General features: G+C 37.9%; 1 protein-coding gene across 1 annotated transcript; it reads left to right on the top strand.

Moving 5' to 3' along the window:
* The first annotated feature begins 19,583 nt into the window (after window positions 1–19,583).
* Window positions 19,584–66,661, top strand: LOC147911173 (phosphorylase b kinase regulatory subunit beta-like). The gene is made up of 16 exons (XM_087428455.1): window positions 19,584–19,716; window positions 25,309–25,394; window positions 25,874–25,976; window positions 27,132–27,214; window positions 27,412–27,502; window positions 32,571–32,632; window positions 32,717–32,879; window positions 34,003–34,084; window positions 36,016–36,073; window positions 38,198–38,288; window positions 41,143–41,345; window positions 52,737–52,871; window positions 59,901–60,030; window positions 62,731–62,838; window positions 64,864–64,972; window positions 65,886–66,661. The coding sequence occupies exons 1-14, from the start codon at window positions 19,612–19,614 to the stop codon at window positions 62,818–62,820; spliced, it is 1,482 nt and encodes a 493-aa protein (XP_087284581.1). The 5' UTR covers window positions 19,584–19,611; the 3' UTR covers window positions 62,821–62,838; window positions 64,864–64,972; window positions 65,886–66,661.
* Window positions 66,662–72,089: the final 5,428 nt, after the last annotated feature.

Below are 72,089 nucleotides of genomic sequence, written 5' to 3'. Positions count from 1 at the left end.
TTTGGCATCAGAGCTGCACAAATCTAACTGTAGTTTCTGGGTTTATTTTTTCAAAAAATTTAATCACAGTTTTGAGTGTTTTTATTTTAAAATAATTTTAAACTTGTAGAAAATTTGCAAGAATAGTACAATGAACTTTTTTTCTCTGAACCATTTGAAAGCAAGTTACTGACATAATGCCCATTACGCTCCAATACTTAATGTGTAATTGCAAAAGCAAGGACATGCTCCCACCTAAATACCATATAATCATCAAAATCAGGAAATTAACATTGCTACATTACTTCTAGATGGTTGCCTACCCCCTCATGTTTTGGCAGTTGTCCCAATAATATGCTTTATAGCAAAAAGATCCAGTCAAGGACCACATGTTGCATTTAATTGTCATTTCTTTTTAATCTCCTTCAATCTTGAATCTCAGTCATCCTTGACTTTCATGACCTTTACAGGCCAATTATTTGGTAGAATACTCCTCAATTTGGGTAGGTCTGATGTTTCCTTAGATTCAGATTATGTTACGTGGCAGGAATATCGCAGAAACACAGAAGCAATGGTGTGTTCTTTTTATTGCATCCTATCAGGTGGTCTGTGATTTTAATTTGTTCCATCATTGGTGATACTCAGTTTGAATCCTTGATTGAGGTGGTCTCTATAAGGTTTGTCCATTCAAAAGTTACTCGATTCTCTTTATAATTAATAAGTATTTGGGAAGCATTTCTATGCAGAGGGTAGATTAGACTTCAGGGCTAGCTTAATGCCATAATTATCTTTTTCTTTTTGCAATTTCTTTGGTTCTTTTAATATGTAAATATCTTATTCTTTGTCAAACTTTTACCCATTAATTTTAGTATCCATTGATATATTTTGGCTGAATTAATGGTATTATTATGATAATGGTTGCTAAATATTTGATTTTTCTGATTTAAGCATTCCTTCTATATTTACTAGTTTCCAGTATAGTATAAGATTCTCTTCTCCCTATTTATTTATTTATTTTTATTTATATGGATTCACAAACTCCTATTTTATAAAATGGGCTGTAATTTGTTATTATTTATTTTGATGCTCACACTGTTCTTGATTTGGTCAGTGGAAGTTCCTTTATATTGGCTTCTGTGTCAGTTTGACGTGTCCTTTTCATTCACTGAGTACTTTATTACTTTCTGGCTCAAAAAGATGTTCCAGACTCATCTTGTACTTTCCCAACTCCAGCCCCAGAATCAGACATTTCTCTAATGGGTGCTGCTTCTTTTAATGGAGAATGGTTTTAGAAACCAAGATTTGATTGCTAGATGTGCTCATTGTTATTGGAGTATCACTGTTCCTGGGATCTTTCAGTAGTCAGAGTAGAGAAAATATTTAAGTACAAACCAATATTTTGTTTCTCAATTCAGCATACCCCAAATCTAATTTTAGCTTTGTTAGAAGGATAATTCTCTTAATCATGTAGAGAATATTGGAATAACACACAAAATGCTTCCATGAAATGTCCAACTATTATTTTCATTTTTTTTTTTTTTTTGGTGAGGAAGATTAGTCCTGAGCTAACATCTGTTGCCAACCCTCTTCTTTTTGCTGAGGAAGATTGGCCCTGGGCTAACATCTGTGCCCATCTTCCTCTACTTTATATGGGATGCCACCACAACATGGCTTGATAAGCTGTGCATAGGTCCGCCCCTGGGATTCGAACCTGTGAACCCTGGGCTGTTGAAGCGGAGCGTACAAACTTAACCACTACACCACTGGGCCAGCCCCAACTACTGTTATTTTCTAATGGCTGCTATAACAAATTACCAGAAACTTGGTGGTTTAAATAACGCAAATGTATTCTCTTACAGTTATGGAATCCAGAAGTACAAATCACTGGGCTAAGTCAAGATGTCGGCAGGGCTGATTCCTTCTGGAGGCTGTGGGGGGAGAATCTGTTTCCCTTTTCTAGAGGCCACCTGTATTATTTGGCTCGTGGCCCATTCCTCCGTCTTCAAAGCTCATGCCTCTAATCTCTGCTTCCCTCTTCCAGTCTCTGCGTCTGGCTTTCTCTCTTTCTGCTCTGACTCCTCCTGCTTAACTCTTATTAGGACCCTTGTGAATGCATTGGGCCTACCCAGATAATCGCCTCATCTCAAAATTCTTAATTTAATCACACCCACAAAGTTCCTTTTACCACGTAGGGGGGCATATTCACAAGTTCCAGGAATTAGGACATGAACGTCTTTGGAACCACTACCACACCAACACTCAGCTAATCAGTTTCAACTTTCTAACTACTTGTGTATAATAAATTTCACTTTTGAATTGCATTAATCAGGACACTTTCATTTGCAAGTGTTATTAAAAAAAACTCAATTTGGCTTAGACAAAAAACAGGGGCTTTATTGGTTCCCCTAAATGCAAGTCGCAGGGCTATGTTCCATAGACCCTGTTGTATCCAAGGGGTCAAAGATGTTGACAGGAATTTTTCTCTCCATCTTGCAGCTCTGCTTTCTTTTGTGTTTATTCTCAGCCCGGCTCTCATCTTCTATGGGCAGGATGGCCTCTAGTAGCTCCTGGATTTATTCTTCCATTTTGGAACTCCAGGACATAGACAGATTTTTCCCCCTATAGTGTCAATAAAATCTAGTTAGTGAGTTTCATTGATCCAATTTTAATGGGACTCTGTAAATCAAAATGTTACCTGCTCTTACTGAAACTGCAACCATTTCGTATATTTTTAGTTTATTTACCACTTGATATATTATTAGCTTATTTGTTTATTTAAGGTTTTTCTCAACTTCTCCTCTTTTGCTCTATCCCCCTCCTTCTTTTTTCCTTCCCTTCTTTTTCAATATTCTCCTAATTTCAAAAAGAATCAGATAGTATACCTATATAATTTTTGTTGTTTTTTAAGTTTCTCTTTTAACATTTTTTACTTGTTTTTGGAGATAAAAATAATTTAGCAATAAAATATGATTGTAAGGTTTATTGCAGTTGATAATTTAATTATTTAATAATGACTTATTAATTAACTAATTTAATTGTTAATTATTAAATTTAATAAATTAGTTTTTGTTAAAATTATTTTTATAATAATGCATTTAAGTAAATTGTTTAAAAAGTCCATTTCTTATCGTGTGTTAGTGAACCCTGAGGTAAGAAAAAAATGCATGGTTGCTAAATATATTTAGAAATAAAAATATATGAAAAATATGTTTATATTAAAGAGGTTAAAAGCATCATATGCTGTTAGCAGTTTCTGTGGTGTTGATTTCTTTGGTTTTTATGTTGCTGTTTTCTTTTGTTTCTATAATTGAAATATTTATGAAGTGTAAATAGATTTGGGCCACCTGCTGATTTGAATAAATTAGATATGGTATCTTTACTTCTAGCTCTTTTTCAGGATTTTCTAGTATCAAATATCCTATTTTTTTAAAAAATAATTTTATTTATTTATTTTTCCTCCAAAGCCCCAGTAGATAGTTGTATGTCACGGCTGCACATCCTTCTAGTTGCTGTATGTGGGACGCGGCCTCAGCATGGCTGGAGAAGCGGTGCGTCGGTGTGCGCCCAGGATCCGAACCCGGGCGGCCAGCAGCGGAGTGTGTGCACTTAACCGCTAAGCCACGGGGCTGGCCCCTCAAATATCCTATTTATTTTCAGGAATAAGCACATGTCAAATTCAAACAAACCCAAGCTTATGTGAGTAATAAAACACACATTTTTAAAACTCAACTTTTCATAAAGTAAGCTTTCTTAACCTCTTCTAATATTCTTTTTTTTTAAATTTCAAAATCTGTATTGAACTTTTAATTGGAACCACACCTTTTAAGTGTTTTAATGCTGCTTTAATCAGAATCTTTACTCCTTTGAGGGAGAGGGAAAGAGAAATGGACACATAGATGGAGCTTAATCAATACCTTTAGACTGATTGATATTCATGTTATAAAGCTGAAGTCTGTTACTTAACAATGCCTCTTTAATTGAAGATCCATAACAAGAACTTGCCTTTTTCCTATTGTGGATATCCAATTGTTATTTGACAGACTGTGACTGTCATACTTGATGCATTGTAGTCTACAGATGCTATTATATTTTGCCTAATAAAAATAACACTTTTCTTTTGGTTTATTGTAGAATCATTATATTGAAATAGTGGGACACAGAGGGAGTGTGCAATCACGAGGCAGCTTAATTTTCGTCTCCCATTATCCTATACTACTTTTTCTGTGGGGCCAATTCTCCTCTTGCTCCATGGATAAACTTAAAGCTGGTTTCATAACTTTTCAGGTTACTTTTTGGTCCTGCGGACAATCTCAGGTCATTCAAATATTTATTTGCATGAAATAGAATTTTTAAGTTCATTGAAGTTAAAGATTCTCCCCTTCTTTAGATTGGCCACCAGCTGTGGAAAGAGGGGCCTAGTTAGATTCTTTATTTCTCCACAGAGTGCTTCTCCTCCTTCCCCACTCTTGAGGTTGCCTCTCACTCTTTTCCTAGAGTTGAAAGAGGTGTGGGGAAGGCAGATATATTTATGGGCACTACTTGTCTGGCACTGATTTGTGTTGGTTTCCTCTGGCCATGGCAGATGTGGAAAGTCAACTTTTACTGGCAAAAGTGTTCTGTGTGCCCTTTGGAGAGCACTGCACCTTCCCTCCTCCATCATTGGAGATACTGCACCTACCTTTCCCTGATGCTGAGGAATACATTTTCTGGCTGACTGTGTATAGCTTCTCCTTTAGTTCTTAGGAATTTAGAGGGTTTACTCCCTGCTGGATTATCTCATGTAGGAAAGCAATCTTCTTGAGCAGGACAACACCCAGGCCAATTGTCTCTTGTGTCAGGAACACATCGACTACAATGGAACAATCTCTCTTGATTCAGTCTTCAGAGAGATAGGCCAGCCATGGTCAGCCACCAGGCCAGGCAGATTTATCAGGCGTGAGTCTGATGTCAGGCAGGAGTGATCTCCAAATTCCAGAGCAAATATCTCAAGCTTTCTGACTACGCCATCAATGCTCCTCTCCCCGGGCTTCAGGGTGGTGTTAGTGCATGCAGAGTGGGCCACAGCAACCTCCTTCCTCCTCCTAATCTCTTCTAATCTTTGCCTTCCCTTTTCTCTTCAATCTCATTTTTTTTTTTGGCTGGAGGTGACAGATTGGCTAAGGGGTCTGTGTGACCCCACATGATCCTGGGATGGGGGAGCAAAACAGTTTCTCAGATGCCTTATTTGCATATCCAAATCCTGCTTAGGATTTGATCCTGCTTTAACCTCCCTTTGGAATGTAGGACTGGTGCCATCTATTCTCCAAATCTGAGTTATCGAGTGCTATTTAAATCCTATCACATTCAAAGAATCACTTACTAGTTAAGAACATGATCCATTGCATTTTCCTATTCAGGGGCCAGTTATTTGATAGCTGAAATATGATGTGGGAAAATCTAAGTTATGATAGCGTTTTTTTCTGCCTATTTGACTACTGAGTATTAAATTTTGTTTGTTTGTTTGTTTTGTTTTGTTTTGGTGAGGAAGATTAGCCCTGAGCTAACATCTGTTGCCAAGCTTCCTATTTTTGCTGAGAAAGACTGGCCCTGAGCTAACATCTGTGCCCATCTTCTTCCCTTTTATATGTGGGATGCCTGCCACAGCCTGGCTTGATAAGTGGTGAGTAGGTCCGCACTCGGGATCTGAACCCATGAACCCCGGGGCTGCTGAAGCAGAATGCGGGAACTTAACTCACCACCAGGCTGGCCCCCTGACTATTAAATTTTTGTTGCTCCAGTTCCTTCATTCATAATATTCCTACTTATCTCATGGTGAGATTACAACAATTATAGTAGTGTAAAGTGCCTGGAACTAATGTGGGGGAATCTAGTAGTTATCTGACATACATCCCATCATTTTTCTGCCAGCCAGCTATTATACAAGTGCTAACAAGTGATAATAATCTGTATCTTGTCAATGGAGAAATTGAGGCTAAAATGAATACTATTTTGGAATAACAGTGTATTAAACTTGGAATTTGGTTCCTAGAGCACCTACTTTCCAAAGTAGCTACAAAAGATCTGTAGGAGAAGAGAAAGAATAGCTTCATCCTCGAGTAAATATTTTTTACATCAAGTAGTCTGCTCGAATTTTAAGGCATTTGCAAAATAAGTGCTTGATCAAGTTCATTCTGCTCAACAATTAGCCTTATTGGTACTGTAGTTTCATTCATCAACAGTTTGTAAATAACAACAAAAACAGCTTGTTTAAAAAATCTTAAAATGCACAATTGTTAGCAATATTTATTAATGGACTACTAGGAAGCTGCAAAGAAAAATTGTCATTTTAACCATTACTTGAGTGAAAGGGGCAAATAGAATTATCGATGTACACTTGACTCCAAGATCAAGATAATCGCTTTAAAAAAAAAATACCTAGGTTAGTATGTTGTGAAATTTGTACATTATTTCTAGAATTTGTCATTTTGTATCAAACACTTACATCTGTATACCTTTTAAGTGGCCATTGTAACTGTAGAAATTTTTCCTTAAAAAAATAGTCAGATAAGTATGATGTGTGTGTGTGAGTTATTGCATTATTGTTTTAGTATAAAAAACCAGAAGGCTAAATGTCCATGGCTAGAGATTGAATAATAACCAGAATTTATGATATGATAAATATATATAATACAATATTATTCAACCACTAAAAAGTGATGTATATCTTTATTTATTCACACTTAAATTGCTTCTCAATATATTGTTAATTGGGGAAATGTCTACAATGGATGTGGATAATATTATTCCATTATTGTAAAAAATAATATGAATATTTTTATACATACCTAGAAAATTCTGGAAGCATATGCACTTAAATTTTTGTAGTGGTTGCTTCTGAGTGGTGGAGTTCATCTACATATATATTTCTTTAATTGGGACTGAGCATTATGCTAGGAACTGGGGATACAGTGTAGAAAAAGAGGAAATTGTTGCTCTCAGAGTTTATATTCTAGATACTAAACCGAATAAAAGTAAACTAATTAAAATTATTACAGACTGAGGCAGAGAGTATTTTATACAGGCAATAGCTGTATCTTATAAATTTTGATATGTTGTATTTTAATTATTTCACAATATTTTATTATTTCCCTTTTGATGTATTCAGAACTGTGAGATATTGAGAACTGTGCTATTTAGTTTCCAAGTATTTGGGGATTTCCAGATATCTTTCTGTTATTGAATTCAAATTGAATTCCACTGTGGTCATAGAATATACTTTCTATAACTTGATTCACAGCTTTTTAAAATGATAAGTAGTAGATGGGAATTAATCCTATTGATTAAGCCTATTTTCTTCTTAAAACCTTCCCTAACTCTTCTGGCCTTCTTGCCAGCTTGCTTTCTTCTCTTAAATCATCAACAAATGTTTATTCTTTTCCCAGTGTTCATTCACCCAAGTAAAAGGCTATATGTCCCTTTGGGGAAAGGCCTGGGAAAATCATCACCAGTATATAATGCAGGGTCTTCTTCCTAGGGGCCTGGCCATCTTTTCAGCCAATGGGTTCCAATTCTGGTCCTGAAAATCAGCTCAGGTCTGGAAAATGAGCAAAAGATTGTAAATTTTTATTGGAGCAATCACCTTCAATGTGATGTCCTGTTCCTCCATTCTTGCTCCCCTCTCCCTAACATTAGAGATGTTAACAACACCTTGGTTGGCTGGCTGTCTATTTTGCTTTTTGGTTCACCATTCTCTATTTCCCCCCCCCCAATGCCCCAGTAGATAGTTTGTATGTCATAGCTGCACATTCTTCTAGTTGCTGTTTGTGGGACGCGGCCTCAGCATGGCTGGAGAAGCGGTGCGTTGGTGCGTGCCCGGATCCGAACCCGGGCCGCCAGCAGCAGAGCGTGCGCACTTAACCGCTAAGCCACGGGGCCGGCCCTCATCATTCTCTATTAACTGTCTCAACTCCTTGCAGGTCCAGTGGCCTTGGCTACCCCTCTGACCTTGCTGGTCCTCGTAGTAATTGTAGCCTTGTGGGTCCAGCAATTGAGCATCACACCACCTGATCTCAATTACTTCAGGATCCCATCATCTCCTGAGATAAAACTAGCCCAGTTCTGTGAAGGCATTTCCTGCCACCATACCTGGTCTGCGAGGAGAGCTGCCACTGAACTTCTCAGTGGTGCGGGCGCCCCTCTCACCAGCACATTCCTGATGGCCTTGGTGAACAGTGTGGACTCTGGGCCCTCCCATGGAACATAATCCTCTGGTAGTTCTTCTGCCCTCACATATTATTCCACTTCTCCCAGTGTCTCTATTCCTTTCTCTATTTTCTGCTAGGACAAATCAGGCATTTCCACTTTGTTGACAGTGGCTGTCATTTTTTCCAGCCCTCTAAGAGTCATCCCAGCAGTGAATTGGCCATTCCCTGGAGCCATTGCTAAGGTGCTAAATCCTGTGTCCCAAGAAAATGCCCCCATATCACTGAATTATTGCTTTTCCAGTCTTATATTCTTCCTTCACTTGATCAAATACCTTCAAAACCCCGTCCTAGGAGTTCTCCCTTAGCTCCTGCTGGCAAATGCTGACTAATTCTTGCAACACTTTAGGTATATCATCTCTTTCCTCTCTTATCTGATCCATTATGTATCCCGTCTGGTTCTGCTGGGCTTTACCTCTGGTAGTTATCAGCCTGGTAGATCAAATAGGAAGTTCCTGAGAGGAGCACATAATGCTTTGTGAGGGAGAGGCCTCTGCAGCATGTTCTAGCAAGGCAGAAGTGATAGCTCTTATTAGGGAAGTGTGGACCACTTGTGTAAATCTGTAGGTCTCAGGGGTTGCAGAGTCAACATCCTCAGGGGCATCCATTCGGGATGTTTAAGGGCCTTAGGTTTTCCTACCAGGAAGCTGACTTTTACCTAACACACCTGCCTTGGCTGAGCATTCATACATCTCTGGGACTCTAAGACTAACAATTAAGTCTTTAGCTTACTGCTCAGCTATGTCTGTCTGCCCTTCTTCTATTTGAGATAAGGACATCCTGTGGGTTATGAGAGAGGACATAGTGCTTTCACATTTAACCCTTAACGGCTTGTTAACATCCCTTAGTCTCTCATTATCCTTCTGCAGTGTGTCAAAACAACTTGGCAATGACTAGGATCATTTTTCAAATGCCTATCATTGCACATGGCATAGCATTCTCCTCCACTGGGACATTTCCCCAGGTTTCTACAGTTGAAATTTTAACATTTGTGCTGCCACCTTGTGTCAAGGACAATCCGTGCCCACCCTACTAACCAGATGACATCCTATTCAACTGCCAGGTAGCAGGGTAACCAACCCAAATTTTGATCTTACTGCCTTTATCTTGGTTTACTCTTGGTACAGCTGAGGTTAGTTTGAGTCATCCAGGAAACAGACACCGAGATAGGGTTAAATGTAGAAGAAATTCATTAATTAGGGAAATGCCTGGCCTCCAGCATGGCCTCAATAAAACTGTGATGGTTTCAGAGTGCTGCTGGGGCCCTGAGTGAACTGACCGAGTTACACTGCCTGCAGGCAGAGATCTGAGAGGCCCATTCTCATGGCCATCGCATATGCCAAATGCTAGAAGAAATAAGTTCTGGACATATTTTTATTTTGAAAGCTATACAAGTGATACTAATATATATGTCTAACTTAGATACAATGGTGAATAATGAAATGAAGAAGGTTCAAAGGTAGAAAAAAGTTAATCTTGGGTGACATCAATATTTTAGGGATGGTAAATTAGGAGTCACATGGAAAAAAAGAAGTGGCCAGAAAAGTCAGATCAAAACCAGAATAAAGTGGCCTCCAGCTATTTCTCTTCATCTCCATCACCACCAGCCTATTCTCCACCATCATCGTCTTTACTTGAACTATTACAGTAGCCTCCTACGTGGCCTGTCCACACTATCCAACCTACCAATGTTTTCTCCTGACTATAGCCAGGGTGGTCTTTAATAAACTATTTATATCACACCCTTCCTCAGTTCTCATCCATTCTTCTTAGGATAAAATCTATAGTCTTAAAAATGTTCTGCATTACCTCGTTTCTACCTACCTTTCCAGCTCACCTTCTGCTGTGCTCACCCCTACTATCTATATTCCAATCACAAGGGCTATCCTTTAATTCTTTGATTCACTTCCCTTGTGCCCTGGAGTCTTTATATATGTTGTTGTTTTTGTCTTGAAAGCTTTCTGTTCCTTTTCCATTCCATCCTTCTCCAACACAAAAGCCAAGGAAGGAAAGAGTATCAATAAGATGACAGCAATCAATTTTTTGTCAAAACCAGCTCAAAAGTCCAGTCATTCAAAACTGAGAAATTCCCATTGGGATTATTGATAAAAATGTCACTGGTTAAGTGGGCAATAATTATTTCAATGGCATAGAAGAAGTAGAAGGCACAGGGGAGTGGGTTGAAGGATAAATAAGAGGTCAGAAAGTGGAGACAATTATTATAGACTGTCTTTGAGAAGTTTAACTGAGAAGAGACAGAATGGTGTCTATCTAAGTAGGACATAGGGTCAAGAAAAGTTTGGTTTATTCGTTTGGTATTTGAGAGACTTGGGATAGTCACATATATATATCAGAGGAAAAAATCCAGTAGAAATGGAGATATGAAGACAAATAAGAATAGGGTATCATTGATTAAGTACCATTCCTGGGAAGTAGGATTGGATAGGATCTAAAATAAAGATGAAGGATTTGCCTTGGGAGAAAGGCACCTACACTTTCTGTTACCAAATTTGCGAAGAATCAGCCCAGACTTGGATTTTTTTCATGTCTTCTCCCTCTTCTCCCTCTTAACAGGAATCCTGGCATCTGTCTAAGAGCAAAAGGTTTGGTTCAACATACAGGTGGCACAACTTTGGGAAAGTCACTTAATACTCTGAGGCATGATTTTCTCATTTCTCATTACTCTACACATGTTTTAGGGTAATTTTGATGACCACATGAGTGGTCTTTTCATGTAAAAACTCTTTTGAGAGCTATATAAATAAAGGGCAATATTATGATCATTGTCACTTCAGATGGGGGGGAAACTCTTATTTGCATTTCCTAGATAATTGATTACATTGTATTACTTTTGCCACCTCTCTTTTTTTTTCTGTCACTTAAAGCATTTATTATTAAAACCATGAGTTTCCAATGTCATGAAATAACAATACTTTCTCTTAATAGCATGATCATTAAGGTAAACTGACAAGATAAATAAATGAGAGGGACTTCTAATGTTTCTTAAAGGAAAGAGAAATAGCTGTTAGGGCCGGCTCCGTGGCTTAGCGGTTAAGTGTGCGCGCTCTGATGCTGGCGGCCCGGGTTCGGATCCCGGGAGCGCCCCGAGGCGCCACTTCTCCGTCCAGCGTGAGGCCGGGTCCCACGTACGGCAACTGGAAGGATGTGAACCTATGACGTGCAGCTGTCTACTGGGGCTTTGGGGGGAAAAAACTGAATAAATAAAATCTTTAAAAAAAAAAAAAAAAAAAAAAAAAAAAAAAAGAAATAGCTGTTATTTATTTCACAGCGAGACGACAAAAAAACAGTTGGCCTGCATTTTCTCCCACAAGTCAGTCTCTCTTGATGAAGGTCTTTCTTCATTCTTAATGAGAGAAACATAGTTAAGAGAGAATAGTTTATAGGTCTCTAGAAAAAAACAACAAGTTTATAATCTGTGTGTGGTACAGAGCAGTTGGGCAAAATTGGTCTTTATATATCCAATTTTCTCACTAATAACAATTGATAGTGGGAAAAGACAAGTTTACAAATTTTCTAAATAGACTGTATTTTTTGGAGCAAGAGTTCACAGTAAAAGTGATGAGAAGGTGTAGAGATTTTCCATGTATTCCTTGTCCTGACATATGCATAGCCTCTTCCATTATCAACATCCTCTACCAGAGTGGTGCATTTGTTACAACTGATGAACCTATATCAACACATCATTATCACGCAAAGTCCATAGTTTACATTAGGGTTCACTCTTGGTGTTGTACATGCTATGGGTTTTGGCAAATGTATAATGACATGCATCCACCATTGTAGTATCACACTGAATAGTTTCACTCCTGTAAAAATCCTCTGTGCTCAGGTTTATGCATTTTATATATAACTTGCTGGCACAGTTGTATCCTTCCTAGCTTCATAAGATCTCTGCCAAAGATGTTCTTGAAAACATTCAAGATTTACACTGAACATAGCTTCTTTTAGGAGGGCTGCACACCAGTTTTTGCAGGGCCAGCCCCAGCATACAACAAACCCTGAGTCTTGCAGATGGGAGAGGAAACCCCTTCACCGGCTCATCTCATTGGAATTGTCTCCTCATTTAAAATTTTTGTTTCTGAGTTCCATACTTGCCTAGCACTCCCTCTATTGACAGAATTCATGAATTTCACATTTTCCCTGGGTTTGATTTTTTTCAATGGCCTTGTCCTGTGATTCCTTCTACTTGTCCTAGGGATGTAATGTTTACCCAGCATCTTCATACCAAAAGAGAACTTATAATATGAATTAATACAGTGGTTTTCAGAGTTTTAAAAACAATATAACTCTTTATTCAAACAAAATGTCAACACATAAAACTGACAAAATCATGAGATAGCTCTGTAAAAGAAGACGTATGGGAGAGGTAGAGACTCACCCACGCACCTCGTCTTCCAGGAAGTTTATAAGATCCTGTTCCAGAGGCTGCAGGATTCCATGGACGATGAAAATTTCTGTACTAGCTTATACTAACATGGTTATTTTATCACATGAATTAATGTATAGTGCTCCTAATTGAGAAATTAACATTTGTCTTATAAAGGGTCTCTTGGAAAGGATACAATGAAACTAATTAGAGAACATTTTAGACAGTGGTAAAAATATTTTAAGGCTGGTGGGCTATACCATTTAGCTTTTTTCAGTGTTTGTAAGATTGCTCTATCCCTTCAAAGAATTTGAGGACCTCCTTTTCTTGTTTAATTTTAAAATCAGATGGAGAAAGGAGATACTATTTCTTACTTCGATATCATAAGCCCTTCGTCTCCCAATAGTTTTTCTCTGATTGTGATTCTCTGGTTTGGTGTAGTAGACAGAGAATTAGATTTAGAGCTGGGAGACATGAGTTTAGGTCTTGGTTCTTCTATATGGTCCACAACTTCTGTCTAAGCTTCAGGGTTTTTTCTAAGTTGGGGAAGATTATGACTACATCCCCTGCTCCCTCAAAATGGGAAAGTCATATCTACAAATGCATGACTTTAGTGAGAGTGACTTAGAACAATGTACAAATAGGACAAGAAATCTGATTTTCACTGTTAATCACAGAACAACGTTCATGCAAACATACACATACTCACACACATGCACAAATGCACGCACACATATGCATACGCCATCTTTCCAACACATTTTTACCACTGCCTATTCAGAGTGACCAGAGAGGGGTAACTTCAGATTTGATGCATCTCAAGAAGCACAATTTTTAAGGCTCTTTTATATGTGGAAAGAAAACTAGATTAGACATATCTACTTGGCTCATATCATGTTGACCAATTGATATCCAGGGAAGTTAACACCTGGATAGGTTGGTATTAGGATGGGAGTCCTTTAATTAATATACACCCACCAGTCCATTCAGTAAGAACCACTTAGTGCAGTTGGTAGACAGAAAGGCCAGCAACTGAGGCAGTTTCTCATATTTGACTCCTGTTTGTTTTGAAGTGAAAACTTGAATGGCCAGCTGATATTCTACAGGGCCACTTTCATCCTGTAGCTTGTTGTGTATCCATTTTAATCAGTAGAGTCTTCAGGAAACGTGTGGAAATCATCTCAGTGGCACCTGCACTTTGCCTCATTCTCCTTCCTCACTGAAACTTCAGCCTGTTTTTACTGGCAGTGGAATACACTTGTTAATCTCTGCAAATGAAACAATTATATGTTTCAGGTTTGTTCTTCAACATCTTTACACTTTTCTTTTTTACATCTTTTTAAACAATAGCTATTACTAAAGTTACAATTATATTTTGATACATAATGCTTTGCACATCTCACATGATTATTGAGAAGATGGGGTGAAATATGGTCTGAGGAAGTGCTGTTGACCTAAGTAATCAGAGGGTGTGGAATTGGCAGCACGAGTGGGCAAAATATAGAATGATGGGTCAGAACTGAAAAGAAAATGACAGGGGGTTCATAGATGAGAAATGAGGTCTAGAAAAATTGAGATTCAGGAAGGCAAAGCACATCATGGAAATATAATAACATGTTGAAAAGAATGTGAATCCTTACAGACAGATAGGCCTTGTTTTGACTTTCTCTTCTGCCAGTTATCATCTGTATGACCTTGGGCAATTAACATCCCTTGGTCTTAGGCTCTTTGACCAATATGGTGAAATGGGGCTATCTATCTCAGAGTACTACTGTAAAAAATAAATGAGATAATACTTTATAAATATGTGCTTGTAAGTGAGTAGACACTCAATAAACACCAGTGTGGGAGCCAGCCTCTGAGATGGCCCCCAATGACCCCACCTCCTGGTATTCACACGCTGGTGCGGTTCCTCCCTGCACTGTGCCTGTGTTGGTCTGTGTGACAATCAAATACAGCAGAAGCGTCGCTTCTGAGATGAAGTGATAAAAAGATTGCAGTTTCCGTTTGAGGTTCTCTGTCTCTCTTGGTATTGCCTGCCGTGGGGGAAGCCATGTTGTGTGCCGTCCCAGAGAGGCCCAGGTGGCGAGGGACTGCCGCCTCCTGCCGAGAGCTCTGTGCTTGAGCTGGGAAGCAGATCCTCCTGACCCGGTCGAGCCTCGGGTAACTGCAGCCCCACCTGACACTCCGACTGCAGCCTGATGGAGAGACGATGAGCCAGAACCACTGAGCTAAGCTGCTGCCCGCCCAAACTGTGAGACAATAAATACTTCTCTTGTAAGTCACTAAGTTTGGGTTAATTTGTTAAGCAGCAATCAATAACTAATACATCTAGCTATTATTTTGTTAGGATTTTTTTTTTTTTTTTGGTGAGGAAGACTAGCTCTGAGCTAACATCTGTTGCCAATCCTCCTCTTGTTTTTTTTTTTGCTGAGGAAGATTGGCCTTGGGCCAACATCTGTGCCCATCTTCCTCTACTTTATATGTGGGACGCCTGCCACAGCATGGCTTGATAAGCGGTGCACAGGTCCACACCTGGGATCCGAATCTGTGAACCCCAGGCTGCTGAAGCAGTGTGCATGAACTTAACTACTACGCCCCTGGGCTGGCCCCATCTAGCTATTATTTTGAAGATCTGGGAAGTGAGGTTTAAAATCTAAACTAAGTTGGGGCTAGTGGTGGGAGTGAGAATTTTAAGTGGATTCGGGAGTGAGAAGGAAATTTAAGCCCTGGTATCCTAAGCCAGTTTGTAGTTTGTCATCTAGTGGAGGACTCTCAGGCAGGGCTTCCCAACAGCTATGCTGTGAATTGGGTATGGATATTTGGAGATATTGATTCTTCTCAGTCCTTGGGTGGTTTGGTGAGGTCTGGGGATGCTGGGTTCTTGGGGCCGGTCACCTCTGGTCTTGAGAAGGTTTTTTTCTTTATGCCTGGGTGCCATGCAGTATTATTATTTTCTATATGTACCATCATGTGAAAACAGTCAGACAGCATTGTCATTTACAAAGCTAGCCTCTTTGCTTTGAGTACAGAGATATGAGACAGACAATTTTATATAAAATGTGAATTGTGAAGTTTGGTCTAAGTCAGAAATTTTAAATCTGGGGTCCTATGGTCCCCTAAGATCTATAAATGGGATTCAGAGATTCCATAAGCAACACAAAATTTTATGCATAATTGTGTGTGTCTGTTGCTGTGCCATCATGTGTGTTTATGCATTTTTCAGAGGACAAGTTTTATTCCTTTTAGCAGATTTTCAAAGAAGTCTGTAAACCAAAAGAGATTAAAGAGCACCAGATTACATGTTCTCCAAGGCCCTTTCCAGCTCTTAAATTTCTAGAATTCTAGATCTAATAGAATTGGGCTGTAGGAGATCTCTATCTGATTCAAGGTTATGCAGGGCACCTATAATTCTAGGATGGACCCTTTGGGACCAATTTTTGGGCTTGTTATGTTTTCTCCTAATGTGAGATTAAGAGCATGAGCTGTGGATCCATACCGCATGGATTTGAACCTTCACTGAGTGACCTTGGGGAAGTGGCTCAATCTCCCTGTGCCTCAGTTTCCTTAATTATACTAGCAGTTTTATCCTATGCAGGATAGCTGTGATGATTACGTGAGTTATCCCATGTCAAGTGCTTAGGACTGTGCCTGCCTAGCACATACTTGGTGCTCAATAACGTTTGTCATGATTATTATTATTGCTCCTGCCCCTGAATCCAAACTTCCTCCTAGCAGCTTGAATGCTTGGAACCAAGCTCAGATTAGGTCTTCCTGTATCCACAGCAGAACTGGGTTCTTGTGGCCCAGAGCTGCAACTCTGCTGTCCATGTCCCTTCTCTTGCTTGAGGAGATATGTCCCTAGAAGATGAGTGTCTCTGGGAGTTATCTGTTCGTCTCGCCCTGACTTGGCAAGGACAGGTAGAGGCTGTTGTTCATCTCTATGGGTCTCAGATGTCTTCCTTGTAAAATGAAAGGGCTGAACTATACGACTTCTAAGGTCTCTTTCAGTCGTAATAATACATGAATTTATGAATAATAGAAAGAATGCACAAGTAAGTGACATTAGGGTGAAGTGGAGTGAAGGGTTACCAGTCCAATTGCATTTTCAAGCTTTAAAAAATTGCTCTGAACATTTAGATAAAAACTTGTCTTCCAAGGGTGTCTAGATATATATTACGTATGAAACAAGTCTAGTTTCTGGAAAAATGAGAAATTTCTTAATAATTATGTTATTAAAATTTTATTCTAATTTGATACTAAATTCCATGTTCTGTGTCATGAGGATGTATCTATATCTATATATACACACTTCATCTAAATATATCTGTATGCAGCCACTATGTCAAATAAAAATGAAGTCATTATTCATGAACAAATTTAATTTGCTTTAAAACATTAATAATATTAAAATTAATATTTTCATCCAATAGTCTTACTTTTAATGTTTTTCTTTTTAAAAAGTAAAGCAACTGTTGTGGAAATGAAAGACCCAAATTGCTGAAAGTGCGGTAGAACCAATAATTAAAATTTTAGGAAGGCAATTAAAGGATTCTAAGTAAAAAGGAATACTTCAGATTAAAGAGAGAGTTTCACCTTTCCTCTTGTCAGTATTATGGTTTAAAAAAAATAATGCCTCAAAACTGCCAGCAGAGGTCCTCAGTCCCATAGTTTATCAATTGTATTTACTGAACAATCTCTCTCCTCGTGGTATATAACAAACTGATTTCAAGGACTCATTTGTTTACTTCAAATAACTAATCATAATGAATGGCCTACAGGTTTAAACTATTAATGCAAAAGAATACATTTATATTAAAAATGCAATTAATATGTACAACAGTGCATAATGTGTTGGAAAACATTATACAGACATAAAAGAACTAGAGAATAAAAGTGCAAGTTACATGTTTTAAATTGATGGTTTTTAGAAAAATTCAGCAGATAAAGGTGCAGAATGGTGAGGAAAAGAGTCAACTATTATGTGTGGGTATAATTTTTTTTTAATCTTTTCAGTTTTGTTCTTTTCTTGGTTTGAATTATTCTACTTCTGGGAGAAAAATAAAAGGATTCATATAGGATCTCCTCTAGGTAAAAATTCTGAATATTCTATATTTTTTTCATTAAAGATGAATTTTAAAGAGGAAATAAAACAATCAGATATAGAAATAAGTAGTGGGAGGTTATTCTATCTGAAATAATTAGATAAGGCTTTTTGAGTTGCCAGTCTTCCTCATCTCTCTTTCTTTTTTGGCTTTACACTGAGATATCCCTGTAAATTCTTTTAAAAAGAAACAGTTAATAAGGTGACTGCCAGAGAAACTTGGGTATGCGTCTTGATAGAGCTTATTAGCTCCCTGGTGTTGCATTAGGGGTTAGTTGACAATGTATGTGCAAAATATCAAAACTTTACATTTGATCATAAGAAGACAATTAAATTTCAAGGCAATGGCCAAGGCTCAGTCTCTCTGGGCCTCAGTTTCCTAATCTAATCTTCCTAATCAACTTCCTAATGCCTGGGGTGTGGTTGTGGTTATGGAGGGCCTGTTTCAGGGAGTGGAGGCAGAAGGGTGTAACTAAATGATCTGACATAGACATAAATGCTAGGCAGATTAAGTAGGTATTATCTCATGGCCAAGAAGTAATATAATGGAAGTTAGATAAAGAAAAAGGAAAGATTCTAAAGAATGAAATTATGATAATCTCAAAGTAAAAGAAAAGAGGAAGACATTTCTGAGTCTTTTCATTCTTTTTAATTCTTCTTGAGTTTGCTTACATTTTCTTTTTTTCTGATATTCTCTGCTCCCTACATTTTTTTGTGGCCCCTGGCTGCCTTGAGAATTAGAGTCTTTTGAAATCAAACTAGAGACAAGCTAATGGAATATGGGAGACATTCTTAGCCTTTCTCAAGAGTTGATCTAGGAGACTCTAAGTATCTATGAAAACTAAACAGCCTTTTAATATTTTTTTTAAGGCTTCTGCAGAGAAGGGGTGGGTGGCACTTAATTAAATTCATGGTAGCTTCTAGAGCAAGTAAACATCTTTGGAGAAGGACTTGTTTATCTTCCTTCCTTCTATACCTTAACCAGCAAGAATGAACTGAGTGAGAAAGAATAACCAAAAGGAATGCTATTGTCATTTTTAATCTGTTTGTTGAGTGTGACTGTCCACTTTCTTTCTAAAAAGCAGGCTCTCAGATATTCTCAGTGCTACACAGAATGATTTGAATAACTAATTTTCACGTGCATGATAATAAAATAGGCATAGACATGCATAGAGGTTTTCAGAGCTAGTTATCAAAGGCTTTGGTATACATAAAGATGTTTGGGGTATATGTAGTGTTTTATTAATTCAAATGCTGCATGTACATAGCACAGCATCTTTCCAGTGCATTAAAAATGCTGTTCAAGTGTATACATTTTATTAATCTCTGTCTTTTCTTTTCTCATAAAATTCTTTAAGTGCTACTCTTTGTTTGAGGCATTCCATTATACCCAATATTTCTACGAACCACCTCTGAATAGTAATAACTATCTCTAAAATATTTGTTGACCAAGTAAAATTATTATATAACATATTGCAAAGAGTTATAAAGAAACTCATAAACATATCTGTTTTATATACAAATTAAATCTTAAGAGCATTCCCAACCATATTATAGAACCCTTAAAATAACATTTTGTTAGACTCAAGCTTTTATGTATTGTTTTGCAATTATACTCATATGCATTCTTAAATTCTCTCCATATAGAAAATGAATCTGTAAATTTCATTTTTCACATTGGTAAATTATACTTCAATTCTTGGCTGTTATCCTAGTCTGGTTTGGTGTTTTTCTGTGACTTGATGAAGTTGTGGATTCCAGGGCAGATGGCATATTGCTGACATTAGCAAATTAATCATGTGCTCCAAGTTAGCATAGTCTCTTCCATTTTCTCCTCCTCCTTCACCATTTTCCAAACTATAAATGCATTGCTTAAAAATGTCTCTCTCTTTTTTTCCCCCATGTTCTTTAGCCTTCAAGTTTTCCTCAACACGTATGGTATTCAGACTCAAACTCCTCAGCAGGTAGAACCTATTCAAATACGGGCTCAGCAGGAGCTCGTGAAGGTAAGTGATTCTGCCTCTTTCTGTCTACTTGTGGGAGTCCTGGAGCGTGATGACTAGACTTAGCTTACAGTCGGGAGGCATAGCTCATCTGATGCTGAGACAGGGTCACTAATCCAAAAGTCTTTCTACTTATCTTGAGAAACCTACTTTATCAGACATTTTTACTGAATAAACAGCTGCATTGTGGTGTATACATTATATTCATAGGTCTCATTGATTTTAACTCCTTGCTAAAATCTATTACTAACCTAGACTGAGCACTTAAATAACAAATTAGCCTTAATTTTAGTAGTTGTGTGTAAAATTAAGCTTTCCATTTGATTTGATTATTTTCCCTTTTATTAACTGTTAAAGAAACCTTCTTATCTAAATATCTATGTATTGGTAATAACTGCTTCCCTTTTTCCCTTGCCTTACTATTTGGAGTCTGAAGTAATTTCTACCCCTTCGGTTTGCTGAGTCTCAAAGTACTTATAAAGTAACATCTGCGTTTGTCTTTGATGCAGTTACATACCTATTTGGAGTGGATTAAAAGGTGACTTTTGAGGCCTTTGCATGCACTGCTCTGCAGGTGGATGCAGAAGTGCCTGTGTTAGGGATATTCCTGCTCATTAGGGATGGAAAATTGTTGACTTGCACTGGTTATTTATAAAGTACCACTTTTTTTGTGTGTGTGTGAGGAGATCAGCCCTGTGCTAACATCCGCCAATCCTCCTCCTTTTTTGCTGAGGAAGACGGCCCTGGGCTAACATCCGTGCCCATCTCCCTCCACTTTATATGGGACGCTGCCACAGCATGGCTGGCCAAGCAGTGCATCGGTGCGCACCGGGATCCGAACCAGCGAACCCCGGGCCGCCGCAGCGGAGCGCGCACACTTAACCGCTTGCGCCACCGGGCCGGCCCCTATAAGGTACCACTTTTATTTGGTAATTATTCAATACAGGAACAAACTCCGCAGTGTTTGGTGGAGTTGTTTATCGTCGTCTCTCTCAACTGATCAAGATGAAGTCGATTAGATTGATATAAACATGTGTGGTCAAAGCCCTGCTGCTACGACAGAGAGTGAAAGCTTAGAGAGTGAGGGGCACATTGCATGGGGCAGTGCAGGGCCTCAGAGTTGCTGCCGGTCAGACTGGACCTTACCCATGGGCAACAAAACCAGAACCCGGGTGTCAGGCCACCCAGAGCACCAGCTCTTCAAGAGCCCTTCAACCTCCTCTAACAAATTCAGAGCTCTTTTTTTTTTTTCCAATTAGAGAGATAAGGCTAAAAATGCAAGAATCCCTGGAGTGTGTAACACTTTAAAATCACACCAAGATATAAATGATGGAAAGCTGGTTTTTATGGTAGAAAAGGGTAAATGAGACCAAGCAGGAACTGATGACCCACAAGACAAGAAAAGGAGGCAGCATGGGAGGGGCAAAAATCTAAGGCTCTAACACGAAGCACTTATCCTTCAGGTGCAGGCTGTATTTGCTGATATACTTTTAGGGTCTCTCACTGAAAGCTCCAGAAAATGAAAACAAAGGTTATTATTCTTTATTCTTATTATTGATAAACATGCTCTCATGAAAAAACAGAAAAAATCTCTTTTTTCAGGCCTAATTTATAGTAGCAACTTTTTTTTATTCTTTTTTTTATTATTATTATTGAGGTCTTACTGGCTTATAACATTGTGTAAATTTCAGGTGTACATTATTATATTTCATTTTCTGTATAGACTGCATCATGCTCACCACCAATAGTCTAGTTTTTATCCGTCATCATACATGTGTGCTCCTTTATCCCTTTCGCCCTCCCCCTACCCCCTCCTCCTTAGCAACCTTTTTTGTTGGTGAGTTTGTATTCTACCAGACAACATGCAGTCAAGATTTAAAAGACCAACATGGGGCCAGCCTGGTGGCGCAAGCAGTTAAGTGTGTGCGCTCTGCTGCAGCGGCCCGGGGTTTGCCGGTTCAGACCCCGGGCGCACACCGACGCACCGCTTGTCAGGCCATGCTGTGGCGGCGTCCCATATAAAGTGGAGGAAGATGGGCATGGATGTTAGCCCAGGGCCAATCTTCCTCAGCAAAATGAGGAGGATTGGCAGATGTTAGCACACGGCTGATCTCCTCACAATCAATCAATCAATCAATAAAAAAAAACAAAAACCCAATATGGCTCCAAATGACTTGAATGTGACATTTTATTCATTCATTTATCAGTGAACACCTCCTATGTGCAGAGCACTATGTGGGGCACTCAGATAAAATGACTCTGTCCCTGTTCTCGGTGTCTAGTGGTATGATAGAAAAAATAGTTTATTACAGTCCACTTTGATAAATGCTATAATGTACATTTGTACAAGGTTCTGTGGAATCACAGAGGCGGTAGGAAGCATTTCTTTACAGAGTAAGGTGAAGACTTATAACATGTTCCTGATTTATTTTATATTTTGTTGTTTTAAAGATGGTGTTAACCAATGATTTACAGTTTGGGTGTGTGGCATGGCTAAAAACACAGATTTGTGACCAAGAGCTCAGCTTCCCGGTACCCGTGTCAGGACGGAAGAGTCTCTGTGGCTACAGTCTCTGTGTTCCAAGCTAGCTGCTCTTTGGGAGTCATCCCCTAAGATATACTGCCTAGTATACTGCTTCTCATAAGTCTACCTTTTAAAAGTGTTCCCTCAAATCTTAGTTAATCACATATTCTTACGCCAGTGGCTCATTCTGTTCTGAGGAGCTGCACCTGTCTTCATCCCACTGAGGAGAATGTGAGGGCCAACAGCGAAGAGCAGGGCTTTTACTGTGTGTAATGTTTCATGATGTGGTAACTGTGGTGTGATCTGCCTCATGCGAGATCTGAATAAATGCAGATCTGGAATGAAGTATTTCTGTACTTCTGGGTGGTTTGGTCCCTACTGTATGTTTCAGTGCATTAAATGGTGTGAATGTGTTCAACGTGGGGACAGTATTATCTGCACCCTGAAATGCAGGGGGCATTCCATATCTGATTACTTAATTGTCATAGACTTGCTGTACCATGGTTCAGAAATTTAAGGAAAATCCTTTTACTGTAATAGAGTAGTATTTAAAGGAAAACTACCTAGATGAGTACGTTTTAACTTGTGCATGGTTGATTAATACAATCACTTGTCTGAAAGAAGTCTAAAGACATACATGTATTTCTGAAAAATTGAAAATATTTGAGGGAAAGGGGGTTCCATCTAGTGTTATGTACTGTAGTTTCAGGGAAGCTATACGAATGATGCTTATAGAGTACTCTTTCTGGCCAGTTGACTTTGTCTGAAACTACTGCTGTTCCAGAATCAATATTCACACGGCACATGTGGCTCAGGAGGACATTCAGTTCATTCATTCATCCATCAAGCTATATGGTAGGCACAGTGCCGACTCAGGGGATGCTGTTCTCTAGGAACATATAGTGCAGAAGGATAAGGAAACACAGAGCTAACTCTGACATAGATGTGTGCGCCTTCACAGAATGAACAGAGAGCTTTGGTGATGACAGTAATTTTGTATATGATCAGGTTGATATTTGAAACCAGTTCAAATCATAATCAGTAGATTGTGTAGAGACAGTTGATTTGATTTTCCATTTAGGAAAATTTAGGTTAGATTTCTACCTCTCATCAAATACAAAAATAAATTCTAGATAGATTAAAAATTTAAATATTTTTTTAAAAAATGATTTAAATATAAAATCACTAGAAGAAAAAATAGGAGAACAGTTTATAACTGTTGGGAGGGGAAGTCCATTCTTAGAATAATACCAGTGTCAAAAAATCATTAAGGAAATGATTGACAAATTTAACTAAACATAGCTGAAGATAGCATAAGCAACCTAGCACATCAAAGATGCTTTAGAAATTTCCTAGTAGAAAAACGTTTAGATTGAAATACCATGTGCTGAAATGATGTTTGACGTACTGTGCAGTTCTTCTCACATTTCATAACAGCGTTGAAGATGAGCAAACTGGGAAAAATATTTGATACAAAGGATAATATTCTTAATATACCAAGGTCTCTTACAAATCAAAAAGAATAACAAATACCCAGTAGAGAAGGAAACAAATGAAAAAAGTTATAGAACATACAAATAGCCATTAAATATATGGGAAAATAGTCAACCACAAAATATTTGAATACAGTAGTTTAAAACTAAAATGAAGTATCATTTTGACCCAAGAGAGTGACAAAAAGGACCTATGCACTGTTAATGTCAGTATAAATTGGTCCATTACTTCTAGAGGGTGACCAACTTGGCATTACGTTTCAAAGAGAATGTATATAAAAGAGAAAAAATAATATTGTACTGTTCAAAGGCGTTTACTGAATTAGTTTTGAAATAAAATATTGGGAGCTGCCTTCACCGGGGAATAGGTGTTAAACAGGATAAAGAGGCTTCTTGACTGGATTAAGTGCTCAGCTCTGGCACTGAATAACTTGTAGTTCATTCCAAGTCTTTCTGCTTTTACCTTACAGAAATTCTAAGTTTCTGCTCCACAGTGGCACCTTTCCCTTTTTCTGATACTTCTACAGATATTTTTCCAGTCTTTATATTTCTTCAATCATTTCAACATTGAAATGTAGAGTAAATGCATAGGCTCAATTACCATCTTGAAACTGAAACACCACAGTATTAAATTTAAAAAAATGGAACACCAAATAGATTATGTAGTATATGAACCCATTCATGTAAATATTTAACTATGTACTTTTAAAAATCTGTAACCCTGGGGCCGGCCCGGTGGCGCAAGCGGTTAAGTGCGCATGCTCTGCTGCGGCGGCCCAGGGTTCACCGGTTCGGATCCCGGGCGCGCACCGACGCACCACTTGGCAAGCCATGCTGTGGCGGCGTCCCATATAAAGTAGAGAAAGATGGGCATGGATGTTAGCCCAGGGCCAGTCTTCCTCAGCAAAAAGAGGAGGATTGGCAGATGTTAGCTCAGGGCCGATCTTCCTCAAAAAAAAAAAATCTGTAACCCTATCTTATACTTTGGTGTTTCTTAGGGATCACACAATAAATTACGTTCCTTTCAACATACACCGAAGTGAAATAGTAGTTGCCTAAGGGGTTGTGAGAGTAAATAGGACCATTCACCTGTAGCATATGGCTTAAATTTTTCATAAAATTCCTCTGATCAGAAAAATCAATAAAGACAATTTCCATTTTGGTGAGAAATACTTGAGGGTGGGAATCTATTAGGAGATGTGTGGCCCTGTTTTTTTAAAACTTGAAATAGCCAGATTTTTTATCACACAGAAAGCATTTGTCTCTGTATTCTTTTGTGAATCAGACAGAGCTGTGCAAGTTGTACATTTATGATAGCATAAGAACAATATCAAATTTTAGGATGTTGCTAAGTGGATCTGCAGAAGCTTTGCTCTGAAATCTCTCAGGGCCCCAGAATCTAAGTGGACATCATTGGCTAGCTTGTTTTCCTACAAGTTCACTGAATAAGATTTCCCTGGCCTCTTTTTCTCTAGAAAGATCAGAAATTAGCAGGGCAATAGTCAGGGGGGAAAAGGGGCAACAAAAGAACAGTATGGATTCTTGCCTGACTCTGATTCACAAATTTATGTCTTACAGGCTTATTTCCATCTGGGTATCAATGAAAAGTTAGGACTCTCCGGAAGGCCAGATAGGCCCATTGGCTGCCTCGGGACATCAAAGATGCTCATGCATTTTCCTTGTAGAGCAGTGTTCAGGTTATAATACCACGGACTGAAATGATGTTTGACCTGCTATGCATCCATGCTCACATTTCATTATATACTTGGGCTAATTACCTGAATTATTATTTTCTACAAGTAAATCTTATTATTTGTCTTGTATGATATTACAGAAGTCTTCTAGGAATGAATAAGCATCTCACTGCTATGTTATTTTTAAGCGTTGTAAGATATTTGACTATAACAGTATTTACTCAAACAGAGGCTTTTTCCATCATAGTAGAGGTGGACTACTTTAAGTTTATTAGCATACTGATCCAATCAAGAAACTTTAAACTTTCTTAATATTATGTGAATTTCACAAGATATTATTTCCTTATTCAGGATTAAATATCAGTTTTAATTTTTATTAGGACTTAAGCTTTACCTTTGCCTTTGGTCTGTTTTGTATTTATTTATTTTTTTAATTATCTATTACAGATTTATCGCATTTTAGGAAAGACTGTGGTTTGTTATCTTATCATCTTCGACCTAAGTGATTTCTACATGTCTCAAGATGTTTTACTGCTGATAGATGATATAAAGGTCAGAGCACCTTTTTGCTGAAATGGGATGACTTTGTTTCTACTGATTTTATCCTATGTTGTTAACTTGAGTGCTCCTGGGCATCTGTGACACTGGGTTAACACAGTGTAAAATGTGAAAGTAAAACATCTGCTTTGGGAGAAAGAGTTAAATTGCTTGTAGCATTATAATAACAGACGGAGTCTGTTTTATATAAAGTTGTATGACTTTGCTTGATATACCTGTCTACAAATGGAAGGAAAGGATCTAGTTTGTAAAAGCAGAGAGGGAGCAGTTTTGGAAACCATGTTCACACGACAGCAATAGTATATCTCTTTTTGAACAAAAATTGAGTTAGCAAAATGATTTTATTTGTGAAGAATGCCAAGTAAAACCTCAGCTAACTCATAACACTCAGTCAGTTAAAATCTCCCCTACCCCCTTTTCCGTTTGCAGAGTAGAGAAGCTTAGAGTCATGGTTCAGAGCATGAAGTCTGGAGCCAGATTGCATTTGCTTAATCTTGGCTCCACTATTTACCAGCTGTGTGATCTTGGGCAAGTTACTTGACTTCTCTGTGTCCCTGTTTTCTTATCTGTATAACTGAATAATAATAGGGCTGTTCTGAGGATTAAATGAGTTAAGATATGTAAAGCACTCAGAGTAGTGCCTGGCACATGGTGAAGTGTTATGTGAGTCTTTGGTATGATGATGATGATGACAGCAATAGAAATTGAGTCAAATCGAGAACTCTCTGCACATTTCTGATGGTCTGTATAGATTCAGTCCAATCTCTTCTACCCGCTGTAATATAAATCCGCAGTAATGTGGAGTGAGAATTAATCTTCTGAATAATAACCCTGGGTTGATTTTTCCTCCCTGGGACCATTTATTAGGCCACCAACAAAAAAGCAGCCTTAAAATATGTATGATCTGATTAATTTTAAGAACAAAGTGTAAGATCAGAAGGGTTTCTATCTTAACTTGTATGTACTCGTTCCTTTATACTTGTATGTATCAGAACATTTCTGCCCCTAAGTAGTTTATCTTATCCAGGGTTTGATTGTGAATTGTCTTGATATATGAGTTTTGTTGGCTCTTTGCCACTAAAGGTTAAGTATCCTGATCAGCTCATGTACTGTGCTATTACATCCTACTTCATTCTTATGTTTTCATAGAATGCACCACAGTTCATTAAGCAATATTGGAAAATGCACGGACGTCCCATTTTCCTTGTTCTCATCCGGGAAGACAATATAAGGTAGGTTGATGAAAGAAATGAGGTCTCACCGCCATTAACACTGTGAACCTTTTGGAAGCAGGGCCTCCTCGTATTTTTGTATCCCTCTCAGTGTGTGGCAGAGTGCTTTGCATATGTAAAGTGGCATTTAGTATTAGCTTATTTATTTCTCATTGTTATTAATATGCACGTTTTGTTTATCTGTTTATATTTTTTAGAGGTAGCCGATTCAACCCCATATTAGATATGCTGGCAGCCTTCAAAAAAGGAATGGTTGGAGGAGTCAAAGTTCCTGTTGATCGTCTACAGGTAATCTGAATTTCAGTGTTTCTGTTTTCAGGACAATTAATCTACAGATACAGCTGTTTTTAAATATATGTTCTATTTAAGATTTTTGTCGTAAGGTTTTATTCTGTACCTACCTTCCTATTCCTGTTGTCACCACCCTGTTTATCTGATTCCTCCAGTCAGATTCTTGAACAATTGCAGTGGTTTCCTAACCAGAATTTTAGACTTTAATAGCTCATCTCTAACCTCAGTTTTGCATTTGAGGAAGTTGGAGTCCAGAGTGGTGAAGTGACCGGCTGTATAATCTTGGGCTGGTAGGTAGAGATCAGGTAGCCTGACTCTGGTCCAGTGCTCTTGTCCCTGCTCCGTAGTAACCTCCAACCTGGAGATAATCCTTCTTACATCTAGAACCTCACAGCGTTATCTTCACAGCTGCTAATAACAGAAGCCCTTTGTGGTTCCCTGTTAGCCATAACAGCTTCTCTGCCCACAGTTATCTCCTACTAAACACTCTTTGTCCTTCTGCCAATACAAATTAATTAACTGTATTCTGAACTTTGTGAGGTTCTGCCCCTCTGCTCACGCCGTTTCCTTCTTTCAAGATCTCTGGGCTTTGAAGTCTTACCAAACTTTAAGGGCCAGTTCTACAATATCACCCAGACCAGGCACGACACTTCTCTTCTTTAACATCTTTTTATGACCTTTAACACAAACTACTCAGATTGTAGTCCATCATGGACTTAAATGCCTTATTTCCTATAAAAAATTGTGATCATCCCATACAATCTTTCATGTAGTAGGTGTTTGATATTGAGTAAGATAGAGGAAAATTGATATAGAGAGACTTACGTAGTGATGTTATAAATGGCATGTTTGTATATTCATTTACTAGTGCTTGTATTTTGCATATTTGATTGATTTTTATCTAAGCTTTTTATCTTTTCCCCCTTATTTTCTATTGCTTTGCCTTTTTGTAATGCTTCCTGGGGCAATTTCTTTGATATTTATCATGCAGCTCCTCTATTAAGTTTTGTATTTTGGCTATCATGTTTTCAATTTTCCCTTTTCATAGTATCGTGTTCTTATTTTCTGGATATTATATTTTATCTTATATTTCTGAGAATATTAACTAGACAGTTTTTGAAATTTTCTTCTCCACATTATCTCCTTCAGGTTTATTTTCTCTATTTTTGGGGGGTTAGTCTTTCATGTTGGAGGCATATGTCAGATGTGTGGTAATCTTTAGCTATCCATTCATTTTTAAGAGTGAAAGAGTAAAAAGTTTATTGGAAGTTGTGTGTTTGGGAATAAGGATTCTTGTCATGAATTCATTTATAATTATAAGGCGGTCTGGTGGCAAGGGCCCTTTTTGTTGGGGGAAACCCCAGTGCCAATATCTGGAGATTTTTTTCTCCTGGACTCTTTAGTTTCCCCAGAAAATGAACATCTAACCTCCAACCTGAAGGGCATACATTTTGCTTCCATGTCCTGAGAACAAGATGGAGGAAGGGAGCCAGGGGGTCCCACTGTGCTGTATTCACTTAATCCATTGTTTAATCTTTACATCTCCTGCTCTCTGCTGTGCCCTATACTCATGAGTACAGAATCTTTAATCAGAGAATAATCCTCTTTTCATCTTGCAAAACTGAAACTCTACACCCATCAAACAACAACCCCTCCTCCCCCCACCCCGGCCTTTGTCTTCTCTTGAATATAGCAATGAAAACGGCACCTATATGTTTCTTTCGGATTTTCTTTCAAGCCCTTTCAAATTTCTTTGGCCCATGATCCGCAGTCTCGCTCGTCACTGGGCCTCAGCCTCACTTCCCAGCTTCATCAGCCAGGACGTCCTTCCACGCAGGTCATTCTCAGCCCTGCCCTCCCCTCCCCAAGTATACTGCATACTTGAAAATATCGGAATGTAATTGGAATTTTCTTCCTGCTGATGCTGTTACTCTATTCTAGAGTTGCCTTTTTCTTTTTTTTTCCTTCTAGAGTTGACTTTTTCTTTTTTTTTTTCCTTCTCTCTAAGTCATACTTTAATTTTATAACTTAGGTCAATGTCACCTCTTTAGTGAAGTCTGCAAGACTGAAATTAATTTCTCCTTCCACTGTCCTTCTATGGCATTTTACTTGAACCTTTGCTGTAGCTCTTATTTTATTTTATTTATTTATTTTTTTTGTGAGGAAGATCAGCCCTGAGCTAACATCTGTGCTAATCCTCCTCTTTTTGCTGAGGAAGACCGGCTCTGAGCTAACATCTATTGCCAATCCTCCTTCTTTTTTTTCCCCAAAGCCCCAGTGGATAGTTGTATGTCATAGTTGCACATCCTTCTAGTTGCTGTATGTGGGACGCGGCCTCAGCATGGCCGGAGAAGCGGTGCGTCAGTGCGCGCCCGAGATCTGAACCCGGGCCGCCAGTAGCGGAGCGCACACTTAACCGCTAAGCCACGGGGCTGGCCCTGTAGTTCTTATTTTAGGTGTAGCTAGTTTCTTATGTCTGCTTCTCTCTGTGGATTGAAAACTCTTTCAGGCCAAGCTTTATTCATCTCTGTATTCCCAGAGTAATCTGCTCACTACTATTCTCTCTGTAGGCAATATGTAAATATTGGTTCATTGACTCAACAAACATTTATTGAGCTCCCTCTAGGCACTGGGGATATAGTGGTAAAAAAAATATGCAAGGTACTTGATCTCATGGGACTTATTCTAGTGGGGGAGCCAAACCGAAAACAAAGCCAGGTAGGGATGCAGAATGATGGGATAGAGTGCAGTCGGAGGTGGGATGTTCAGTTGGAAAGGACCTGATGGGATATAATTGAGTATCACAGAGCAGGATAACTTCTTGAATATTATATTGCATTTGCCACATATATTACAATATTAAGTTATTTAACTACCATCAGGACTAAGGTATTAATGCCTAGCAAATTTTTTTATGAAACTAATTTAGGAGCCTCTGCAACCAATTGAATTTTTTTTTTATCAAAAGCTCTAGAGACTATTAATGGAATTTAGCATTTGTCTATTAACTCAGACTAAACATTTACTTTATGGACTGAATTAGGATATAAGTGGGTAGGCTAATAAAAATAGAAAATATTAAATCAAAAATTTTTTATGTTTTTGATATTAGCTATTGGCTTTGAGAATTAAATAATTCTTGATTCTTCTCTTTCTTTCATGCCCGACATTACAATTCTATTATCAAATCCGGTTTTCTCTATCCTCAGATTATATCCAGAGTCTAACCATTTCCCATCACTTCTAGCACTAACATCATGATCCAAGCTACCGTCATCTCTTACCTAGATTTTTATACTAGTTGCCTAAATTCCTACTGGCCATAAGCCAGTGGTCTTTGTACTGTCCATGGCATGGACCTTCTTCTCTGACCTCATCTTTCTACCACTCTCCCTCTGTCTACCCTGCTGCAACCACACTGTCCTCCTTACTGCTCCTAAAACATACCAAGCATGCTACTGCCTCAGAGCCTTTGCACTTGCTGTTCCTCAGCCCTGCGTACTCTTCCCTCAGATCCATATCATTGACTACAGTCCTTCCTTCAGTTTCTACTTACATTTCTCTCTATTAGAGAAGTCTTTTCTGATCACCTATATCAAATGGCAAATCTGCCTCCTCCTACTCCCCTGCCCCGGCACTGCCCATCCCCTACCTTTCCTGTTTCTACTTGCACTTATCATCATCTGATATAACATATTTAGGTTTCTGTTTGTTTGTTTATTGTCTGCTTCCTACACACACCTAAGGTCGATTTCAAGAGGGCAAGAATTTTGTGTATTTTGTACACGCTGTATCCTCAATACCCAGTATAGTGCCTGGCATATGGTAGGTGTTCAATAAATATTTGTCTAAATATTCATCTAAATTAGTTAACTAGAAAGCAGGATGTGTAGATGTGAGCCTCCATCTTAGGAAGTATCACTCAACAGACTTTTATCGTGCTCAGCACTGCTCTCCACCCAGGCACAGACTGTGCTCAGACCCTGGCTGTGGCTGGGCCACATAAGAATGTGCACGTCAGTTGCATGTTTGGCCTTTCTCCCTCAGACTCTGCAAGGAGGCTTTAGCATGATGGCTAGTAACACTTCCATCTTGCCATTTGGAGTGGGTATTTGTTGAGGATCCACTTGGTTTATGGGTTTCCACTCGAGGAGCAGGCAGCACAGCTCTGGTGGTTAGCCGACAAGAGCAGCATTCCCTGTGTCCCGTTGCTTCACATTTGAAATGAACAGTGAGAAAACAGAGAAAGTAATATATGTAAGGCAATTTTGATTGAAGAATTGCCTTATTTTTAAAATAATAATTTATGGCCTGTTTTTTATGTAGTACATTTCTGAATTTTATCTGACAATTCATCAGATAATTAGAAGTGACACATATTGCTAAAAATCATTGTGGGTTATCATTCATTTATACTATTCACCATGAACCACTAACAAACAAAAAGTGTGTTTGAATTTGGCCTCATTTGGTACAATCAACCTATAATCAGGAACTAATGCAAAATAAAATGACCAAATATTGGTTGCCAGGATGTAGAGAAGCCCTGGCCTAGATAGTCAACATCTTCATGATCCTGAAAGATGGAGACTTGGCAGTATCCCATCATTGGATGACCCTGAAATATATTATAGTAGCAGAATAGAAAGTGCAATTTCACATTGTCTTTTCCCAAAACAATTTTAGTATTTCATATTTTTTGAATTTCAAAGTATTTTTCAACATTTTGATGGGTACTGAATTTTAATTCCAGCTTAAAAATAAATACCCACAATTCTAAGAACAGAGAGAAAATACAGTTCATCTCACATTCACTTTCCTATTTATTATGACTCATGAACTTATAGCTTGATGTGTATGTTCTACTTCAGGGAGTTTTTTTGTATGTGAAAACCTGTCTGATTTTAGAATGCTCGTTTAAGAACTTACTTAAGAATTATGTATATTTTATAAGTAGACTCTTCTTTTTGAAGTATTAGTACTTACAGAGAAGTTGATGCACAGATCCTAAGGGTATGGCTTGATGAATTTAAGAGTTGTGAATCTTTTCTCAATCACATTTCAGACGCTGATATCTGGAGCTGTGGTGGAACAGCTTGACTTCCTACGAATCAGTGACACAGAAGAGTAAGTCCCTTTGAGTTATTACTATGTTTCTTGAGATTACATTAGAAATGCAGGAAATCTGAAACTTCTTCTTTTAAATACTAGGCTTCCGGAATGTAAGAGTTTTGAGGAATTAGAACTTCCCAAACGTTCAAAAGTCATACGACAATGCAGCGCGGCCAGTGCTCCTGAACTGGAACAGCAGTCGGATGTCGTGGTTACTGAATGGAAAAACAGACCCCCCCATGAGATTCTTCAAAAGCTGAATGTGAGGAAGATGCAGTTCCCACATGGCCCTGAGTGAGGCTGGCAGAGCAGGAACTCACAGGGGCAAGCCGTGTTTCTTTTTGTCCTCTCAGAGAAGGTAGCAATCAGCCTGGAGGTGGATGGCCTATCTATACCCAGGGCAATAGAGAGAGGTTGTTCTCTCTAACATTAGCGAGGGGGTTTTACAGATGCTGAAGGAGTGGGGATGAGTCGGGTTGTCTTGGGTATGAAAGCATTGTATGGACCATTAAAGAAGTTAAATCAGTGATAGTTGCCTTTGGCATCTCCATATTTCTCGCTCAGTGCCTTTTTCCCAGCCTGGATCCTCTCTCCTGACCCGTATTTAGGACTAATACTTGCTTTAAGTCTCTGCAGTCACTGAGGAAAGCAATTCTATGACCACGTCCATGTGAACATTATGTTAGCAACCTAATAGTGTACCTTCCCTAAGGTTATTTGCATTTTAGAAGAGGAGGGGTGGGGGTAGTAGTACTTATCCAAGGAAATGAAATTCTAAGCACGGTGATGTCTTGTTGGACCATACAAATTTGAGTATATAGGCTAAATATATATCCTGCCAGACATCCTCAGTCTTTGTTATTGATCGATATTATCTATAGATCTGCATAAGCATAAAGATGATATAGAGGCATAAAGCACATAGCACAGTGCCCTAATATATAATAAGCACTCTACACATGTCCCCTCCTTTCATCCATCTCTTCACAATGGGTGGATAGCAACATGGTCTCCCATTTATGATTAAGTAAAGTCAAGAAGGGAGTGGTTAAATGAAGTGGCTAAATCTCTCAGAGAGTGGCAGAATCAATATCAAGGCTTGTAGACACCATATTTTCTATCCATTGCTTATCTTGTTTCCTGGAAAATTTGATATACCTCAGGAAGCCAGCTTGTCTACCCTCTGTCTCCAAGATATCTAGGATAAATATTTGTATAATGTCATCTTATGCTTGTTGAGTATATCAGTGACATTTTATCTTTCCTCAGTTCCAAAGCAGAATATTTCCTCTCTGCATCATGTGGTTTCATGAATAGTTACCCCTGTGATTAGTAACTTTTGTACCCATTTCATTCCAGTTATTCACAGTGATTTATTTTTTCAGGACTGCAATTGTTTGGCTAGCCAAGCCATCCTGCTGGGTGTACTACTCAAAAGAGAAGGCCCCAACTTCATCACAAAGGAAGGTAAGAGTTCATGTCTAAGAGAACCTTCTTAAATAATAAGACCTCTCTATTCTTGAACATATATCCAATATGCATAATGAACATCCACTAAAATGCTACAAGTTATTTTCTCCTTCATTAAACCCTTTTTTTTTTTTTTTTGCTTTTAAATGGAAAATGTTCATTCATACCCCTAGAGTGGAATAGACTGATGTCTGAACTCCTAATTGCCTTTGTGCAGTGATGCTTGATTGTTTCTCTGATTGTCTGAATGGAGTTGGAGCCTGGATTCTGCTTGTGACTGTTAACCTCTGATAACTCCATAGTTGTTTATCGCCAGTTTCTGTTTCTAGTTTTATTTTCTGTGTGTTTTCAAAAACAGTATTGAATCATTATAGCTATGAAGATTAGCTCCCTCATGGTCTGCAGCAGTCGTTTGGAATGGAACATGGTATTTAATAGAACAATGCTTTAAAGATTGTTAACAAAAATAAATTGTTGCTAATCGTATCCATGTCCACTCTGCATTAAGGATGAAACCCAATTATTCCTGAAATCCACACTTGTATATTGAGTCACTACTCTAAGGAATTCTAGAATTCTACATCATGGTCTGCTTCTGGCATGTTATAATACAGAATAATGTAGAATACATTTCAAGTACTTAACGTCTAGCTACTTCAAGTTTTTGGCTCATCTGAAAGTCTTCTGTCCAGAGAGGCATGTTGATTTGGTTAGAATTGGAAATTGAGGCAGCATTCTAAACAGCAATGTAATTAATAAGATTTATAGTTTTGATAGTAAACTAAACAATATTATTTATTCAAATAAGGTCTACTTAGTTTTTGCATTATTATAGCTAAGAGATAACCTTCTTGTGTATTACACATGTGAATTGAATAGTTTTAATTCTGTTAACTGATTAAAGGCAGAAGAACTCTAAGCAAATTTCCAATAGAATGTCTCATGTTTGTAATTAGTCTTGAAACTATAAGTATAAGCAGAATCCCAATTATATTGAGGACATTCATTGAAATTTATACTTTAACTAAAACAATAGGATTTTTAAAAAGCAAACATTTCATTAGGAACCTAGAATTCAGAATGGTTATTTTAGTAGTGCTTTAAGATAAAACAAAATTTATATAAAATACTTTACAATGAAAATGCTGAGAGAATTATTTTTAAGCCATTTTTCTAAACTTGGGGATAATACTCATCTTTTACTTAGACATTTGAAAGACTTTAAATGTTTTAAATCTGTAAAACTTTGTGATACATTGAAAATCGTAAACATCTAACAGAATCTGAATATAATTTTATCCAATTTGTTATAAAGCTATAAAAATAAGTTCAGCGGAAAATGATAAAGATCTTGTTCTTTACCCTTGTTTCTTTTTTGGTGCTTTGTCCTGTCACATTGTTAATTTATTAACAAACCAGTCATGAGGCCAGGTCGCATGTAAATCGCTGCCAAAGAATGAAGCCCAGTGATGTCTTTTGAGCACTGGGGTATGTTGGCGTGATCATGCATGTAACAGTCTCCATAAAATTTTGTTGAACAAACAAATCAAGAATCATATATATTCAGAGTCTACAGTATTTGTTCAGTTTGCTATATTCTGTTTTTTATTTTCTGCAGTAAATTAAAATAACATTTTTATTTGTTAAAAACTTAGCTTGCATATTAATTAAGAAAAGAATAAATTTCCAGAAGTAGAGTACTCACCAAAATCATATACTCAAACTAAATAGTAACTAGGGCTGGGGACATTCACATTATATATACAGGTTACATAATATGTCAGGTAGTTCAGAATGTTAATGGATGGATGTATCAGCTCTAGTGGAACAAAATGAAAATTCAAGGGTGATTTTTTTTAAAGGAGAATAAATGTTATGCATTTAATTAAAAGCTTTTTTCAACAAAGACTCTGTTATCCAATGTCTAGGTACCGTTTCTGATCACATTGAGAGAGTCTATAGAAGAGCTGGCAGCAAAAAGCTTTGGTTCGTATTAGTGTCCTTGTCATTATGTTTTATTTTTTGTGTTGTCATATTTAATAGCCTAAAGATGATGGACCAATCTTAAAGATAATTATTCATCCTAATTTTTACTTTTAAACTCCGAGGTAATGGCACAGTGACTCTGTCTACTTTCTAAGGATCTTATCATGGCTCTCTCAAGATATTTAAAAAATGTCTGGGAATAAAGACTTCCATTGGAATAGAACCTGGAGAGTATTCACTGGAACCATATGTTAATGACTCTTTCCTACCCTGCACCCACTCTGTCCCAGCAAGGTGCTTTAGGTTCTAATTTGTATTTAGGAAACCTGTTCTGTTATAGAAGGCCATGAAAAGAGACCAATGGTTCATTTAATCATAAGCAAAAAATAATATACTTAGAAGGTAGTTCTCTTACCACTTAAGTTGACTGAATCCCAGTGACTGTAGTTGCTTCATAAATAACTGATATGTTCCGCAAAGGTAGTCTCTTCCTAGAGATTGAAAAAAAATTATGTAGTTGCGATAAAATTGTTTAAATTCACAATTGGATAGGTATGCCTAAGTGCATGGTCTTCTGCACTTGAAAGCAGTTCTAACAGTTTTACTAGCAGAATCTAATATTTTGAAAGTAAGAGTATATATATTTTTTAAATGACCCATTATTATCTAATTTTGAAAAAAAAGTCTGAAACAGTGTAATAAGAAACTCCCTTAACCTCAGTGAGCCTCAGGTTTCTAATCTCTGAAGTAAGAGGATTAGACAAAATAATCTCTTATTTTTGTTTCAACTCTAAGATTTATAGTAAATATACCATTCCAACCTAGAAGAAATAATGTAATCATCCTGTGGTTAAATCTCAAATTTTCACTGTAAATTCTTAGCACAGTAAGGCACGGAAGCTGATAGATGTTTTTTAGCCAGTAAATTTCAAATGTCGTCTATAATCATATTTTTGTCTAAGCAAACCTATTTTTGCTTTATGTATTATACTTGCATTTTAGATAAATCATTAACGAGCAGACATTTAGAGTGATGTTATGTTTAAAAGAACAGACTCCTGGAAGTTTTATTCACTGTATTTTCCCTTTTATGGCTTTCCACTGACACACCCAGGTTGGCGGTGCGCTACGGGGCTGCATTTACCCAGAAATGTTCTTCCTCTATGGCCCCACACATTACTACTTTTCTGGTACATGGGAAACAGGTAACATGCACAGAATGTGGAAACTCAAGCTGCTTGAAACGTGTGGGCTTATTTGCATTGTGTGGGTTAAACATGTTTTTTGGTCTCATAGTGTGTGGGTGTAAGCTTCTCTAAAAGAAGGAAGTGTTTGTTTCACTAACTTTACCAGCTATTGACTGAATTTTCTACTAGTCCGTCTATGTTGAGATTACGGAACATAAATGTTTTTTATAGGTCAGCTTCCATGGATATCCTGAAATATAAGGAAACAGTTTTAAACCTACATTTTTATTGTATTTTCTCCATCTAAAAGTTCCACATGAATTTTTACTTTTGAGGGGAAAAAATGTCTTATGTGTTGCATGTGCTGTGCTTCGAAAAAATCTGTTCTCCCTACAGTCTGAGACTTTCAGAAATGTAAAAATAGCAGTGTGAATTCTTTCTTCCAACATTTTGGGTTTATCAAGAAAAAAAATATTGGTATTTCATTGTATCACTTCCTAAAATTGAATATTAAGTGAGTTCCCTAATCCAGGGATTTGGTTATCTAGACACCAAAAGAAACATGATTTAAAGTGGTTATAGAAATAGATGTCATGTACCAGTGACAGACTTAATGAATTTTTTAATGCAAAATCAGAATATTCAGTTCCTCCTCCTGTCCCACTCCCCATGAAAGGGATAGTTAGGCTCTATTTTCTTTCCTTATAAATTGATAATGGCATGAATAATGCTGGTGGCAGAGGTGAGGATGAGGGACCCCTCCCTAATTCTGGAGTTTTCTGCTGCAGGGTCCACTGTCTTCGGCTCAGTGTTTCCTCCACATTATTACATGAGGACCTAATTGAGTATGTTTTTAAGTCTCCCCATTCAGGGGCCCTATTCATTCATCATCTTTTAGATTTGTCAACCTCTGGCCTGCTTTATTCTTTGCCCCCAGGTCGGTTGTGCGCCGTGCAGCAAGTCTTTTAAGTAAAGTAGTGGACAGCCTGGCCCCATCCATTACTAATGTTTTAGTGCAGGGCAAACAGGTAAGTATCGGATTTTCAGACTCTTACTCGGTCACAGTCACAAAGGTTTCTGGGTAAGACCCTGGCTTTAAATCTGGCAGCCTCAGTGTATTGGCCTCTCACAGGCACATTAGCAGTGGCTCAGGCATTTCTACAAAAGGCTTGTTTTCCAAGCAAAATTTAGTCTTAAAGATGCGCAGATACTAAATAGACCATCCCTTTTTCCTGCTGCACCTTAGAGCTTTAATTTTCAACTCCTCTATTAACTTGAGATCAGTGAAGATGCTAATTAAGAAAATGGACTAATACTTACTGAAGTACTCCAGATATGTATAGGAGTAAAGACCGGTCACTAGTGAAGGGCACATTTCCCTCCTGCTCCACATGAGATTCCTCACCCCCTTAGAAATGCACTGACTCCCCAGATCCCTAACCCCCTGGGCCGCCTCTCCCTCGCGCTCCTCCCCTCACACCAAGGCCAGCTCTTGTCTGCTCCTCCTTGCAGAGCCATCTCCACCTGGCAGTTCTTCTCTCCTCTGGGTTCTCCCAACAGGCCTGTGACACGTCTCACGATCTGCCCTGCGTCCCAGTTCATTTAGATGTGTGTCTCTCACCCCAGGGTACGCTGTGGACCCCTGGCAGTCAGGGCCCAGGTCTTGTCCAGTACCGGTCCCAGTATGCCCAGCACGAGGCCTTGGAATAGGCACTTGGTGAATGTGTGTTGGATTGAGCCTGTGCATGTGTGTATGCAGAGTGGGGTGTGGCTGTCATTTTTTGTTTTGTTTTCTATAAGCTCTAATTACCTGGCCGAGTCATCATTTGGTTGGAATGAAAACCTGTTTGCTTTCTTTCTCTTCTTCAGGAATATGTGTGCTTTACCATGTCTTCCTGACAGATAAGCTAGGGATCTAATAAGCTTTAATAATATGAAATACTTTAACCCTCTTTAATGGAATCAACCCATTGCTCATATTTCAGTGCTCTTAATTCATTAAAAGGGAAAGTATTTCATCTTGATATCCAGCTTTTGAAATGTTAGAAGAATAAGCTATTTATTTTATCCTGTAATATTTAATTATAATGAAAAAATGATTATACTAATAAAAAACTCCTGAGAAAAAGTTAAATCATTTTCACATGTTATTTTCTGTTTTCTGCAAATTATTAAAAGGTAGAATTTTCATCCTCATTCATCAGCTAAATAGACCAGAGCACAGGAGGTCACTTACCCAGTACCTTTTCTCGCTACAGTCCTTACCTCCAGCTGCAGAGTCTTGTATTGGTGCCCTGGATGAGCCACCTCTGAAAGAAAGTAAATAGGCTCTAGGAAGCTGTTGTTTCTTGGATTTTAGGCCCCTGTAGTATGTTTGAAAATATAGTGAATTCTGCCACGTATGATCATATGAGAAGGCTTTGGAGATCTTTGGGGTCTCTGGCACCTGACACTTGGGGAGGGAGTAGGTTAGACTTGTCATGTCCATTGTGTACACTATCTAGAGGGGCTTGCAGCCTGTGATCTCGAGACTCTGCTCCCCACATCCTGGAAGCCTTGGAGCCTGTCCTGAGACAATTGCCCATCAGACTAGCACATCTCCCAAGAACACAGTCACTTAGGGAGCTGGGTAGGCCTGGGAGGCTGACAGCTCTGCTTCAGGTGCATGAAGTCCATTCACTGACTGCATCTTACCCCTTTACAAAAAAGAAATGAGAATGGAGCATTCAAAGTTTGCATTTGCTCATTAATGAAATGCCACCCTGAGAATTGAAGTAATATTGTTCCTGCAAAGCACTTTCAGATCACCTCAAGCTCTCTGGAATGAAAGAGTGGTTTAGTCATCATTGCTTTCAGAGTCAATGATGTGTCTTCTGTTTGTTTTCTTCTTTACACACTGACATGTTAATAAAAGTAATTGCACTTGGACTAACAGGTTGGTACCACTTGTGATATAATAAACCAGTAGTTCTCAATTTTCACTCCTTCACAAAACGAGGGCAAAAGACCCCATGTTCTGCTCTCTCCCCTCATCTCTGAAAACACAAGGGCCCTTTGATCTGCTCTTCTTTTTCCTGCTTCTTATAAACATGTACTGTACATGGAAGAGAGAGGGAGAGAGAGAAGAGAGATTATGAGGAGGAAGGAAGGGCCACAGACTCTTCTGGGAGGCAGAATCTAAGGATGGAGGAGAGGGAGAGACCAGGGTGTTCCTCTTGCTAGCTTCAGCTGCACTTGCTGCTTTGAATGTTCGTTGCCGTTTCCCTCTGTGCTTCCTCGTTTCCCAGGCTCATAGGCAGCGCGTTTATTCCCTTCCACAGGTGAGAGATACATCAACAAGCATTTTAGCACCCCCTAGGTGCCTAGCACTATGCCAGGAAAAGTGGGGCTACACTACAACTATGTGACCTCACGCTTGCCTTTGAAAACCTCACAGTGTTGTTAAAGAACAGAAAGTTTCACATGAGAAACTATAAAAGAAGCAAAAAATATACTCTCGAATACTAAATTGTGTAGACTGTGCAGTAAAATATTTAATGTATTCTGGTTTCTCTGGGGAGTTTCTACTACTAAAGTTATTCAGAATAATTTTACCTTAATAGTTATTTATATTCCTTTCCTGCTTTTATCTACTCACCTCCACTCCCCTAACTGGGACCCTCACCTGCCCTTATATTTTAGACCAGACTCTGAACCATCATGAACTCCAGTGGGAGTCGTGCTTTGAAAGCCATTTTAAGAAATAGCAGGAACAGTTATTCTACCTAATTCCCTAGCTTGCATAGAGTCATTTCAGCCTGCCAGTCATCCTGAGCCTTGAATTTCTTTCTTTTATCTTTTAGTAGCTAGGAAATTTTTCCAATAAAATTCTGCCACTTGTAGGTGACTCTTGATGCCTTTGGGCATGAAGAAGAGGTTATCTCTAATCCTTTGTCTCCAAGAGTGATTAAGAACATCATCTATTACAAGTGTAATACCCACGATGAGAGGGAAGCGGTCCTTCAGCAAGAACTGGTCATCCATATTGGTTGGATCATCTCCAATAACCCTGAGTTATTCAATGGCGTGCTGAAAAGACGAATTGGGTGAGTAAAGTACTTTGTGTTTGCATAAAGAGAACCGCTCAAGCTGTCCTCTAACAGTCTCAGCCTCTCCAGGTGAAGTGCTGCCCCAGGTCTGGTAGGTATTAAGGAAAGTGTGTCTTTTCCCTAAGTCATACAGGTGGTGTCTGGAGAAATGAAGAAATGAATACCAGTGCCCTGAAAGAATCCTCCTGTCTGTTTAACACCCATGTTAGACGTAGTGAAGTAACTCGGTCTCTGGTAAAATCAAACTCCAGGGATTTTAAACAGCCGTGTCATGTTAAAAACAGACAAACAAACAAACAAAAAAACCACTAAGCATAATACTTGTAAAAATTCCTGTAAATAAAGTGGATAAGCCTTAAGAATGATTTTTCAGTAAAAAGAGTGTCAGGAGGACATACTCAGATAAAAATTTGATCCTTTTAAGAATATTCTGCTGTGTCCATATTGTACCAGAGTCTATTTTTAATCATAAAAATCATAAGTGTTCTGTTTGGAGAAGAAATTGAAAGTAAGGCTCTTGTGATCTTGAATTTTCTTAATCAAGAGTTTTGTGAGGCCATGTGGTCAGGCGAGTTGACCCGACGTGGGCACTCAGGAGAGCTTCTCCTCTCAGTGACCTGGGACAGATGACTGACCTCTGCCCTCGCTTTCATCACAGCCCATTGTTTCCTGTGACATGAAATGAGACAGCCTGTCTAAAAAGCCTGTCACAACCAAATAAAGTGGACATGTTTCTTTCCTTTTTTAAATATATTTTTGATTGTACAAGTGTCGCGTGAATATGTTCTAATTGTAAAAGAGTGAAACGATACCTGAGCATATAGAGGAAACTAACATGTGGTCATTGGGGTGTTCCTCAAGTGTTTGGAAAGAAGATATAGTCTCTGTTGGGCACAAATACTGGTGAATGTGTGTGAATGTGAGTAAGTATCACTTGCAAATTGTACAATGGGATCATCAGTATCTTTACTATTTCTGTTCTGCCTGATCCTCGATTGCTGATCAAGTCTTAAAATTTTCTCATTATAATTATAGATGTTAGTTTCTCTTTGCATTTTTGTCAGTTTTGCTTTATATATTTTAAAGCTTCACTTTTGTCCATGTTATTTTATAGTTTTTACCACTATATCTGTGTGTCATTTATTGCTTTGCAACTTGAATTCTTAAAATTTTTTTTTTTAATTTCAAACATCTGCAGAATAGAGATATAGAGATATATCTGCATATAGAGAATAGTGTAGTAAAGCCCTGTGTGCCCATACTGTCACCCAGCTCCACCACTGTCATCATATGACAATCTTATTTCACTCCTCCCCCCACACACATACCCTCTAGATTTAAAGCAAACCCATCATGTCATTTAATCTGTAAATACTTCAGTGTGTATGTCTAAAAGTTAAGGACTTTTTATGTAACCATGAGACCATTACAATGCATAAAATATAACAACTGAATTATTTTCTGTCTGATATTACTGCTGTGCCTGCTTTCTTTTTCCGTCATTATTAGCTTGGTATACTGTCTTCCATCCCTTTACCTTCAATGTTCTTTTTTCATTTTGTATAGATATATATTATATATTCAGCATTTATGCTGTATTTATTTTCAATCAATTCTGAGGTTATCTTTTTTTTTTTTGAGGAAGACCAGCCCTGAGCTAACATCTGTCGCCAATCCTCCTGTTTTTGTTAAGGAAGACTGGCCCTGGGCTAACATCCGTGCCCAGCTTCCTCTACTTTATATGGGACGCCGCCCCAGCATGGCTTGACAAGCAGTGCCTCGGTGCATGGCTGGGATCCGAAGCTGCAAACCCCAGGCTGCCACAGCGGAGCGCGCGCACCTAATCGCTGCACCACTGGGCCGGCCCCCTGAGATTATCTTTTAATAGAAATATATATTTTACATTTGTGCCATTTCTTATTATTTTGACTTATTCCTGCCATTTTATTTTATGTTTTCTATTTACCATGCTTTCTTGTTGTTACTTTTTTCCTTTCTTCTTTATTGTTGGATTGATTTTCTTTTCATTTCTTAGTCTTAATTTTGCATGTGAGTATGAAGCACTTTATGAAAAATGATTACCCGTTTTTTTCCTTCAAAAAATTACATATAAAAAACTAGTTGCTTATTTGGCAGTATCTGCATACCTCTTGTTTCAACAACTCTCATTTTAGGAATTTGGACGTGTTTTACAGCAATCTTCATTTCAGCATTGTCTGAAATAGTGAAACACTGGGAACAACCCAGATATCCATCAGTAGGAAACAGTTTAAATAAATTGTTATAGCCATACAGTAAAATGCTGTGCAACCATTACAAGAAACAAGATGAAGTCTATATACTGACAGTTATAAATGTCCAAGATAAATTAAGTGAAAAAAAATGAGTTACAAATGTATTGTTCCATTTTTTATAAAAGAACAATAATAATACTGTACATCTATATGTGTAATACATGTGTGGAAAAATATCTGAAAAATATACATAAATGAAATCAGTTATTTTCTCTAGGAGATTTCTACTTTATAAGTTATATTTTTCAGTTTTAGTTGAGATTATTTTTTAAACTATTTGCCTGATTTCAGTGGCAGTCATGCATCACTTAACGACAGAGATACGTTCTGAGAAACGTATCATTAGGCAGTTTGGTCATTGTGCAAACATAGAGTGTACTCACACAAACCTGGATGGTATAGACTACTACACATCTAGCCTGTATGGTACTAATCTTATGGGACCACTGTCCTAAATGAGATCTGTCATTGACCAAAATGTCATTATGCGGCACATGACTGTATCGTATATTTCAGGTGAATTTCCTATTCTTTATCTTCTCTTTCTTTTGATCGAGAAGTGAATTCACTCTGCATAGAACTTTACCTTCATTTTTATCCCTTAAAATTGCTCTTTTCAAAGATTTAGAAGTATTCGAATCAATTATAAGAACTTTGAATTGTACCGTGATTTGTTTGATCTCTGATCTAATATTTTCAACTCCAGCCTCTTGACTACGTATGAGGATACAGAAATGGGTCTTCCATGTGAGTTGTCTCTAAATGAAAAGGAATGTGATTCTCCATATCCATCCAGGGTATTAAAAGTACTCTGTTGTCACAGACTCAGGCATTTCTCTGAGGCTAACTGAGAAGTGTTAGGTTATAACTCTTCCAAAGTACATTCTTTGTAGTAAACGTTCTATTCAGGAGAGCCTCTTTGTGATAGTCATCCTTGCAGAGGTTTAAACAAAGCCTTAGATTAAAAGTTAACAGTTTCCCAGGATTTTACAATGCTGTGTTTTTCAGCCCCTTGTAGTTTTTCCTTTACTACTTATTCAGCATTTTAGGCTGATTTATGTTCCCTCAAAAATCCAGTGTAATTTTCTTTCTTGAATTCAAATCTGACCTGAAGCTTCCTTCTCTTCGAATGAAGTATGTTTAGTTTCTTCTAAAAATAGTTTTCTTCCCTTTTTTGTGTCTGCTACTCTATATGTTCAGTGCCTTCCATGAGAAATAATAAACTCTTTTCCTTAAACTGTGTTCACCCAAAATAAAAATGCCAGGACAGCAACATGTGACTTTATTTAACGAAAGCAAAAACCTCCTGATGAAGAAATTTGCCATGAAACTTTAATTATTCACTGTCCTGAAACTTATCCTGGAAGTAATTGTGGCATTATATTCCCATTGTGAGTATTAACAGTGTCCCTGCCCAACTCATTATGTGTATTTCCTCTTATGCAGGAAGGTCAGCTCTAAACACCGGAACCTTTTTGGTTGGGGAAGAGTCTAATTTTTTTTAATAAGGAGTAATTTATTTAAGAAATTTACTTCTGGTAAGGATAGGGACTAGATCTTATCTTCCTGTCTGTATCAGGGTCTGGCTCACAGGAGTTGCTCAATAAAATTTGCCAGATTGTTTAATACATAGGTTGTAAGCAGGTTCAGGTAGCTTGCCTTGAGCTAGTGATAGGGAATTTAGGAAAAACAAAAGAAAGCATGTCTTGTACTCATTAGAGAAAGAAATAAAGGACTTTTAATTTTGATGAATGCACTTGATTTGTACAAGTCATGACCTTCAGGAAATGATCGAGTTAAACAGGACCTTCTTTATATGAAAATCCAGTCATACATGAAGAAGATAAAAGGATGTGGCACTTTTTTCCATTCGTTTATTAATGGAATAGTGCAGATAATCATATCAGAGTATGCAAGTTGTCTTATAAATGGAACCTCTCTGAGCAGCATTCCCAGTAAGGATCTCAGGGGGTACACATATGAACAACCACGAACACATGGTTATTACGCTCAGAAGTTTACTCTGGGAGACTATTTCCTCCTCCTTTTCCTCCATCAACATAACCACAATTATTATTTATTGAACACCTATTATATGCTAGGCAATGTGCTGAAAATACTTCACATATATTATCTCATTTAGTCTTTACAACAGCTTTGAGGTAGGCACTAGGACTCTCATTTTAAAGTAAACAAACTGAGATTCAGAGAGCTCAGATGGCCTGTCTTAGTCAAACCAGTAAATGAAAGAACTGGGGTTTATACCAGGTCTGCCTGACTCCAAAGTTCTTGTTCTTTGATCTTAAGTACTTTGTATGTGTCCGTTCACTTGTGTATACTGCTGCTGTTTTCTCAGGTAAACAGGCCTTACTGTTTATTTCTAAAACTTTATGACCTTTGTGGTGCCTTCTACATGATGTCAACTTATAACCCATTTTGTATTCAAGTATTCGTGTAGCACCTATGATGTGCATTGGCTCCCGGTGTTTTTTTGTCTTGTGTTTGTCAGTCCTCCAGTCTAGGATCAGCATTGTACGGTGCAAGGCACACTGGGGAGCCTGAATAGTTACAAGTTAACAAACAAAGGGAAATGAGATTTTGCCCCTTTTATTCGTCATGAGACCACGGAAATGGGGATAATTTGGACCTGATTCTAAGTTGGCCCCTTGCACACTGCAAGATATATATTAAGATACTATGAAAATTCAGTGAAGTTAAGTAACTTGCCCAAGGTCACAAGACTGAGAACCAGGATTTAGACCCAGGGTGAATGACTCCAGAGTTCATGCTGCCCCACCCCCTCTTTCAGCTCCCTTCTGTCAAATAGGGAGGCTTTCCCTGCTCTGGCTTCCTCGTTGGGTCATGGGGATTCTGGGTAAGGAATGTGCAGATGTTTTCCAAAGGATAATGCTTCAGCAGTATTGCTGTGACATTCGATAGTTTGAGCTCCTGTCTTGTGGCTTTTGGAGAACAAGTACCTCTGGGGATTTCTTTTCCACACCACAAATCCCAAGAAGGAGGAACCTCCCCCTGTTCCAGCAAACACACACACAGTCACTCTTGTCTTCCAGTCCTAGGCTTGCAAAGACCCTCTGCTCCCACAAGAGACGTTCATCCTGGAGGCATCTCTTTCCACTGTGGTTGTGTCTCATTTAGGGCCCAGTGGAATGATCCCCAAGCATTTCATACAGAAACCTTAATTCAAAACCCTTTTGGATTCTCTGACGTGGTCTTTCCCCTCCATCGCCTGGTGGGACCTCATAAGATGCATGTCCTTACACCTGTGCCCACAGCGCTCCTCCACCACGCTAACAAAGAGGTGTTGGAACCCTGTTTCTACTCTACAGATGTTGGACAGTTTCAGAGAAATGCCATTATCCTGCCCGTGGGGCTTATGACAGTGTCCCTCTGAAAAGGAGACAGATATTTTTGTATCTTTTTAATGTATTTTTATTGCATTTCATCCTTAATAAATTTTACTCAGACCTCAGCTCCTTAAGTGAATGCCTTCCTTGCATGTTAGTCTACTGCCAGCAGCAAACACATACTCAGTATGTTTCTTTACAAAATTTACCTTGAATTAGTCCCTGGAAGGTTTTAGTTTGCTTAAAATTGATGAGCAGGTTATTCATTTATAGAGTCCTTGAATGTCAAATTTCTTATAAATTGTTAAACTTGTTGCTCTAGAAAGTTACCCCTTTGTGTATTGTAGTGATTGTAGCAATGATTTTAAAAGAAAGGAGGGAGGGGATTTATAGAAAACATTCTTTTTTTACTTCCTTATAGGTTAAAGCATTTTAGACTTATTTATATCTGACTTTTTACTGTTGTTTCCCTCTTTTAAATGTTGATTATGAGTAAAGAGATTGATACCTCAGTCAGCTTTTAACACTATGTTCCTCCTGAAATGCCAACATTCACTAGGCTGAATGGACATAAGAAGTAAGAACTTTTGTCTTAGTTGTGGTACATCTTGCCCAGAATTCCCTTGCACTATGTATACTTTTATCTCTGTTTTAACCTCTCTCTCTGAGGTTTTTGGATTTTTAAAATTTATTTATTTACATCACCCACTGCCTCAGTTGCTTTAAACCAATACGACCATGTGTCTTTTCGATTTTTCAAAGGTTAATCCTGCCAATGCAATTTCTTCAACATTCCTGTTATCAGGCACTCCAGCGAATGAAATTAACCTGCTCACAGGAATGGAACTCTAGTCTGATAATGATTTGATTTTCTGTCTCATTATTGATTTGTGCTCCAGCTCGCATGTTGAAATAGATCAAGTTCCTGACAGGCCCATTACTGTAAAGACCGCCAATCAACTGTTTTCTGCACTGGGTCTGTCAGTCAGGCCTTAGTGGGAGATAACCCCTGAGGGTATATGTTATCAAGCCTTTCTCATCTCTGCTTTCCATACTTCCAGGACATCCTCTGTTAGGAATTATGATCCAGCCATGTCTTGTCTTCTAATACCCACAACTTCATCTGTGGATCACACATCCAATGCTTAGAGAAGGCCTGTGTTACAGGTACTATGACTATAGCATTGCTTGTGCAGTAAAGGAAAGAGGAGATCACTGCAGCCCTGAGTTCATGAGCGTGGTTTGATACTCATTCAAAGGTCTTTGCTTTTGACATTTGGTGTGAGGTAAGGAAGTGAGGTGATGGGGCTCTCGTACCTCTATTCTGTTGTGATTAGATCAGGGGTAGAGTGGGGGACTCGTTCTCTGGTTACCAAACAGGAAGCTCAGTTTGCCTTATCAAATTGTCTCCCTCTCTGTATTAATATGAATCAAGCAAGAAAGTCCCTTCTTGCAGCTTTCACATCCCCTATTATATGGCTTAGTAAAATGCTTCCACAGAGAGTTATTCATTCACTTGTTTAACAGCAAACTTGGCAAATACTTCTTGGTACCTTGAAATAGCCTCAAAATGATTATTAAAAAAATTGTGTCTTTCTATGGATCAGTTATTCTTTATGGCATTTTTTCAGAAAATGACAGCCGTTCTGGTTTATGAATGATGTCAGATTTCGGTGTACTTTATTTTATATTTGACTGCTTGATTAGGGCATGTTGGAAAGAAAAATGCCAGTACCTACACAATATGCTTCCTAACCTCATAAGGATAAGCTTATTCCCAGGACTGCGTAGGAATGCTAGTCCCCCTCTTCAGATGAGGAATTCATCGTCCTCAAGTCAAACCATGATACGTACGATGGTTGATCTGGTCATTCCTGTGTATCTGCCACTTTCTCATTTGCTTATTGGCAAGTCGAGCACATCCCTGGTTCTTTAGACAGACTGAATTTATAAGGCTCTGGTCCAAGGATAACCTTCATTCTTTTGACCTTCCACATTTGCTTGCTTTCTGTCTTTCCCCATTTTGCACTAAGGGTTTTTCCATTGGAATTGTCAAACCAGGTTTGGTGACTTTGTCGTTGGGAATGAGAGTAAGAAGTCAGATTTTCCCATGCAAAGGAATTAATGCCCTTTTGTATTAGTAGTTCTAAAAACGGATAAAATGTCTTTGACTTTCTTAACTGTGGTAATACACTTCGTAACTTACTTTAAGTCTCTACGACTGCTGTATAGTATAGTATAGTTTATGTCTAAGGCTACTTTGCTGTTTTTATTTTAGTCTTTTGAAGAATTCCAAGCTAAAAAGATTAGTTTGGCAATATTTTTGAATGAATAAATGTATTTTAATAATCTGATAAGTTATATTCATTTGTGCTTGAATGAATGAAAAACAGTTATATTTCTTGGGTTGCTGTTGAGTACAGTGTTTTCTATAATTTGCTCAAAGAATTGCTGAGATTTTATAGACAGAAGGAAGAAGCCTGAGGGGAAATTTTTAAATCTCCCACTATCTTTTGTGATACTAAAGATTTTAAAAGCTAAATGTAATACACGATGCTTAGTTTTAATAACTCAGGTTTGGGAGGACTTTAAAAAGTAAGCATTTTAAAAATGAGAAGGTGACTTATTTTAGAAGAAGATGCCTGAAGTCAAACAGATGTGGCACTTGATTAATTAACTCCAAGACTTGAGTTAAAAAATTGTATTACCTTCCTCCACCCTGAGTCTGAGAAGTCAAATAAAGGGAGTTTGCTAACATTTTAATGACTCTATGATTTCAAAAGCCTTTTAACATACATTGTCTTATTTGTTCCTCAAAATAATTCCATAAAATGAGCTGAACAAGTAATAGTAACATTCCCACTTGAAAAATAACTTGCCAATGGGGCATAGTTGGTAAGTGACTGAAATGGTATTCAAATCTTTTATTGTTTTTGCTTTTCATTATGAAAATTTTTAAATGTGTAATAATATAATAATTTGGTAAATTCTCATATGCCCATTATGTAAATGGGTATAAGCAGTGGTTAGTAATTTACATTTGCCATATTTGCGTCATTGTTTTTTGCTGTAGATTATAAAGCAAATTCCAGACATTATGACTTTACCCCTCAATATTTTAGTAAAAGTATATATCTCTAAAAAGGGACTTTTTCTTAATAATCACAATACCATTATTACACCCAACAAAATTAGCAATAATTCCTTAATAACACCTGATACTCAATTCTTATTCAGATTTCTCGGGTTGTCCCAAAATGATTTTTTAAAAAAAATCAGGATCCCAAACAAGGCCCACACATGGTGTTAGTTGTTATGTCTCTTAAGTCACTTTTCATCTAGAACATTACTCCCTACCCTCTCTTTTCTTTTCATGCCATTGGCTTGTTGAGGAGACCAAAAGGCAGTTCTTTAGATTTTTAATTTGATATTCCTTCTATTGTACTAAGCTGCCTTGAATATTAATTTTAAATGTTAAAGAAAGAAAATAATAAATAGACGACAACTCTGTCTAACCTGTAAAATTAAAAATAGAATTTTTTTATTTAAAGAGAGGTCCGTGGAGCAGTTTATTATAACTGAAATGTTTCTTTAACAGCTAATTTCATGAGCAACTTTAACATCAAAGCATCCAAGGTAACTGTATCCTGGTGATTTTTATGCTTGTGTATAACATCCTGACTAAATATAGTTAATAATAATGTGGATGAACAATTAAGAAATTCTAGTCTTTGGCAATAACATAGGTTTAGTCTAGTTTTTCTTTTTCAACTGATTAGAGAAACGCAAATTGTAAATCTTAATTCTGTCACGTGTTCTGTTGTTGCATGTTATCAGGAAGCTCACAAACGTTTATTTTGGTGTTTGCAAATACTTTGTCATCTTAATGTTCTTGCCAATGAGCAACTATTAAATATTTAGTATGTACTATCAATGGTAATAGTAACGATAATACATTTTAAAAATTATGTTCCATTCTTGTGTCTCTCTCATGCCTCTATAATCTATCTCAGTGTTCTTCAACACATAATCGGCATGCAGGGGTGTCTGGTTGATATCACCTCTGGCTCAACTGGGAAGGCTTAACATTTTTCTTACCTTCTTTTCCACTGAGAGACATTCAAGTCATCCCATGAGATGCATCACTGTTGTTCTGCAAACTAGCCTTGGCAGAAAGAAGGACTTTAATCTTTTGATTATATCCACCTACCTTTTTAATCTCTGCACCTGCAGTAGCCTCGTGCTTTGTCATTCAAATAAGTGTATCAAGAGGAAGATAGTGATATATTTGAGTGCAGTAACTTAGCCACTTTAAATCTTAGTTGCTGTTAACTAGACTTTTCTACCAGTGGGCTGGCTACACAACCCCTGTTTGAGAGACAAAGCAGCATGGATGAATGAAGGCACATTCTTTCCAGACGCTAAGCTACACTGTCTCTGTTGTTGTTCAGTGTTCACCCAAGGATTTCAGGATAAAGCATTGGGATCGGCTGTGTACAACTAATTCCCTAGCTTTCCCTAATGGTGTGCAGAGTTCTGGTTCCCTAAGGCACAGTATTATTTTCAGGGTTTTCTTTGGTTTCATAACTAGTTTATCTAAGTCTTTCTTCAGAATAGAGTAAATGAAAGAAATGAGATGAAACTGTAAAAATACTTATTGAAAGCTTCTCAAATTAAAAAATAAAATTACTTGCACATAAAATAATTAATATTTTAGAAATTTCTAGGCATATAACTATACCACCTTGGAAAATACCAGGCACACAAATAGTGTTCCATAAATGCTTGCCTAAATAATTATATTAAAGCTTTTTCTGTAATAAAAAATTATGTTATGAACAGCAATTAAATATCTATTAAAGAATAGATTCTTTAAGAATAGGTACGTGAACAGCATTTAAATACCTATAAAGAAGATTCTTCTGAAATCTGTTGGTTGAAGTGTGTTCTCTAACATACTAGTATAATTAAGTTATAGCTAACTGTGTCCCTGTATTTCCAAGGCAGATACTTCTCCTCTAGCCCCTCCAATTGCAAGGGAATGACTGCAAAGTAAAAGAAAGAGGTGAAAGTTTCTTATCCTTCCTGGGAAAGGAACATTTGTATAATAGCATATCTCAGCCCATTTCCTAAAATGGTTTGTTTCTATCCTGTTTGCTTTTCACATGTTCCAGTATTAAGAGAATAATGGTGTGGCGGCTATTTGTGTGCAGTGTACTATCATATCGAGTTGGTAGACTCTCATTTGATAAGAACGTAAGTACTAACCTATTTTCACATGTTCTAGTATTAAGAGAATAACAGTGTGGCGGCTATTTGTGTGCAGTGTACTATCATATCGAATGGGTAGACTCTCATTTGATAAGAACGTAAGTACTAACCTATTTTCACATATTCCAATATTAAGAGAATGATGGTGTGGCGGCTATTTGTGTGCAGTGTACTATCATATCGAGTGGGTAGACTCTCATTTGATAAGAACTTAAGCACTAACCTGTTTTCATGTTTACTGCCTAACCACATATGCAAGAGCAGGCCTCATGTTTAAGAGTCTAATCGTGTCGCATAACCTTGATGGAAATAATTATATCAACGGTTCAGGAAATTCAAATGGCCTTTTCTTCATTCCCCTTTGGATGGGTCAGTGCTGTTAAGGGCGTTGCTGGGAGAAGCACAAGGTGATTTTATTTCAAGAGTTGTTGATTCATGCTTCCCCTGTTTTGTTTCAGGTGGATCATCCATGCTATGGAATATGAACTACAGATCCATGGCAGAAACAAGCCAGCCACAGACTTATATCAGCTGTCACCTAGTGAAGTTAAACAGCTTCTGTTGGATATTCTCCAGCCTCAACAGAATGGAAGGTAATGAGGGCCTTTGTTACCTGTAGGACACTCTGGATTTATTGTAACATCATAGCTCATATATATATATGAAATTAATAAGATATTAATAAGAAATAAAATACAGCAGAGTATCAGAGTTCACTCTACTATATGGACAGTGTGCACAGAGATACTAATTAAAATACCTGTCTTCAGTTATGATTTTGTGTTGATTTGAATTTTATACTTTTTTCAGGTATAGTTTACAAACATTTCTTGATGTAGCACTTCATACCACTTTGTTCAGTTCTCTTTCTGAACCTTTGTAGCACTCACCATCTCCTCCTAACATTTTGGCATAAAAGTTTGGGTTTCATAACATTATTTAAATATGTTGCCTGTTACTCTGTCTCCCTAAATAGACTGTCAGCTTTTTCAGGGTGAAACCCTTTTGTAGACTTAACTTACGCTAACCTTAGAATGAGAACAAGGCAAATACTTGTGGATTGCCTTGAACTGAAGAATATTTTTTATTACAGAAAAAGCTTTAATATAATTATGTAGGCAAGCATTTATTGAGCACTATTTGTGTGCCTGATATTTTCCAAGGTAGTATAGTTATGTGCTTAGAAATGCCTAGAAAAGAAGTCTTCTACAAAAGTAGATTTGAGCAAGTGGAAATTCATCCTTGTTCTTACATAGGAGAACTCAATTTTTTATTATAAAGATGTCAGTTATAAATGTAATGTAATTCGATTAAAATTCCAACAAGCTGTTTTATGGAGTTAGACAAGTTAATACTAGACTTGGTATGCAAAAACAAACATGCAGGAATAACCAGAAAAACATAAAAAAAGGACTTGCCCCAACAGACAGTACAACATACTATAAAACCTCTATAGTTAAAACATTGTGGAGCTGGTACTTGAACAGATGGATAGACCAGTTGAATGGAGTAGAAAGTCCAGAAACAGACCCCAAGCACATATAGAAATCTAATGTATGATAAAGATGACATCTCAAATCACTGGACTTTTTAAATGACTAGTGATGGGACAGCTGGATAGCCATTTGGAAAAAGGTAAGATCAAATCCATACTTTATACCATATACAAAAATAAACTCCAAAGAGATTAGCAATCTAAATGTAAAAAATGAAACTGTAGTAGCTCTAAAAGAAAACATGGGTAAATTCCTCTTCAGCCTTGCTTTGGGAAAGGCTTTCTGACTATGACTCAAACCCAGGGGCAATAAAAGATTAATAAGACTACATAAAAATTAAAAACATTTTGCATTGCAAAAAGTAGACAATATCAAAAGGCAACTGGGAAACTGGAACAAAATGCTACAAAGAGCTAATATCCAAGAATTCTTAAAAACTGAGAGACAAAGAAGCAAAAACCCAAGAGAAAAATGGGGAAAAAAGATGATTAATCAATTCATTTAAAACAAAAAAAAAGGACCTTAAATATTTGAAAAAATGTTCAAACTAACTCATAATTAGAGAAATGTAAATTGAAACATGTTGAGATACCTTTCTTGTCTGTCAGACTGGCAAAAGTTAAACAGTATGACAAACGTTTGCTGAGCTGTGAGGAAACTGACGTTCTTACGTAAGCTGATGGGTATAACCCGTCTGGATGGGAATTTGGCAGCATCTAAAAAAAAATCTACTTGTGCATTTACACTTTGACTCAGCAATCCTACTTTTAGGAATATGCCCTGGAGATGTGCCTCCAACAATATGAAAATATATACACACAAGGTTATTCATTGCATCATTGTTTATAATTGCACATTTTGGAATGCCCATAACCTAAATCTCCATACATACGAGATTATTTGATTAAACTGTGGTACATCCACATGATGGAGTACTGTGCAGCTGTTAAAAAAGAATGAGCGTGGTCTCTATGAACTGATATAGAGTAATTTCTAGGCTGTTTTGTTAAATGAAGACAGCAAAGTACAAAAAAAATCTATAGTGTACTACTCTTCATGTAAGAAAGAAAGGGATATCTGCTCATTTGTGCCAAAGAACTATAGGAAGGATAAATCAGAAACTAATAAGATTGGTTACCTTCAGGGGGTGGGTGAGAACAGGGTGAAAAGAATGGAGAAATAGGTACAGGGCAATAAGATTGAGCAGGAGAGCATACAGTATACTATCGCTGAGTATAGCTTTTAGTATAGCTCTGACTGCTAAACTATGGTAATGTTTTATATACCAAAAAACATAAATAATTAATTAAAATTAATCCAGATGTGGAAGGAAACCAAAGTAGAATACAAACAGTAACAAATGAACCTAACCGTATTACAAATGAGTAGTATTCTCACACTGAAGGGGATGGGGAAGAAAAGAATTAACCAGAATACCTTTGGAAGACATCAACTGGATACTGTAATGCTAAAGAAAAAAAGAAGTACACACAAATACTCTACTCTAGTTAACAATTTTTTTCACAGAGGTAGGTATTAGCAATTCTGAAATTGCTTTATATATATATATATATATATTTACACTAAGATTGAATAAATAAGTAAATACATTGTGGGTAATGAGAGACAGATTTCTCCTTGTCGGAGAATGTATTTATAAATAAAGAAAAGGGAAAGGCTAGACTATTGTGTGGTGTTGGATTGGAATTGGAAATATCCGTGTGGATTCATGGTTTTTACATGGAAAGATACATAAATAAATGTGGATGTCTATGTATATATGAGTGTACATCCATATCTTGCCTAGCTCTATCCACTGAGACGACCTAGAAGCAATGAAACCCCAACAGCAATGAGCAAACCTAGTGCCCAGATATTGATTTCTAAATACCATTTTCTAATAAAAGGAACCAGCATTCCTTGGAAAAATGGTTGATTCCAGAGCTGGGGCAGGAAAAATACAAGATGAGCCTGGAGTATCTTATGGTACCAGAAAGTAAGAAAGTGCTGCAAAAAACTACAGAGTTCTGTTAGAAGGATACTGGAGACAACTTGAAGGAGGCTCAATGGTCAAAGCTGGGACAATTTGAGCAGAAAACTAAATAATGATAATATTGGATTATAACCCATAGAATGAATATCCATGAGTCCATGCTGATATAAATGGATAAATGGGAGAGAAGGGACTCTCCTTACAGTAGAATTTTAATTAATAAGTGTAGATGCAATGGTGATAATAAAAAATCTCCATTAGACAAATACAACAGTAATAATTGTGGCAGGCAAAAAGCGTCAATGGATGCTAAATTTAGTGGGTGGAAGTATGATGAGAAATGAAAAATTTGCACAATTTCCAAGTATTTCCACTCAAGATACTTTCCGGTTGCAAAAGGAAAAATAGCAAAAAAAAAAAAAAAAGAGATTGAGGAACTGTCACAGATTAGAGGAGCCTAAGGAGACATGGAAACTAACTTCAGTGCAAGGTACTAGATTGGATTCGGGACCAAAACTAGGACATTAGTGGTAAAATTGGAAAAATCTGACTAAGGTCCATAGATTAATATTGTGTCAACATTCATTTCCTGGTTTCAATAGTTACTGTTGGTTCTGTAAGATGACAAAAGTAGAGGAAGCTGAGTAAAGAGTATGCAGGAACTTTATGAGGTATTTTTTTGACATTTCTGTAAGTCTAAAATTTTTCAAAATAAAAAGCCAAAAAATAAAAATAGAGGTCTTCTAAAATAATTCTCCACCTCCATTATGAGTATTCACACATTTCTATTTTTTGTGTTGTTCTAAGCAAACATCTCCCTTTTATAGGATTAACCATGACTTCATAGAACTCTGAAAACATCTTTTGAAGGGAATAGGAAAAAAGATCAAATGCAGAGTGTAGGGTATTTGGTTTGCACACCCATTATTCAAAGTAAAACATCACCAAGGAACCCGTACACCTTTGGACTTCTTCTCTTTAGCATAGCACTGAACCCAGCCACGAGAGTCTGGGTCTACCAAAGAAACTGTACATCCAGAAAAGATGCCGCTCTCTCTCATGTAGTGTTAAAACGTCATTGGTCCTCTTTCACAAGAACAAAAATGTCTTTTTCTGAGGTATGTGCCTATTCTATACCCATTTTTTTTAGAGCTTTTATCATAAATGGATGTTGGATCTTGTCAGATACTTTCTCTGCATCTGTTGAGATGATCATATGATTTTTATTCTTCATTTTGTTAATGTGGTGTATCATGTTGATTGATTTGCAGATGTCGAACCATTCCTCCATCGCTGGAATAAATCCCACTTGATCATTGTGTATGGTCCTTTTAATGTATTGTTGTATTCAGTTTGCTAATATTTTGTTGAGGATTTTCGCGTCTATGTTCATCAGCGATATTGGCCTGTAATTTTCTTTTCTTGTATTGTCCTTGTCTGATTTTGGAATCAGGGTAATGTAGGCCTCATAAAATGAGTTAGGTAGTGTCCCCTCCTCTTCAATTTTTGGAAGAGTTTGAAAAATAGGTATTTAATCTTCTTGGAATGTTTGCTAGAATTCACCAGAGAAGCCATCTCGTCCTGGACTTTTGTTTTGGGGGTAGGTTTTTGATTACTGTTTCAATATCTTTACTAGTGATCAGTCTATTCAGATTCTCTATTTCTTCTTGGTTCAGTTTTGGAAGGTTGTATGATTCTAAGAATTTATCCATTTCTTCTAGGTTTTCCAATTTGTTGGCTTATAGCTTTTCAGAGTAATCTCTTATAATCCTTTGTATTTCTGTCTTATTCGTTGTAATTTCTTCTCTTTCATTTCTAATTTTATTTATTTGAGCCTTCTCTCTTTTTGTCTTAGTGTGTCTAGCTAAAGAGTTGTTAATTTTTTTTCAAAGGGTTGTTCTTTTTCAAAAGGTTGTTGGTTTTTTGAAGGGTTGTTAATTTTTTACAAAGAGATAGCTCTTAGTTTCATTGATTTTTTTCTGTTGTTTTTTAGTGTCTATTTCATTTATTTCCAATCTGATTTTTATTATTTCCTTTCTCCTACTGACTTTGAGCTTCATTTCTTCTTCTTTTTCTAGTTCCTTTAGGTATGATGTTAGGCTGTTGGAGATTTTTCTTGTTTCTTGAGATGGGCCTGTCTCACTGTAAACTTCTTTCTTTGTACCACTTTTGCTGCATCCCATAGATTTTGATATGTCTTATTCCACTTCTGAGTATTTATCTAAAGAATATGAAGACACTAATTTGAAAAGATATATGCAACCCTATGTTCATTGCAGCACTATTTACAATAGCCAGGTGGAAACAACCTAAGTAGGAAATAGGAATTATTAATATATTAATTATAGGAAGTAACCTAAGGGACAATCAAATGGATAAAGAAAATGTGGTGTATATATGTATACAATGGAATACTATTCAGCCATAGAAAAAAGATGAAGTCTTGCCATTTGCAACAATGTGGATAGACTTTGACACTATTATGCTGAGTGATATAAGTCAGGAGGAGACAAATACTATATGATCTCACTCATATGTGGAGTATAAAAAAACAAACAAATGAACAAACAAAACAAAAACAAACACATAGATACAGAGGACAGGTTGGTAGTTACCAGAAGGGAAGAGGAGTGGGAGGAGGGTAAAATAGCTAAAGGGGGTCAATTGTATGGTGATGGATGGAATCTAGACTTTTGGTAGTGGGTACACTGTAGCATATACAGAGGTTGAATTACAATGTTGTACACCCAAAACATATAATGTTACCCGGTTAAAAAACAATGTTACCTCAATTTAAAAAAAGGAAAAAAATTTTCTTTTTTTGTTTACTGTATCCTGCATAGCTATTTTCATACCTAGAAATATTGTTGGTCACGACATGTCTACTTTGTGGTTGATGACACATTTCACTCTGCTGCCTGTTTTAATACCAAGTATAAAAAAAAATGTGTATTTGTTCCTACCTTCAGCTTTTGGAAGAATATACTACTATGTCATTTGTGTGTTCTTTTCAAATTATGTAAATTCTACATCTTTAGCAGTTTGTGAATGAAGTATTATATCTTTAATATTTAATACTTAATTGATAAAATAAGAGATCTAGAATTTTGGCTTATCACGTTCTGATTATTATGACTTGAAAGATTTTGTAGCTGATTTTTTAGCGTTGGTGCTTTGACCATATTTAAATAGAAAACTAAATATAAGGTTTAAAATTAAAATATAAAGTTTAAAATGCAGTAGTCCCCCCTTATCCATAGTTTTGCTTTTTATGGTTTCAGTTACCATGTTCAACCGAGGTCCAAAAACATTAAATGGAAAATTCCGGAAATAAACAGTTCATAAATATCACAGGGCTCATATTCGAGTAATTCCTGTTTACCTTCATAACGGCCCCAAAGCTGAAGAGCAGTGATGCTGACAGTTTCTTACAGTACGTTGTTGTGATTGTTCTATTTCATTATTAGTTATTGTTGTTAATCTCTTACTGTGCCTGATTTATAAATGAAACTTTACCATGAGTGTGTATGTCTAGGAAAAAACATAGTATGTACGGGGTTCAGTGCTATCTGGTTTCAGGCCTCCACGGGGGGGTCTTGGAACGTATCCTCCACAGATAAGAGGGGACTGCTGTAAGGTAATTTCAGTAGATACGTAGTGCTCTTTTGAGCATTCATTCACTTATCAAATGTTTATTAAGCACCTTTCTGGGAGAGGTGTGGAGGAGGATCAGCCTATGTGATGATGCCCACGCCTCCACAGAGCTTACGTTGTATTGTATGGAAGAACCCCGTCAACTTACTTTGGAGTTGGCTGCTCCTGTGATTTTAGATGGAGCTGCTTTGTGTGTTAGAAAGGCGTTTCATCACATAGTGAGCAGTCTTACAGGTTACTAGAGAATAACGTTTGCCTATTACAGTTTTTAAAACCTCGGGGATTTTCCCTTTCCTGCAAGCTCTGTTTTCGTGATGAAATATTTAGTAATTTCTGTAACACATGGTAGATATGCATCATTGATGAATTTTGGCTTTTATTGCTCACCCTGTTGGAACAATTAATCCGTATTGAAAGCCCTGCTTTCTACCAGAACGAGCTTCTTTTTCAACTCTGAGCCATGTTCTTTTGGTCTACAGATGTTGGATGAACAGGCGTCAGATCGATGGGTCTTTGAATAGAACTCCCCCTGGGTTCTATGACCGAGTGTGGCAGATCCTGGAGCGCACACCCAATGGCATCATCGTAGCTGGGAAGCATTTGCCACAGGTACAGCCTTACCGTGTTTCCTTCAGTGAAAGGACTTCTAAAGGGACCTAAGGGAGGAGAGAATTCTTCCCCCTCCGCGTTGCAAATAACCTTTCTGTTTATTCCATTTTCTAAGAGTGTTTAAAGAAGGAGTGTCCAGATACCTGAAGGAGGAAATACTAGAAAATAAGAACGCTAATCAATTGGCTTGGAAATATTTTTTCCCAATCTCAGTTACTTTTATTTTCCAATTTTAGTGTCCCTCTATACAAAGGCTTGCTTTACCAAATGGGTATTTTACTTAAAAGTTGTATTTGATCAAAAATTTTTTGGATTATTACATTCAGATATTTCAAGGAAGCTCTCTGTTTAAAGGAACCACATGGCCAAACCTTTTTCCAAGCAAGCTGTCCTTCTTTTGTTTACTTATTAGTGAATTTGGGGTTTCTTATATTGGCATTACCATGAATGCTAGTATTCCTTCACCGCCAAGTGCTAGTGGGCCAGTGCTGGGGACCTCACAGACAGTAAAATAGATATTCAAATGACGGAACTAAATCAGGCCTAAGAAGCAAGGTGACTTAGTGATGCTGTGGATAAGGATTCATACTACTTATGAATTGCACTGAATGTGAAAAATGCAGTAACTTTTTAGGTCATTAGACAATCACTTATTTTACTTGAAATGTAACTTCCCTTTCATCCAACTGAATTAGTGCTCCCTCCTTCAGATGGTTTCCCAAGTTATATAAACTAACCTGCTTCTTTGATTTGATTATTTTATTTAATCCTGACTTCTAAATCATTCTGCTTATACACAAACATGAATAATTAGGCCTTTTGGAAATGGAGTATTGTATTTGTCTCTAGTGTTGAAACATCAACAAAATTATTTTTGCTGAAGGTCTTTATACAAATAAAGTAGTCTTAAATACGCACACCCATACTCATTTTGTTTATATGTACATGGAGTGTTTCTGGAAGGACCCACAAGAAATTGGGACAAGGAAGTGTGGTCTGGGGGGCAGGGTGAGCTTTTCATTGAAAACCCTTTTAACTTTTCAAATTTTGAACTTTGTGAATCTATTGCTTATTCAAAAAAAGGAATAAGAACTTTTTGAAAGTGTTCTTTATACTGCTCACAAACTGTGAGTGGGTTTCTTTGGTTGCCCGTGTAGGTGCTCCAGCCCTGTCCCAGAGGCTCCGTGACCATTGTCGGGGCAGCACTGTCTCCTGCCAGCGGAGAACAGGCCTCCGTGGTTCAAGTCCTGCTGCTTCTGCATACAGTAGACTAGGGCAACCTTTTGTTAGCTTCTTTCCCAGCCCCCTGTAGGCCCTACCAGATTTTCATTTAATTGTCTGATTGCCTGGGCCGCTTCCATTTGGTATCCTCTCTTTGCTAACAACAACAATATGTGTTAAGTATTTTTATGGGCCAGGCGCTTTTCCAGGTGCTCCTTTAATCCTCACAACAATTTTGAGGTAGGGACTTTATTATTCCTGTTTGACAGATGAGGAAACTGAAGCACAGCTAGGTGATTTTCCCAAGGTCACACACCTAGGAGTAGCTGACCCCGAGCGTGCCCCCCCCACCCCCGCCAGCCATTTGACTTCTGAGCCTTTTCTCTGAACTTCTGCACCACACTGTCCACCCTGAGTCTTTTCTGAGGGTGGGAACTAAGGCAAGCTTGATGTCTCTTCTCTAGGTTTAACTATCATAGTTGCGTAGTAACTAGGTTGACTTTTCAAATGAGATATGTTAAAAGGAAATTGAAGTGAAACCATGAAAGAGTCCTTATTTCCTTCTGTAACCCCATTAATCCCATTGCTGGACATCTAAATAATTATAATTACCTTGTTCAGCAACTGGGCTTCATTTTCCCCATATTAGCATATGTTGGATTGTATTGAATATAGAATACAGTAGATGGACCATATTGAATATAGGGCTGAGGCATTATTATACCAGGCAGATTAACTTTGCTGTCATTTGATTGAAAAGGGATGTTCCTGCTGGGTCCCATTTTGAATAGTAAGTAGATACACAGTGTTCTGAGGCTATGATTAAGTTCACTGTAAATCATCATTGTGGTAAAAGTAAATAGGCATGACTCATCACCTCTGCATCTCTGGTAATAATCCTGGTGACTCCATCTGCTTTCCACCACACAAGCCTCACATTTCAAGCCTTCTCTTCCATTCTTTGAGGGTTATCCACCCTTCGTTTTGCTTTTTTCTGTGTTTACTTGCCATTTCTTCACATAATGTTGTTTTTGCTTATTTGTATGCATTTTAATGCTGCCAGTTCAGAAAGGACGTGCCACAGAAATGATGTAAATTCAATAGCAAATGACTTACATGCTAAAGTGACAGCAAGCATAACTTCTTGTGTTAATTCTGAAAGCAACATGTACTCTCTTTGTTGTCTCCTTTTTTGGCTCTTCCCTTTGTGTATTGAAGTGGCTTTCTAATATAGCCCCTTTCTCTGAAAAAGATTAGTATAGTGAAGATCACTACTAAAAACAGGAGGTTGAATTTATCACAATAGTCAGCTGGTTGGCTTCAGTAGTTTGACATATATAAAATCCACGCATATAGCTGCAAATGCTCTCTAAGGTTTTATAGAAACTGAAAAAGTTTATTGATTAGAAAATGAAATTCCTTTAAGTGGGAAGCAGAGTATAACAGTGCAGCATGTTAATGTTGAGTTATTTTTTTCAGCAACCAAGCCTGTCGGATATGACCATGTATGAGACGAATTTCTCCCTCCTGGTGGAAGACATGTTGGGAAATATTGACCAGCCGAAGTAGAGACAGATCGTTGTGGAGGTTTGTATTTAGAAATTCAGATGCTGAAGAAGTGCTTTCTGTCTGCTCCCTGAAAGCTAGTATAAAGGAGAGACCAGAAATTCCCCTCCTCACCTAACCCGACTCTCCTCCAGTTGAGTCCTGGAGAAGACGCCTGTCCTTGACCCACATCAAGGACACGAGCAGTTCCGGCATCTCACATCCCCCAGGGTGGAACGGCTGTCTGTCCAGCTGCTCCAGCTCCACACTCGCCCCTCAGCAGCAAGTGCATCAACAACACCGTAACAGAGAGGAAGTGACCTTTTTCTATGTTTTATTCTAATCTTTTTTCTGTTTACATAAATAATGCATGACTATTGTAGAAGGTTTTAGTAGTTCAGAAAATTGTAGAAGAGAAAGCAAAAAAATCTCTCCACACCCACTAGCAATAAGTCTGCACTGTTGATCTTTTGAGGGACGTCTGTCCAAACATCTCTCTGTGAACAGAGAAGACACATAATTTTGTGCTGTATCATCATTGCTCTATATAAAGTTAAATGATAAGATACACACACGTGCTTGCACGTGCTCTTTTGCCATTTTAAAACATTATACCAAATGCATAGAGAATCCCCCAAATGAATGGACTTAACATATAGCTCATCTTCACTTTGTCTTTCTCTGAGAATGTCTCCATCAGACTTTGTTTTTCTTGAGGGTGGGTAATGTGCCATAGATGCAGAAGCTCTCAGTGCCTGCTGAACTAGATGTGGCACCATCTGAAATCCAGCATGTCTGGATTTCAGTCAGAGCTGAACGAGTGTCAGCTTTATCTCTGAGATGCCAGGATTTGGAAACAGTATCAGCCAATCCGTTTCATAACATGTGGGAGTGAGGCAGAGACTGGGGTCAGGAAGAGAGAGGGTTAGTAGAAAGGTGAATGCCTTCCTTGTGCTTTTAGCCTTTTGGTGTCTAGTGCCCAGCATCTGGGACCTAGAGTGGACATAGAAGTTCTTCTTGTTGACCAAAATGAGGTCATTCCCTTTGTGGAAGAAATTTTCCTTTAGAACTAGAGCAAAACTTTGTATTCTCCTGGCTAAAGCCCTGCTCCAAGGTATCCCACATTGTGACTCTTGGATTTTTCTGAAACTGTTACCTTTAGTTCTTTCAGGTTCTGTTGGAAGCATTTCGATAAAGTACAGTCAAGGAGATTCCCAAATTGGGAATTATGAGGTCTTGTTCCTGTTCCATGTACAAAGTAGGAGCCATAATCATCATCAGAAAGTCTTTACCAAGCATTGTATACTCAGACACAATGTTTGCATATAACAGTTTGTCACCTAAAATGAATGTTGTTGCAACTTAGGGTAAATGTATGGGATAGCCAGACACTAGGATGATGCATTAAACTAAGATAGTTTATACAGACCAAGTAGTACTCATGTCGTAAAGAGATCAGAGTTAAGTGTATTTTTTAAAGCATAACCATCTCCTGAGAAACTACTATGATGTCACAGATTATACCCATTTTGGGGTGCTGGGCTCCACGTCATTTGATCGTGAGCCTGAATCCAGAGTCTCCACTGTACTGACCTTCCTTCCCTGGCTTGTTGCTTGCCACCTCTTCTGGGGCAGCCTCTGCTCTACTGGACACTGGTTTTTGGTGTCTTGCCAACAAGGATTAATGCCCAAAGGCCAGGAAGAGTTCAGACACTTTGGGTGAATAGGGCAACTATGTACTATAGATAGGAGTAGGGAAGTCATTTTTCTAAGTTATTAGTTTTATTTAAGTGACTAAAAGCACTTCTGTACAGCTGCTGGGATACACACAATGAAAAAGTGCAGTTTCCAAGCAGAACTTATGCTACTAATTTGCAAGATTAGGAAGATTCCATCCATAGCTGATCCTGAAGTCTACTATCGTAGAGAACACACTATGGAATACGAGGATCATCTATCAGTCTGAGTAAAGAGTGGAAACATGTCCTGGCTCATATGGTTCATATAGTTTGCTTTCAACATTTGTCTCTTCTGGTTACTGATGGTTGTGTCCATTGTGCTGGAAAGGAGCCCTGAGCGAGAGTTTCAAGACAAAGTAGATCTGGACAAACTGGTGAAAAAAGCGTTTCATGAGTTTCAGAAAGATGAGAGTCGACCAAAGGAAATTGAACAACAAGTGAGTAGAGAAAATAGCTTTTTGTAGAATTTTTTCTTTGTCTCAATTCTTCAAAATATCCCTAGTCTCTTACCATTTCACTTATAAAATAGATTTACAGAGTGCAAAATAGAGTTCTTGAGGGGCAGGGCAAAGTCTGACTTATTTGAAGAATTATTCTTTTTAGTTAATTACTAGCCAATTCAGCTATAAAGTTTTGAATAAAAAGAAATCTAGGAAGAGATAAATTTCCTTTATATAGTTAGCAGTTAAAATGTGTTTTACCAGAGAGAAGCCATAGATTCCAGAAGGCTATAAAATTAAATTCTAGGGAGGAAAGGAATACGTAACAGGCTACATTGGTGCTGTGTACTACCTAATGTAGTCCCTTCCAGGCTCTCTGTTTAATATTTTATGCTCATCTGTAAAGGGTCCCTAAGTAAATAAAAATTATCAGCAAAGACAGGCCGGTCCCGTGGCTTAGCGGTTACAGTGCGTTCACTCCACTGCTGGCGGCCGGGTTTGGATCCCGGGCGCGCACCGATGCACCGCTTCTCCGGCCGTGCTGAGGCCGCGTCCCACATACAGCAACTAGAAGGATGTGCAACTATGACATACGACTATCTGCTGGGGCTTTGGCGGCGGGGGGTGGGGGGAAGGAGGAGGATTGGCAATAGATGTTAGCTCAGGGCTGATCTTCCTCACGAAAAAAAAAAAATTATCAGCAAAGAGGAGAATACTAAAAATGCCTGTCTTTGTTTTATATGCTGAGAAGATGCCTCAGGAAAATGAAAGAAAAGCTCAAGAAGCTCATATTTTCTATGAGGAAATCTTGCTGTGAATTTATTTTTCCCCCTAGGCTGACACTGATTTTACTTGTCAACTCTTTACAAACAAAAAAATCAAGCAACTTGCCTCCTGTTTTCCTTTGTAGGATGACATGACTTCCTTTTACAACACTCCCCCACTGGGAAAAAGAGGAGCATGCAGCTACTTGACAAAGGTTGTGATGACTTTGCTGCTGGAAGGAGAAGTGAAGCCGAGCAGTGACGACCCATGTCTGGTTAGCTAGTGAGGAGGTGTCAGAGGCTCTGTTGAGACAGTCTTTAGAAGTGTGTTAAGTGTTGTGCTGCAGCTTAATCAGGGTAGCCATTAATGTATGGACTGCGCATGCTGGTGAGGTGGTTGCCACGCCCTTGGCAGAGTTATTGGACCTCTTGCATGCCGTAGCCAATTTAATGGTAAGAAATTCTTTTAATCAAGTGAAAAAAGTCCTCAGGATTATGCCAATAATCTTTACTGAATGATAGAAATAGTTTATTAATTGAAAATTCAATATTGCATGTTATATGATCAAATAGCTCATCAAAATGAATCTTTGCTCTTTGCACTAAATTCCCACCTGCCATTAAAATGAAATTTGCCAATTACTACTACTAGTAGTAATGCAGACTGGGAATGAAAAGATATTGAAAGAATGGTGAACTTTTTCTAGTGGCATTGTCATGCTAGAAGAAATATTAATATACATCATAACGGCAAAATCAGCCAGCTGATATTTTTATTCTCAGAAACTGCAGTATTGATAATATTTTAGTATACAGGGCTATTGTACAATTTTTACTTTGTAAACATGACTGTGGTTTTGTATTTGTGCTTACTGTAGAGGTTGGACTAAAGTACAGTGTAATAAATCTATACCTGATCAAACATTTTCTTTGAGCTTTTATAAAAATAGGATATCTGTAGGATTGTTCAGAAGTATGGACGAGTAACCTAGTTTATACTAGTAAAAACAAAATTAAAAGTCATTAAATTTTATTTCTGAATTAATAAATATATATGGACACATTTCTTTGTTCTCTTGTTCACAATATTGAGTTTATTATTCCTGAATATTTTCATTTAATTGATCTGGAGATGGAATAGAAGAGAATCTAGGATATCTACCATTATACGTGTTTTGCTATCAAATTTACTTAAGCAACCTTTAATAAAAATAGAAAGTAGATTACGGCCAGCCCCGTGGCTTAGCGGTTAGGTGCACGCGCTCCACTGCTGGCAGCCCGGGTTCGGATCCCGGGAACGCACCAACGCATCGCTTCTCCGGCCATGCTGAGGCCGCGTCCCACATACAGCAACTAGAAGGATGTGCAGCTATGACACACAACTATCCACTGGGGCTTTGGGGGAAAAATAAATAAATAAATAAAATGATAAAAATAGAAAGGAGATTAAACATTTAAATTTTATTAATTTATTTCATTACTGAATGTTCCAGTGCAGCCCATTAGTTTGAGCCCTGGCCCCAAAGAGAGTCATTTTTCTGGCCAATCTTATTATGGAGTTTCACCTGAGAAGTTAGACTTGTCACATAAAAAAATGCAGCCCATTGCAGAGTCTTGAAAGGGTTTGAGAAAGAAAGGACAGTGGCTTCAGTAACAAGTCAGAGTGACATCAAATAAATGGATGCATTAGCACAGGGAAGAGTCTGAAGACTCGGGCATATTTCTCACAACTGTGAGGCACACTGCTTAAATCCTGTGTAAGAAATCGTGTTTACACTGGTTGGCAAACTTGGGAAGAATCTGACCTAAGGAGAGGAATATGACAGAGAAGATAATTACTTGACTTGGAAGATTTAGAGAGTTTATGGAAAGATGATAATGAAGCCAGTTTATAAAACAAGCATGAGAAAACCTTGAACATGAAGCCCATGGAGAGAGAATTGAGGATAACACATCATAGCTGGGGAAAATGGAAAGAAAGAAAGAAAATCCTTGAAATAGTTAATATTTGCTGAAATCTGGAGGAAAGTAAACTGTGTTGTACTTTTAAGAATTTTAAAAAAATGTCTGATTAGCTGGGCAAAGTTGCCAGAAACCTGCCACTGTCCTAGTTGGAATCAGACTTCATTTGCAGATGTAATTTCCTGAGTGAGTGTTAGCTCCTGCTTCAGCTTTACACGCACAGAGTTCTGACGTCTTCCCACGCTGCTAGAGGCATTCAGAGGCTGTGACATACTTATCGACTTTGTGTTTTGATGAAATTCAAAATTTACTTTTCTGAAAGATATATTAGGATCAGTAAATCTTGATGTTCACCTCTACAAAAGGTGTAGATGTCTGTTTTCTAATTAGAAAAGCAAAAATAATAAGAATTAGAACACAGAACTCGTATGAATTTTAGAAGTCCCGTTTGGCCTACAGAGCCAAAATGTTTTAACAGCTGTACAGGAGACTGACTGAAAATATTAGCACATTTATCCAGCCATGACAAGATTTAAATCTGATTTAAAGCTTACTCTATCACGATGGCAGATTCACTGTGTAAGTTTATTGTACAAGCAACATCTGTTGGAAACTCCTGACTGAATATCAAATTCAACTACATTTCCAGAGCATCATTTTAAGAAACATGGTGTTTTCCAGATTTCTTTTCATTTTATTTAAGTCTGAAAAAAGTCATATTTCAATTTTTAAAAATCAGAGTGTGGGATCTTCTTGATGTCATCTTCAATAAGTCATAAGCCTGCAATGCCTTATGGACACCAAATAACGCTTATAGACTATCTGAATAAATGTAACTTTTCCCCAGAACTCTGAGTAAATTGAGACATGCTTTTAGCCCTTCATGATCATGCATATTAAATAGATGTCCTATAAAAGTGGACGAGTCAACACAATGTGAAAACATAGTTGTAACAGCACAGAGAGACCACATTTAAATCAAGGAGAGGCTGGAAGTAGCAGGGTAATGTGCAGCCAGATCATAAAACTACTCTGTCTCGGAAACTGGAAACATAAATGAAAAATGAGAGAGGAAGGATCAGCAAACAACTCCAGCAGCATTCCCACAAAGGAAGCGGCACAGCCTCATAGCATAAACTGAAGAGCAGCAGGAAGACAAAAGACTCGTTGGACTTTGTCTTTGGCTCCTGTGCTCTAACCTCCCAGAAGCTGTGCTGGGCAAGGACAAGGTCAGGAGATAAATTATGAAAAACCTAATGCATCTCGAGGAATCAGATAAGCGTTGGGTCAACATCGAGGGGAAAAAGAGAGAAAATGTCCTTCCACAGTGGGTGTTCTTCCCCCTCCACACATACCACCATTCCACGCTATTCTCCAGCAGGGCTATGCCAGCCCACATGACGTTGGTGTGAAGTAGAAAAAGGCCCCCTTTCTGGGCACACTCAGCCCACTGGGCACAAGGTTTAGCACCTTTGTGCAAAGAAAAAGTCCTTTCTCTGAGCAGATACAACGCATACCAGGACACATGGCTCAGAGAGCCAGGCATAAACTGAATTTCAGCCCTCTGTTGCCCGCTCAACTGGGCTCTTTTGTGCAGTGCAGAAACCGCCGACTGCCAAAGGGGTGCTCCCCAAGGAAGGGAACGGCTATTGGGAATGGGCATTTTGATCTTTCATCTGGAGGGAGGCAGATAAAGAGGAAGGGTAACCACGGTCCCCTGGAAACGGTTATCTCCAACAATAGATGGTCTAGGAGCTGGTACCCCAGACCTTTGTCTCCTTGCCTGAGAGGGGCCTTAAGGGCAGTGATGAGTGGATTAGATGCCTGCCCTTTTTTTTTCCTGTACGTAGTTTTCTTTTAATACTAGGAGACCCGAATTCACTCTGCCTAGTCAATGACATGTCCTGTTTCCAAGGACAGTGCCTTACAGTATGATATTGTTCTTCCAAACAGGGTAATCTTTGGCACTTACTTACTTATTGCCTGAGAGGGAGGGACTCAGCTGGAAACAGATAAGAGAGAACAAAAGAGTTCATATTGGGAAGAGGTTCAGAAGACCACCCACACTGTATCAGGGCACCCACAAAGTGGCTGTGCCAGTCATGAGAAAGATGGAAAGAAACTGCCTGTAAACTATGTAAAAGTACCACAGGAAAAAAAAATAGATACTGAACTTGGTCTGAAAATAAATTTACTTTAGGAAATAGAACATCCTCCACAACAAATGCTCTGTACTCTGAAAGAAATTAAAGAGAAAAGGAATCAATAAAAAAAATCAAAGACAAGATAAGACAATACAATAAGATAGAAAAATAGAGCTAAGGAAACAAGTTTCATAAATTAGAAACAGCAAAGAACAAAATATACACAGCTAAAAACTGAACTGCTGACACAGAGGGAAAGCTTGAGATCATTCAGTCAAACACTGAGTGTCCACTCTAAGCCAGACACTGTTCTGGCACAGCAATGGGAAAAAAGGACAAATTCCCTCTCCTCCTGGAGCTTATGTTCTAGTTGGGTTGGGGGCGTGGGGTGACACGTAGTAATAAATGCTATGAAGAAAAATAAGACAGGATGGGGGGCAAGGAGTGACAAAGGTCATTGGGTTTCCTGTGGTTGTGGAAAGGCCTCTGATATGGTGATATTTCATCAGAGAATCACAGTGAATGTAGATGGAAAGGAACAGAGAAAACATAAAGAAAATTGGTATCCATAGGTAGAGAAGGCTACGATTAGCATAGAAAAAACAATTCAAAGATATGATAAAAGTTCTCCCTAAATAAGAAAGAACTAAATCTGCAGATAAAGAGAACATATTATATTCCAGAAAAATTTGATACAGAATGAGTAACATTGAAACACTTTAGAGAAATTACTTAGAGAAGTTTGGACCAAAGATACTCATCATCTCCTAGGGCTCAACGCTCCTCACCAGTTCAAGGTCACACAATAAGTGTGACATAAGATTTTTTCCCAATCAGTTACAAAGGTAAATGAAGAATTCTTAAATATGCAGCAACTCAGGAATCATAACAACTGTGAACCTTTCTTGAAAATAATATTTGACTAAATCCAATCAACCAAGAGAATCAATGTGAAGAATGTAGTAATGGAGAAAACATAATACATAAGAACTATTTATGAAAGATTAGTCCATTAAAATATAAAGTTAATAGTAACAACAATGCAATTTACAGTTACAGAAAAGAATGTGAAGATGACTTGAAAGAAAAACTTTACAATTTAAAATACTGTAACTAAGGGACTGGGACAAAAATCCTAGAGCTTGATGACAAAGCTCCGTGGGCGCTGAGAAGGAAGTGTAAGTGAGCTAATTCCCTTGTCTTTCACCGCAAGAAGTCAATATTTACTTCACTTTTTAAAGTTAGTAAATCAAGAAATAAAGTTTTTTAAAGTTTACCATTTGAAATACAGAAGTAATTTTGAATTACAGGAAGGTCCGGGGGTGGGAGGGTGCGGGGAGGATGTTCGGAAAACTGACCGTATAGCACAAGATAGAAGACGAAAGAAAAATGACAGCCTCCACATCCATTATAACTATGACTTTCCACTTTAATATCAGACAACACTGAATTAAAAGTGAAAAGGCATCAAATCTGTAACTAGAATACAAGTGGCCTAAATCTGTATGCCAAACAAAACAGCATCGTGACAGAAATTGCTAGCTGTCCATCAAAATCTGTTCTCCACCTCCATGGTAACGATTATAGCTGGGCATGTGGCTGCTCAGATATACCGTACATTCTGTTCTCTCTTAGAGTGTGGCCTTGTGATTTCAATGGAATGTGCTCCAATGGGATGTGAGCAGAAGTAGTGAGTGCCACTTCTGGGCCTGGCGCATAAACCCCCCTGCTTGCCCCTCTGTGCTCTTGCCCCTTCCCGTGGGCTGGGATGACAGTGGGCAGGTGAAGGTGGTGGCGATGTGTTGAATATGGCTGAACTGCTTCAGTCTCGGTTCCTGAGTGACTGTGGGGTGGTCTCTATCCCCTCCACGCCCCCTCTGCCTACTAAAACTCCCCTCATTGACTACTGAGCCAGCGCTCTATCAGGAGACAGCACTGTCCCAGTTATTTGGACAGAAAGAATGTAATACAAAGAATTGTTTAACCAAATATAAAGTAGGAAACAGAGAGTGTGCGTATACGAGCCGTTATGTTTATTCTATCCATTTACTCTAACCCATGTAAGTATCGAGATACGTAAAGCAAGTATCTGAAAATGCAAGGAAAAACAAAAACATGATCAGAGTAACGTACTATGACAAATGAAATCTACAAACACAAATAATGACACTGCAGGGAATAATATAATCACTAATATATAAATATTTAATTCCATATCCAAACAACCGAAATGACACCTTCTAG

This window comes from Ceratotherium simum, unplaced genomic scaffold, assembly GCF_057802395.1.
Source record: "Ceratotherium simum simum isolate JZ-2026a unplaced genomic scaffold, ASM5780239v1 HiC_scaffold_49, whole genome shotgun sequence".
NCBI lineage: Eukaryota > Metazoa > Chordata > Mammalia > Perissodactyla > Rhinocerotidae > Ceratotherium > Ceratotherium simum.
The sequence above is the reverse complement of the archived record's forward strand: the minus strand, read 5'-3'. Positions and strand labels throughout refer to the sequence as shown.

Coding starts and splice junctions, on each gene's coding strand:
- LOC147911173 (XM_087428455.1), top strand. CDS start 19,612: ATGTTCTTTAGCCTTCAAGTTTTCCTCAACACGTATGGTATTCAGACT. Junction 25,977..27,131: donor TGCTGATAGATGATATAAAG/GTCAGAGCACCT, acceptor ATGTTTTCATAG/AATGCACCACAGTTCATTAA. Junction 34,085..36,015: donor CAACTTCATCACAAAGGAAG/GTAAGAGTTCAT, acceptor TCCAATGTCTAG/GTACCGTTTCTGATCACATT.